The sequence below is a fragment of the Cygnus olor genome, chromosome 2, assembly GCF_009769625.2.
Source record: "Cygnus olor isolate bCygOlo1 chromosome 2, bCygOlo1.pri.v2, whole genome shotgun sequence".
In the NCBI taxonomy this organism is placed as follows: Eukaryota; Metazoa; Chordata; class Aves; order Anseriformes; family Anatidae; genus Cygnus; species Cygnus olor.
The window spans coordinates 135,779,125-135,851,213 of record NC_049170.1 but is presented as its reverse complement, the minus strand read 5'-3'; the positions used below and the strand labels follow the sequence as shown (position 1 = coordinate 135,851,213).

The following is a 72,089-nucleotide window of genomic DNA, read 5'->3' as shown; positions in this document are numbered from 1 at the left end:
TGAAGAGGAAACAGAAGTGGGGTGCTGACATGATGTTGTGAGTAATAGTCAGCATTTTGGTGTCAGCATGGGGAAATTAAGCCTTCTTACCCCTATTTGTTTAGTCTCTCCATCACACTGGAGTGTCATACAATAGGTGAAGAGATAATACACTTGGCTAGTCAGAGAGATTTGGGCTATCATTTGGGAACCATTAACAAAAAACTCCTTTTCTGTTTTAATCTTGTCTTAGTTCCTCAGAGTCTTCTTTATATTTTTTTGGTATCTGAGGAAGGGATGTTCTTTAGGAAAAGGCTAGTATGAAGAAATGGATTTATACTACAACCTGAGGACATCGAGGGTTGTCAGTCTGATACTGTCTCTAGAAACAAGAGCCATAGCAGGAGCAGTTGGCCAGGGCTTGTGTGAGCCCCAGCTCCCACATGGATTTACGTGGCTGCCCCTTTCTCAGCTCCAGTGAAAACCAGGCAGCCTCCAGTGAGACAACTTGCCTGAAAGCTTGACTTAAACCCTTGTGGACCTCTTTGACCACATCTTCAAATTTGCTTCAGCATTCCTGGGAAGCTACTCAAATGAGAAAATATGTTTTGGCAAAGCTAAATGCCCATAGTCCTATGAGAACAAGCGTTGTTTGACATTTCTTTCTTATTATTTTTCATTAGATAATTCTGTCATTCAACACGTTTGGAAGCCAAAGTAATGCCACGATGTTGGGGTTACCAGACATAAGCTCTGAAAATTAGAGAATGAGTAAAGTAATGTGTGAACCATCTGTGCAGCTGGATGTGGTTTCCCACATGACGAATAACCAATACCTCTTCAAGAATTGGGGTGGACTCGTGAATAATCTGCGTAGGGGAAGGAGATGATATTTGTCAGCCTCCACTCTCTGGTTGTTAAAACATTCAATTTTTGAACCAAATATCTTTTTTCTTTGTCCCTTGCTGTCCCTTGAAATAGGGAATGAAATTCTGTTATACATCTTGGTGTCTTCTCTTTGTGTTCATCCTCAAAAATCCTCATTGTGATATCTACAAAATATCCTTTAGAGACTCCTTGAGAGTTAATGATTGGACTTGATGATCTTAGAGGTCTTTTCCAACCTAAATGATTCTACCATTCTATAATTCTATGATTCTGTGGATTCTAGAGAACTAAAACTCTTCTTTGTTGTTGTTGTTGTTTGTTTGTTTTTGTTTTTCCTTTTCAGTTCCCTTCTTTCTGTAGCTATCTGTCATCCACTGGTTTATGTTGAGATTGGAAACTAAGGGACAAAGACTTCAGGTTCATGAGTAGGACTCATAAAATAACAATTACAGTAATCGATAACTTATTCTCTTGAGATAATCGAGTCACTTCTAGCCACCTTGCTTTAAAAGCAAAGATATTCTCTTTCCATCACTGTTCCTCTTGCAAACTCCATGATCCTGTTTCCAACATGAAAGCAATTCTCAGACTGCATATGTTTGTGTGTGTACCTTATAACAGAAATATTTTCTCAGGGAGCTATAATGTTTCAGTTGCCACTGCAAACATGTCAGAGGAGTATGTGAAACTGAGCTGACACAGTGCAGAGGCTTTATTGGCAATTACTCCTGAGACACACACCCTGGACATTTAATTAGTAACACAGCCAGTTATATGGTGAACTTGGAGATAGCAGGAGTTTTCCCCGTGATTCTTTAGAAAAAAAAGTTTAACTTTTTTTTTTTTTTTTTCCTATTAGAGCAGTGATATGATACCTGTGGTCAAAGTGGGGGAGGCAGGTAAGGATGTGGGAGCTGACAGCTTGGAGACAGGTGAGGGATTCCTTCGCACAGAGGGTCCAATCCTACACACTGACCACAGGAACTGCATTTCTGTGACCCTTGCCATGGGAAAAGCATTGGATGCATTTTTTTTTTTTTTTTTTCCCTAAAGAATGGATTGAAAACTGAAGGGTAGCTGGGGGAACAGATCCCGCAGCTCACCCAGGATGGGCAATGCTCCAGCCCTTCCCCAGCATGGAGGGGCCCTTGTGGACCCATTTCTTCCAAAGAGGCTCTTGATCTGTTTTTTGACATGCAAAGGGTAACTCACCCCTGGTAAGGGTAGGATCTGCTACAATTATAAAGCAACTCCTGTTTGAGGAATGACTCCTGCCACTATTTCAGCAGGAGGAGATTTAAGCTGTGAAGGCATAATGAATTTTGATGTGTGTTCTGTGCTGTGTCAAACTGTTTAATTTTGAGAAGCTGAAGTCACTAGCCTGTTGTTTCATGTTTCTGTCTAATTGAAATGTTAAAGAACTGATCTCTCGGTTGTGTATTTAGTCTGGACATTCCAGCCTTTGAACTCTCACCAGCACTGTGAGTAATATTATCCACACACATTCATTCTATTGTTACAGAAAAATCTCTACATCTGATTAATAAAAATAAAAATCAAAGGACCAGCATGACGTATATACTGAAAATATTCTTTTAGAAAGGAAAGAAAGAAAGAAAGAAAGAAAGAGAGAGAGAGAAAGAAAAAGAAAGAAAGAAAGAAAGAAAGAAAGAAAGAAAGAAAGAAAGAAAGAAAGAAAGGAAAGAAAGAGAGAAAGAGAGAGAGAGAAAGAAAGAGAAAGAGAGAAAGACAGAAATGGAAGACGGACGGACGGACGGAAGGAAGGAAGGAAGGAAGGAAGGAAAAATCCTCAGCTTATTACACCAGCTCTTGGTGAAAGAGGGAGGAAGATTTCATTAGCCTTACCATCATTTTCAGTTTTAATCACCTCTGTTCTTTTCAAATTAAAAAAAGAAATTTTGATCAAGGGTCTAGAAGACCCAGAAGTGCCTTCTGGGGTTATCTGAACCAGTCACCTGTTTGGAAGAGACAGCCTTTCACCATCAGACGGATATGCATTTTCAATAATTAACTATTTTTAGCGTGGCATAAGTGAAAAATTAATAAGCCCCAGCAGCAAATAAGCACTGTAGTGTGGGTAGAGAGGAAAATACAGGCCACAGCTCAACCTCCTGCTTTGAAAGTTCATCTCCCTTTCTTCTTCCCTGCCCCCCACTGCTGTCCCTGAAGGGACAGGTTCCTCTTTAATAGATTCACATTTACACCGAGAGGTCGCTATTTCCCAGCTAGTCCCAGCATTAACATTAATCACCTCATTCCAGCACCTCCGGGGAGTAATTGCAGCTCTGAGGAATGGTATCCCCCAGCCCAGGGCTCCGCACAAACCCTGGGCATTCCCCGGAGCTTGGTACTCCTATGCTGCTCCCTGCCCTGCTCCCTTACTCCTTCCCTTTGCGAGGATGGGACCCGTCAAACATCATCATTGCAGAGATTGGGGCACTCATTGTTCTCCTTTGTTTTAGCTAATTTTCCAAAAAACACAAATCGGGGAGAGTTTTGGACAGGCAGAGCAGAGCGGTCAGCAGTGCCTCAGCAACATTTGGGATGCAAAATTGGTCTAATGAGCAATAAACTGGGAGAACTGGAGTTTGTGGCATGCAGGTGTGTGAAGCTGCGTGAAGCCCGAGCAAAATGAATTGTGCAAAATGAAAATTTTTTAGGCAACTGCACCTCCTTTTGCAAACAGGCTGTCCAGCCTGCCTGGAGCTTGGCATACAGATACATCCTAAATAGTTGGTAGGCTTAAAATCAGTGACTGGTCCTCTGCTTCCTATTCCTTTAAATTAAATTGAAAATATAAATTGAATCAAGAAATGCATGGTCTAATTTCTGTACGTTAGCCATCAGTTTAGAAAGTCCAATGATCAGTCCTCAGGAAGCTGCTAAATTAAAATACCAATAACAAGGGAAGAAACACTGAACTGGGGCAATAAAGCTTGAACCTGGAGCACATAGTGAAGGCGTTGTGTGGAATAATGAAATGAAAATTTATTAGCAAGGCTCCTACAGACTAGAAATACTGTATTGTAACCTATGGGTCCCACTACATTAAATAGGGACCAGGTACAGAAAGTCATAGAAGCCATTCTTTATGTTATCACTCAAATTAGAGATGAAAGAAACAGTCTTTAAGAAGAGACTAAAGAAATAAAACGGTGGATTATGCAATAATGAAGGCTCAGATATCCCTAATAAATTTGGTTTTAAAATAAGCAATATAGTCACCACATTTTGGTGAATAAAATAGGGTTTTGATTAGCTGGGACAACTATTATTGATTTCAGTGCATCCTTGGCAGGGTGCATCACCAACTTCTTATGCGTAAGTGTGGGACAAAACACGAGGGCAAGTGCACTTGTCTGCCTGACAGATGTCAGTCATGCAGTCTTGGTGGTACGATGAGGATTTGAGATGCTGGAGTCTGAACCTTTCATTTCTCAGAGTTCCCAAACTTTTTTTTTTCCCTTTTTTCCCATAGACAATGCATTTTTTCTCCTTTGCAATGCTGAATTCATTAGTTGTTTAACTATTTTTTTTTTTTTTTACCAAGAAATTTATCTAGATTGCTGCAATGGCTTCAGGATAATTACATGTTTTTAAACATTAAGAAAATGACAGTCCTTTTTTATTTGAAGCATCTTAATGTAGAAGGCAAAATAGCAATTCTTGTTTATAGGCTTGGAAGATAGCTGGTGTAATAGTAATGTCCTGGTCAGAAGTGGGGAAGGGCATTATGCCAGAGAGAAAATCAGGATTTTATTTTGAAACTGCTGATGCTTGAGCTACAGAATTTCAATTAAAAATGGTAAAGTTAAATACGCAGCATGTCAAGTTAGCACAGGCGGAACCTTGAATGAATTGTGAATTATTTGTAATACACTACGTAGACACAACTTGCCTCACAACAGTAAAGTATGTCTTTGTACTGTGTTTGCTGAGTGGAAACTCTTACATTTTCTGCAGAGGAAGGAGATGCCACTGGTTAAGTCCTGTTTGAAAATGTATTTATGGTCAGACCCTGGCGTATTTGAAACCACTGATGCGAGGTGCTGACAGTATAGATCAATGGTTCTCACTGACTGAGCTGACCTTTTTTGTACCAAGAAGCGAAATCCTTATGGGACAAAAACTTTCGTATCTGGCTGCTAATAGTTGGATTCAATTACCCAAGGAGGGAGCTGAAAAAAGGTACAGCAGCTGAATATTTCTGAGACTGCTCTAGACAGGTGGAAGAGAGATCACATACCTACTGATAATATAATATTCTTTGTATGAATTTTGAATGTAGACATAAATTGCCTGCTTCACAGCCAGACCTGCAGTGGTGATTTCACTTCAGCGCATGTAACCCGGAGTGCAGAACTGTAATTAATAATAAATCTGGGCAAACAAACTTTGCACAGCCTCTGCCTTCATGATTACGAAGTACAAAATCAAAACACAAACCAAATATCACATCCCTTGAAAGGAAAGGGATCACACACAGGAAAAATCCCACCAAAGGCTGCCCCACAACACATTCACCCTACACTAAATATACCAACCAACAGAAGGCTGCCTTTTCGAGAGCATGTACCTTTGAACAAGTTTTGCTTCTCTGTGGCCTGACAAGATGCAAAGCAGCAACACGCAGAGCTCACAGCAGCACAGGAAACCTTCCCTCTCGTGCCTGGCACGAGATGCACAGGGATTGTCATCCCCAGCACAGGACCGCGGCACCGACACATGAAAGTGTCTCTGACAGCCTGGGGAAATTGCTTTATTTTTTTTCTTGCAGAAGAAGATTTGCAATGCAGGCTAACAAATTATTCTTTCATCTATTTGTTTGCGTTATGGGACCCCGATGGAGGATCAGGGCTCCTTCGTGGTACGCGCTGTGAAGACATGCAAGGAAGAGAGCAGTTGGCACCCCAGAGAGCTCGCAATCTGCATAACAGGCAGGAGCCACGGGTGGAAGGCAGCTGGGCTGGGAGAATACAATAACGATAAATGGGTACGCAGAGCATCCTTCTCATTAAAAGATGGTGGTAATTTGAGGGCATCACGGTGTAGGTAGCTTGAAGGAAGAATTTAAATGAGGTTAAGAAGGCAGCTATACAACAGGGATATTTTGCAGTCATGGCTTGGGCTGGGAGGCATCCAGGAGGTGCTTGCAGGAGGGGGGAAAGCAGGCACCGAGGCAGTGCTGAGGAAGGCTGGCGGCAGGTGATGACAGTCTGCTGAGCAGAGTCCTCATTAGCATTTCTCAAACCACTGCAAAATACTCTTTTTTCATTGGGGTGGGCAAACCTAGGCCACACTGGCTTTTTGAGGGGAATTTCAAGTGTTCTTAAAATAGGGGCTGGAATACGGGCAACGCTTCTGGCACTAATGCTCTCTGAGTAGACGTACATAGCCTCGGATGCTGCCTCCTGAGTTATGCAGCAAAGGATCAGTAAGGAAGGAAATCTGTCCTTGTTTTCACTTTGGTGAGTACCCCAGGGTCCTCAGGCTCGAGGACAGGCAGGGGAAGGATTTCAGGGTAGATGGACAAAGACACACAGCCACTCTGCAGGCCGGAGCTTACATATCTCACAGCAAAAACGAGGTCTGATGACGGGCTCTGGGTGCAGTCTGGGATCGCTGAGAGCTCTTTCTCAAATCTTCAACTTCTGAATAGGTTTCTGTACAGCGAGAAACTCCCTTAATGGTGCTACTTATCCCTCATTTATCAAACTAGCATGAGTTATTTTTTTCCACTGGCTTTACTGGATGCTGTTCACCGGCTGACATTTATAGACTAGTTTCTGATGCTGAATTGTGCTGGAGAGTGTGGGCAGCTATTGTAACACCGGGCTGAAACAGCAGGAGTGTAATTTCATAAAAGAGGCTTGAAGAATGTGCAGTCCCTATAATCTAGGAAGGAATGATTTGCAGTATGAGACTATAGACTAAAATATGAGTGGACAGGTTAATGGGTATTTGTAACTTGGACAATAGTTTGTGAACAGTCATTAGGCGTTGAAATCTGCTCTGAATTTCACTCTGGCCATGTACCTGAAATAGCTGTGATGCAGTTAGCAGAGAAGATGGATTTGTAGAAGAGCAAAATTTAACTCCAGAGTTGCATTTGTGTGGCGAGGAGAATGCCTCATAAAGTTTTTCGGAGCGTCTCTGCAGCTTTGACATCCTAGCTCTTACTTCAGAAGTGGCTTAGGCACTTAACAGCATGATATTTTCCAAAGCATCTAAGTGGATTAAAGACTTAACCTCCTCAGAAGTCAGTGGCAGCCTACTATGCAGCTAGATAGCTAGATTGTACTGCTTAGCACCTTTTTTCATTTTCAAGTCAGTGGGATTTGCGTTTCTAGAGGCGATTGTCACTTTTGGGCTTGGGTTTTGTAGTAAATGAAAGCGTACACTACAGGGCAACTCAGACCTAAAGATTTGCTTGCTTGTCCAAGGTGAGAGCACGCCAGAGGTATCTTTATACCTTTCCCATCCTGTGTGTGACCAGAGAACTGTAACTTAACATGCCTTGCCACTGCATGCTGCAATTGCACGTTGTCTTTGCGGGCAGGACCTATGGGGTGGCTTTATGGACATTATGGACATTTGGAGCTCAGTCAGGGACTTCCCAGGGCATTAGTCCACTCCCTCAGGTCTCAAAGGGGAGCAGACATTGACAGGTCTAGGTTTTGCCTGGTGTCTACAATAACAGCTTTCTGCCAGCTCTCTGGCTGTAAAGCAGCCTGAAGCATCTGTACTGTGGGGAAATGGATGCAAATCAGAGTTTTTGTTGTTGTTGTTGTTGTTTTCCATCAGTGCTGGTCAGTGAGTCGAGGTTGCAGGCAACCTGCTGGTATTATTATCAACATGAAGCAATGTTGCTTCCATTCCCAGCATCAAAGATCTGTGTAGGCACTAGTCCAGCGACGAAGACATGCTTGGTGCAGCACATGGGGAAAGGAATAGTTTTATGTACAAAGAAAACATTCACCTGTCAACTCTCATCTCCCTAAAATGCTTCTTATCCTGTGCCAGCAAAGCCAGTGGGTGCGGGGCGCGTGAGTGTGTGTGTGGTAGCGGTGGGTGAGGAATGGGGATGGCGGTTTGTTTACTACAGTTTTACTTCATTAATATTTTAGTCTCAGGTGCAGAACTTGGAGAGTCTCACTGAAATCGCAAACAGCACTGATTGTGGTGTTTGTGACAGTGCCATGGGGCATTTGCATTATTTATCCCAGGCTGCACTACCCATACAGCTTTCAGGGAATATTTTCAGACAGAATCGCTAATTAGCACATATGTGGAATCTTCTCAAAGCAGTTGGGAACTCTCCTCATTACTTTTTAATTTTTTCTATTTGCTGAACGTATGTCAAAGATGAAAACTCAGAATGATGGTTTGGAGGAATTTTGCATATTAAATACTCCAAATGAAAAGACTGGGATCCTTTACTGGGATACTGAAAAAGACCGCTGGTATCTCCAGTCCAGCAGGTGCATGCTGCATCTCTCTCACATTGTCACTTGGTTGCCTAAATCACCAAGGTTGGCTACAGCTTTTCTCACCGTCCTGAAGTCTTTAGGGCTGTAGCTTGGTGGCACTTTAAAAAAACACCCGATTTCACCTTGGATGTTACTGCTGATTAGTTCTCTGTAATCAGATCATAAAACATGCCACACATTTTCCACCTTCAGATAACAGATACTTTAGATCTGTGCGTGCCCAATTGTCAATTTAATAATATATATAAGGAAACACTAAGTACAGTGCTAAAAACATTGGGAACCCTCTATCAGTGTACCTTGTCAGATTTTTCCTGTCTGATTTTATTAATTTTTAGTCTTTATTTTCCCATTTTAGTAAATTCTCTCTGTTTTTACCTTGACTTCTCAACCGCACATTTTATGTGTTCTTTAAGTAATTTCCCTGAATTTACAGGAATGGTAGTGAGAGCAAACTGTTTCGTGTACACTTGTGCATTGCAAACGACTGATTTAAGAATCAGCTTTTCTAAGTTAAGGCTCAATTTAGCAGCAACATAAGTGTCTAAATTTTATTTATTATGGATTTAACTGCAACATCAAAATGCTTCAGTCTGATATCCTAGGCACGTTTTCTGCAAAGGAAAACTATACCAGTGAAATGATGAAAACCTGAAACATTAGCACACCTATCACATCACAGCCAGCTACAACACATAGTGCAGAGCAGAAAATTCTCTTGCTTTTGTTCTCATCAGCTGAAAACAAAAGATAAGTTCTCTGTCCCCTGCCACAATTGCTCTGCCCTCCCATATATCTGCTCAAGTCTGTCCAGCCTCTGGGTGAGGTCAACAGAACAGAAAATGCAGGGAAATCAATGTCAAAACTGAAGGCTTTGGGCTGGTTAAAAAATTAAGAGGCTTTTGCTGAATAAAACTTTTCAGCGAAGAGGTAAACTATGCAATTTCAAAACCCAGAAATATCATAGCATCTTGCTTTATGATCATAGCTCAGTCCTTCATCTATGTTAAGGTCTTGACTTTCTGAGCAGACCACATAATGTGCCATAGCTTCTCTTTGTTTGGAGCCATGGCAGAACTGCCTGCGGATGGCTCTGGCCATGGTGCATCATGGAAAGCCTGATCTTGTTAGGGAAGTCAGTCCATACAGGTCAATAAGGTCAAGAAGCGTCCGACCGGGAATGAGGTATCGCAGCAGCATTTCTGCATCAAAATTGCTTTGATTCTGACTTATAGTGTGCTTGAGATTTTACAAGAGGATCAACAAAAAAATTTGGAAATTGAGGTATAGAGCGTTTCAATGAAAACTTTAAATAACCATGGGAAAAACAGATATTCCTTTAACAAAGAGATTCATTTATGCAAAAAATTCAATTTTCTGCCCAAAAATCAGATTTAATGGAGAATTTTGGCAACTCTACAAAGGATCAGTAATGGTGAGAATTACTGGTGGCTCTCTGTCTCTTCAACTCTGACAGATCTGGCTTCTTCTTCTCTTCCTGTGTCAACTAAAACAGTTTGGCAGAAGGCAGTGTCAGAGTCATTCGTCTTACAGTAAGAGCCTTGCAGAACAAAAGAGCTGCTGCCGTCTGTGTTGTTTTGATCTTTAATATGTCCTCAAGAGATGGCCTCAAGTGGTGGACAGGTCAAAACACACAATGCTATTCATGAAATCGATGAAATGGGAAAGGAGAGAACAGTAACATTTTTCTTTTTTTTTTTTTTTTTTTCATTTCAAATGTAGGTTTTACCCCCTTGATATGTGACTGAGTCAGTTCAGGTAAAATCAATCAGGAAAAGGAAACGAGTGTCAAAGATCATTTAGGAAATCAGCAAAATGTTTATAATTGGCATCTGTGAATGACTCCATAGTGGCTGCATTCAGCCTTGGTAAAGGCAAGCTGGAATCCCCTCAGTGTTTTTTGGAAGGATGGGGATATTGTCACTAAAGGTGAAAGCCTGTTTTATTTTTTCACCCTTGTCATATACTCTCTGTGCTGCCAACCTCCACTTCAGTTGCCACAGTGCATAAATTACAGTTTAGCTAACACAACCATCCATCATCGAATCACCCCATGGAAGTGCTACTAAAGCATGTTGCCAGTTCTCCCTCCCGATTGACACTCTTCTTGTGATTGACACATATCTAACTTACACTATCGCTTGTGTCACTGCTGAATTTGGCCCTGAAACTTCCCTGGGAGCTGTGTGCATTAAGTCAATCTGAAAGTTTCATGTAAATCAGCTCACTTTAGTTGTCCTTTTTGTTAACATTTCCCCCTATTTACTGGGGCAGTTCATTGGCTTCTTTCTAGCTAGCTCAGTCCTTACTTAAGCAAGGTAAGAACAGAGTAGAAAATGGGTCAGATACTTCAAACTTTTGTTAATTATAATATGAACATTTATCTACTGACTGTCAGTGAGGTATCTGGAAGGCAGCCAGCACATAAAATGAACATACCTTGATAACGTACTTTGATAGTAAGCCAGTGTCCAGAATTCACATGCATATGAACAATTTGCGTATATATACATATATTTGCCACATGATCTATGAACAGTCTGCATGATTTTTTATATTTATATATATAAACCAGATTGCTCTTTTGGCTTACAGTTGATGAGTCTGAATGAATAATCATGAGTGCTTTTGATGGGCATATAGTTGTGCCTTTTTCACAGGCAAGTGTACCTAAGCCATGTTAAAACCTGACTCCAAGTTCTCTGAATTTGATTTGATTTGATTATTTTTTTTTTTACCAGTGTGCTGTTGAGATGAAATAAAAAATAATAGTTTCTGGAACAGATTCTGCTAAGGATATGGTGTGTGTATATATGTCTGCATATATACATAGATAAAAGTAAAAACTATCATGAATGAAAGGATCTAACAAAATGAAAATAGCTCAAAATCATCGTATTTTCCTAAATGGTGTGAGTCAGGTGTGCTGTGTTTGAAATTATATCCATTATGTCTGCTTTTCTCTTTCAGTCACTCAGAACTGCTGTAAACTAACTGCTAGGTAAGGGCTGCTAAGTGTGAATCGTTTGATTGTCGTTGTTTGTGCAGCATCTGTTCCATAGCATGTTTAATTATTTTTGTGTGTTAAATTCATGTAGGTTACTTGAGAATTGCCTTAACTAAGTGTTAAAATTGCAGCTACTGCAGAATTCATTATCTTGATTATCATTAGAGATGGGCAGGGGAGGTCATGCCAGTCTTCTTCACACTTTATTCTGAAAGTTCAGCTCAAAATTATGCTTTCAGGCATATATGCACCTTGATGTTACCTTGCCAACGTTCACTCTTTAGCTGACCTCTGTTGGGCTGGGCAGTCACCAACTGAATGAATTTTAACAAATGCAAGTGCTAGATTCTGCATGTGGGTCAGGGCAACTCGATATATCTACAGACTGGGGGACGAGAGGCTGGAGAGCAGCCCTGCAGAAAGATATCTGTGGATTTTGGTTGACAGCAAGTTGAATTTGAATTAACAGTGTGCTCTGGCAGCCCAAAGGGCCAACACTACCCTGGGGTGCCTCAGGCCCAGCACCGCCAGCTGGTTGAGGGAAGGGATTGTCCTGCTCTGCTCTGCGCTGGTGCGGCCTCACCTCGGGCACTGTGTGCAGTTTGGGATGCCACAATTTCAGAAGGAATTAAAACTATTAGAGAGTGCCCAAATGAGGGCTACAAAGATGGTGAAGGGTCAAGAGGCCAAGACATGTGAGGAGTGGCTGAGGTCCCTTGGTTTGTTCAGCCCAGAGCAGAGCAGGCTGAGGGGAGGCCTCATGGCGGCCTGCAGCTCCCTCACAAGGGGAGCGGAGGGGCAGGCGCTGAGCTCTGCTCTCTGGGGACAGCGACAGGACCCGAGGGAACGGCATGGAGCTGGGACAGGGGAGGGTCAGGCTGGGTGTTAGGGAAAGGTTCTGCACGCAAAGGGTGGTCGGGCACTGTGACAAGCTCCCCGGGACAGTGGTCACAGCACCGAGCCTGCTGGGGTTCAAGAAGTGTTTGGACAATGCTGTCAGACATAGGGTCTGATTTTTGGGTTGTACTGTGTGGAGCCAGGAGATGAACTCGATGATCCTTGTAGGTTGCTTACAACTATTCTGTTTTGTTCTGTCCTGTCCTGTCCTGTCCTGTCCTGTCCTGTCCTGTTCTATCCTATGATCTCAGAGCTCAGTCGAGCAGGCACTGTGTTCAGTTTTCTATACTGGTGTCACTGTATCTCAGGTGTGTTCAGTGAGGCAAACAACAGAAAATCCCAAGAAAGTCTGTATTTAGCTTCAGCATGGTAAAGTAGGTTGTCACCTAGCTATTATGTGTGTATTAACATAGAGCCACATATGGTCTTACATTTCAATAAGGTATTTAAAAAGCAGAGAATAGTAGGCAACATTTCTCAAACTTAAAGAAAAAAAAAAGGAAAAACAAAACAGCAACATCATTTAAATTTATTTATTTATTTATTTATTTATTTATTTATTTTTCACTTACAGGAAGTAAACTTTTAGGGCTATGAATTTACTTGGTTTTGTACTCTGATGTTTTTGTACTCTGACTATTGATATATCATTTTTTAAACTATAGTGGAGTCTAACTTTTATTAGCCTGTGGCTTTAGGCAAGCAAACTGTACTATCCAGTCCCATTCTTTGTACATCAGGACCTGAATCTGAATGTGGTTGCCAGTACTTTATTTCAGGCTTTTGACGACTTTGAAGTTGCTCTTGGGAGCTATTTTCAGCCTTTTTACCACTGTGCAAGCTAGAAATATTCCTTTAGTTAGAATCAGAGCTTTTAACATTAAAAAATCACCTGATTCCAGCAAGTGGGAGCTCTTGGTGCAGCATAAAACTTCACAGTTCATGGTAATGAATGACAGTGCTACTAACAGTCCTTACCACTGGCCTTTGATGCTGTAAGCATGGGATATCACTGGTAATACACCATGGCAATTTATGCAAGCAGCTCACACGTTTGTAGAACTTATTTGTCCTTAATGGGATTGTGTTATGTGATGATGGATATCTTATTTCCTAAGGAGATATTTAAAACACTATCTGCATTTAGAAAGCCCTTCAGAACTGAAAATGGAAGAAAATGCATGCTATACAAGTATCCTGAAAATACATAATCATGTGGAGGTTTTAGGATATGGATATAAGTGAAAAGCCTAGCTGAGTTTCATGAGAGAAATTTCTCATCTCTTCCTGGGATTTGAACAGCTATTCTATCATGAAAATCAGTGAACAGGAGGGCCAGAACTCTGCTTGATCTTTGCAAAACGCACCAAGCAATTACTAAGTGATTCTCAGACAACTTGAAATACAATTACATTAGAAAGCCAGGTTCAAAAAATAGTATGAGATTTCAAATAGACTGGTTGACTCACTTCAATTAACAGTTCTTTAATTATAGAGATTCATTAATATCATAAAGTTCTTCTGCTTGGCATCAATTGGTATCAGGCATGTAACTAAAGTCTCATTTCCCTGAGGGTGTACATGGCTAGTTTAATTTGCCTGAGGGCTTTTGACTGTAAAATCTCAACCAACATTAAGCAAGAAAAGCTGAGGTACATTGGTGAAATCCCAAATCAGGACAGATGTTTCTTCACAATGATGTGCAAGCCACGATATTCCCATGGAAACAGTTTTGAATTTAATATTTTCATGTAGTGATTTCAACTACATAACCAAAGTTAAATAATGTGTGCGTGTTCACATGCACATGTGGCTGTCGGTGTATGCTAACAGGTTTAGGCTGTTATTCTCATAGTAAAGGTTGCCTATGTTTTTATGTGCGTGCATGTCTCTACACATCCATATATACCTATTTAATAGTGTAAGTACGTGATGAAGAATTGATATTTCTCTTCTGTTCTTCCATCTGTTTTGTTCCTTGAGAGAGGAGAAAAGGCAAAACCTCATTTCAGTGACAAATTCTCAGAACAATGTTGAGGTCTTTGAACACAGCTCTTGGATTTTTCCAGTTACCAATATGTCCTGGTTTCAGTTAGGACAGAGTTAATTTTCCTCCTAGTAGCTGGTAGGGTGCTATGTTTTGGATTAGGATGAGAAGAGTGCTGATAACATGCTGATGTTTTAATTGTTGCAGAACAGTGCTTACACCAAACCAAGGACTTTTCAGCTTCTCGCTCTGTCCTGCCAGCAGGCAGGCTAGGGGTGCAGCAGGAGCTGGGAGGGGACAGACCCAGGACAGCTGACCCAAACTGGCCAAAGGGGTATTCCATACCATCTGATGTCATGCTAAACAATATATAGGGGTGGCTGGCCGGGGTGTGGGGGCTGGCTGCTCAGGGATAGGCTGGGCATTGGTCATCGGGTGGTAAGCAATTGTATTGTGCATCACTTGTTTTGTACATATTATTATTATTATTATTATTAATTATTATTATTATATGTCCTAATAAACTGTCTTTATCTGAACTCACAGGCTTCACTTTCCCGTTTCTCTTCCCCATCCCAGAGAGGGAGGGGGGAGGGTGAGCGAACGGCTGTGCGGTGTTTAGCTGCCGGCCGGGTTAAACTACAACACAATACCAAAGCAAGAAACAGAAAGCTGGACCAGTGCTGGTGGGAAGCTGGTACTGCTGTGATGAGCTGGCTTGTGTGGAAGTGCTTCCTACACACGTGATGGCAGGTGAGAATGTTTATTACAGGTGAAGAATGACTGGGCAGATAAACCCCACTGTAAAGGTGAAAAGGCATTAACTGAAACATTAGGTGGTCATGATTTGCTTCAGTGGCCAAGGAGAAGGCAAAATGAGGGACAAAATTAAGAGAAATACAGTGAACCCCCAGTTCTTCAGGGAAGACAAAGATGGGTAAATTTTCAGTATGGCAGACTTTAGCTGTTTTTTTACGTTGCCAGATCACATGCTCAGTTTATGTCCAACCTGCTGTGTGCATTCACCCCAGTTGTGAATGCACTCTGTTGCACTCTAGTTTCCTTCTTTTTTCACTGACCCTCTCTTTTGCAGGTGAAAGTCATTTCCATTTCCCATGTACACATTATCTGTCATTTTCCATGCCAAATATTACTTCAGCATTTTTATGTTGGCATTTCTAATCTGTACAGGATGATTTTTATTTTTTCTCTCTCCTTAATGGTGTTTACTTTTCAGCCATATTATATTCTCCAGATTTTATTTGTAGAGAGTAAAACCTTGCAGTGAAATTGAGAGAGGGTAATTGGATCTTAGAACGTGGCAATCTGTAGTAACCAAGCCTTGCTGAGAATGGAGAAGACAGTTGACGAAATACTTTTAACCACCAACATTAGAGAAAGATAGAATTTATAAGAATGTTTCTCTGAACAGGACAGTCAGGAATGCTTTTTTTTTTTTTTTTTTTTTTAATTGATCCCCGCATAGGTAGATGTCAGCAATCTAAGACAAAATAAACAAACAAAACCCCAACAGTTCTAGAAACTAGAACCCACTGAACTCTTCTTAAACTAAGAGCAATACCAGAAAAAAAGGGCCTTTGAAAAAACACGTTATGTTCCACATGAGGCAGCATCAGCTGATGAAGCTTATCGGGCACCGGGCTCCAAAATGCATGACAGTCACCATCCAGGTCTCATATGGTGCTAGTGTTGTGGGATACCTGTCTGTGGGATGCAGTTTGACTGATCCTTCTGTGGGAGGTGGAGGCCAGTACTGAAACAGGAAAAAAAGAAATTAGGTCAATAATATGCATCAAGAACAATCTGTACTAAATGGGAAAATACAAGTTGTTTTATATAAAGTCAAAATACAGGAAAATAAAGACATTTTGCTGTAGGAAGGTGCACATAGAGTATAAGGAACTGTAAGCACCCTCTCATGTTTGCAAGTATCATTGAAAATATTTGCACAATTGAGGAAACCAGCTCTAGTGGGCAGACAGGGAGGAAGTTCAAGCTTTTCATAGACTCTAGGTAAGAGGGCAATAAATTAGACTGCCTTGGGGCATTAGATATTCCTCTGTTTTGTCTTTTGATTTGTCACTTAGCTTAGATGTTTCTGTGCATATGTGGAAGATTGAGTAAAGGCATTCAGGCCTGTAAGTTTTAGGTGTCTCTGACTAAATTAAAGTACACGATGTTCAGTTTAATTCAGTTAAATCAAGTGTTCTAGTTTGTTTTATATGTACTAATTCTCCTCAGCAGTATTTATTTACTTGTCTAAACATTTTCCATTATTTCCCCCAACTCATTTAGAAAAATATTGAACTGCATTATTATACACACCACCTTTGAGATTCCACTGTAGGCACTCTAACTCAGTTGGAAATGCCCATTAACAGTGTTTTTCTGAATTCTGTAATATAGTCAGTTTTTAATCCATTTAGTATTTGAAATATTGATGTTGTATGATGCTAATTTCTAATCAGAATATTATTTCAGTACTAAGCTGAAGTGTGTTCAGTCTAAATATATTAAGTCAATGCAGCCACTTTTATCAAAATATATAGTAATTTCATCAAAAACATGATTAAATGAATTTGGCAAGATGTATTTTCCATGAAACCATATTGATTGACATAATTATTTATTATCATCATTTAAATCTGTATTGATTGAACCCCTCATTTGCTGGTCCATTAATTTGCCTGGGTTTTGATGTTGCACTAACCAGATTGTTTAGATACTGCTCTAACATGAGATTTCCTATAGTCCTCTAGAATCTTTCCAGTATCCCATATCATAAAAGAAAGTCAATACTTTGATTTTCTTGGCCAGCAAGCTGAGAACACTTGCTAGCATGTTGTGAGATGTGGTAATTTAGGAAGTCTAATTTTTGTAAATGCTCTTTAACATATTTCCATCTATTTTTGGAAAATATTTCAGCACTATAAATTACCTTTAATTTTCCACCAAAAATGTGGGCCAAGTGAATTGAAACAGAGGTCAGGAAATGATCAGTAGAGGCCCCAGGCAGCCAATGAGGTCTTCCATCCTTCATCTCCTGGCTTGAATTTATGACGTACAGTGTGCAGCTCTTGTTTTCCACTTAGCACTCACATAAAAAGTTGATTTTGGTTTCAAAATTTTGAAAGGATATTTTCTTGTTATTTCTTTTCAAAAGACAAGCATTACCATACCACCCAAAAATGGGGCATGACAAAGCATGTATTACTGGGCCATTAATGCACTTCTCTTTGGCCTTCTGCCTCACAATGCTCCAGAGACTTGCATTAATGGCCCAGTAATATGACACGCCCTATCGTGTCTTATTGCTTAATTGGACTCCAGACAAATTCAGTTAAACCACATATGCTGTTCTTTTATGACTACTGCTATACAGTTTTTATTTCCTATGTTCTTGGGTGCTTTTGGAGGTATTTGAGTTGTTTCAAATGTGTCTCTTGAGATCACAGATTGTCAAAGCAGTTTTAACTCTGCCCCTTGGCCCTTTGCCATCTATGTACCAAATGAGTTTGTGCTCTGTTGGGCAAAGCAGAAACCTCGAGACACACCTGGGAAATGCATAGCAGAAAAGTGGAAGGAGACATCAGAGTTGTCCTGGTCTACCCTGCATGACCTGTAGGCCACAAACCTCATTGTTAGCAGCATGTCAACCAAGAATATTGTGTGGGTTGTACCCACCTGGCATTCACAGAGTCCTCTTAGCTGAGAAACAAGATGAAATTCAATTCACAGGATGAGTTTGAGTGGTTTCTTCCATACATTTCCTGTTTCCCCAAGAAAGCTGTGTCCCATAGCAAGAGCATTACTGAAATATCCTTACAGGCCTCTCCACCATGTTCACCGCACTTCAGAGCAGACCCCATGTGAGGAATGCTGACAGCTGTTGGGATAATTGGAAAAAAAAACAAGCAAGAAAATCTCTGTCAGGCTGTGATACCCCTCAGCATTTCACATCATATTCACCAAACTTGGGAAACAGAGGCTGAAAGGACCTCTGCTGCTGCACAGGGTGAACCAGGAGGCATGGAGGCATCTGGTAACTGCTGTTTAATACCGGTGTCTGTCCTCAGTATGCTCTGTAGTGAAACCAAAGAGCACCTACCACTTTTTGGCTAAGTGGCCCTGGTGAAAGCAGAGAGTAAGACAGAAGGTTGTGACATTTTTTGGATTTGTATGGCACCTATACTGCACAGTAGAGTGAATGTCTGCCTCATTGAAGTATCTTTCTGGTGAATTTAGTTACTTCTTGGGTGTGACTGAAGTTGATGACTGATAAGTTTCATGGTGTTTTCACAGGATTCTAGACTAAGAATCATTTCTGAATTCTTTAAGGCCTTGGGTCATTTCAGTTATCATTACTGATGATGAGTATTACATTAAAGTGTGGAATCACTTCAGCATTGAGATTTCATGAGTGTGACATGTATTAAGCATCATGGATGACAAAGATTGCTAATGCACACTGTTGAAATATTTAAAGTAGAAATCTTGAAATTATAGAATTAATCAAAACTCTTAAAGCATTAATTTCAGAAGAAAATATTCAAGTGATTATGATTTGTATAAATTGCTTTAAGACATCGGACACAGTTTGAGTGCTTATGCTAATAAAATTACATCATCATGCTCGTTAGAAAAAAAGGAACACTGCAACCAAATATGCTGAAATAAATTGTTATCAACTGGTGATAAGAAACAAGGGGAAATGCAGAGGGTTTAACATTCGTGTAAATCCTGATAATGACAAAAACAAGGCAAAAGCAGAAATGCAATCTATTCTCACTCAATTTTACTCCAACATTTACTATATCAATTTACATAAAGAATTGAAGAATCATAGGATGGTTTGGGTTGGAAGGGACCATAAAGCCCATCTAATGCCAACTCCCCTGCCATGGGCAGGGACACCTCCCACCAGACCAGGCTGCACACAGCCCCATCCAGCCTGGCCTTGAGCACCTCCAGGGATGGGGCATCCACAGCTTATTTGGGCAACCTGTGCCAGTGCCTCTCCACCCTCAGAGTGAAGAACTTCTTCCTTATATCGAGTCTATATCCACCCTCGTTTCGTTTAAAACCACCCCCCCTTGCCCTATCATTACACTTCCTGACAAAAAGTCCCTTCCCAGCTTTCCTGTAGGCTCCCTTTAGGTACTGGACCACCACTCCTGTACCTAAAGGTCTCCCCAGAACCTTCTCTTCTCCAGGCTGAACAACCCCAGCTCTCCCAGCCTATATTCATAGGAGAGGTTCTCCATCCTCTTGGTCATCTTTATGGAGTCACTCCAACAGATCCATGTCCTTGTGCTGGGGGCCCCAGAGCTGAACGCAGGGCTCCAGGTGGGGTCTCACAAGAGCAGAGCAGAGGGGGACAATCACCTCCCTCACCCTGCTGGCCACGCTGCTTTTGATGCAGCCCAGGACATGGATGGCTTTCAGTTGGAATCAATTAGATACACTTCTGACTCACAGTCTGGCATGTGTGCTGTCTTCAGGATGGGGCACTACTACAATCACCTTAGGGCAGCAAGGCCAAAGAGTTTCGACAACCACCAGATCATGTTTCTTGTTAAGAACAGCTACTATATCTTTACTAATGTTATGAGTCCCTTATTGCGTGGATGCAAAAAGGAGTTCCTGTTGTCAGTTACACTTGAAATATTGATCTTTATCTGTCCTAGACACAATGAGTTTTGGGCAACATGGAATACATAGAATAAATGTCTTCTTTTTTTTTTTTTTTTTAGTTATTATTATTATTTTTAAAGCATTACAATTATTTATGTGCCTTCTTTTGAAGAAATATGAATAGTAACAAATGCACTGAGATGACTGGAGAAGCAAACATTAAAGAGATCTAAAAAAGTAACATTAAATACTTCAGAAAGTCAAATATGTGGTGTTTACAAAGCGTTTTAGAAATGATTGCCTACCTTATGATATAATCTAGGATAATCTTAAAAACATGAGTCCCCATCCAGATACTTTCAGTGATCCAACAGGATTTGTATTGCTAATTTCTCCCTCTCTCTCCTTGGCGCTCCAGCTTGGAGGATCTGCCACATGCTGTCTCCAGATGATGCTGTTTGGAAGGGTTGGCTCAGAGCAGCAAACTTTGTTCTTGCACCTGGATGCGTGCACTGATTGACAGAAAGGAGGAAGGCTGGCAGCACAGATTTGGCAGCTCAATAGTAAGTACCAGGGAGGTAACATCATATTCAACAGGACTCCCCTAGCCATGTGTGAATCAGTGTTGGCCTTATTTTAAAAAGTAGATATATTCTTAAATATGAATTATTCGTATGAAAGTATTTTAACTGTATTTCTCCTAAAAGAGCAATGTTATACAAATACAAATTTGTATTGTGTAAAATTATGCATCAAGTTGTTCTCACTGTGTAATTTTAGCAAACCTCGGAATGACCTCATTCAGCACATGGCTTGGTGTGTTTATTGTGCAATGTATATAATGCCACTTTCTCTTTGAAGTTCAGCCATGGACAGAGTGAGGTAAGACATTACTAATAAACCCTACAACATAAAGAAAATGAAACCAGCTAAAATTGAGATGGAGGTGAACAGTGCCCCACAAGTATTACTCGTTTGGATGGAGGCTCTCCATTCCTACACTAAATAGCTATGGGTGGAACAGTACAGGCACTTTTCCACAATAAGGTCTTCGGATCAAAGCTCTCATTAGTCCTTGAGGTCTGCCTGCACAAGGACTTGATCAGTCAGCAGCTCACAGTAACCTCACATGGGCCTTTACTCTGACCATCTCTCCAAAAAGCACAGGCAAGTGAGCCTGGGACTTTGTGTAAGCCTGTGGCTTCACAGTGGCCTTGTGGAAATAAAATGGGGGACCTTATCACATTTGCCCTCCAGCAGTGCAATTGTTGGTGGCCCTGTGAAGGGTTATAGGATGAGTTTGCCTACCAAGGCCCATGGTGTCAGCTGTGCTGACAGCAATTTGTGAGCTAAACAGCCCAAATCCTCCTGGGCTTCACATGCATGAGAAACAGCCACAGGAGCAAAGGCCCCATCCAAAAGAGGTGAGAGCTCCTGGACCTTGCTCTGCCTCTCACCCCTGTTGCTAGCAGAGAGACCTCTGGCAATCAGACAATGGGTCTTAATTGCCTGACTTGAAACAAGACTGTGAAGGCTGCAGGAGTGAATGAGGCTCATTATGAGTGTGTTTTCATGCAGAGGTATTGGTGGCTCTATGTATTTCCAAAATTCCCCAGATCTTGCTTGCTCCTGCCAGGTGTTCCCAGAACAAACTCACATACAAGGTCTTCCCTGAGGAACAGAGCCATGTCCCATCCTCTTTGAAAGGAGCACTTTGTTGAAAAGGCAGGTTTTAACACCTTCCAGATAAAAGGAATTATTGGGTATGATATGTAAAATAAAGCCACCTACATGGTATGCACTTCCCTCTGTTTCTAGAGATTTGTTTTATTGCATCTGCTAGCTGGTCACTGTGCCCTGAGCAAGGATACCCCATTTCATACACTGAGACTGTAGAAGTCTCATTTCATGCTTTGCAGGGCAGCAGCATGCTGTGGTGCTCAGAGCACGGGTCGGGGAGCAAAGCATGTTGGACCCACATAGCTGCAGGCAGCTCACAGTCTCATCTCTAAATTATACCAGGCTTCCCAGCCACAGCAGAGGGACAGTGATACTTATTTACATAACTCATAGGCATGTGCAGTAGGCCTGGCAAGGCCATGCAAATTAATTCCTGCTAATGAAAGTTTGGGGTTTTTAATATCTCACTTCTGCTGTGGCTGTGCCCTCCCTGTCAGCACTTTTTATGCAAATCAATTGGATGTCATGCCAGCAGTGGCTCTGGATCTTCGTTGCTGATGACCCATTATTTGCTTTGTGGTAATGACCAAAAGAATTAGGGCTCCACTGTGTCACACTCTCAGAATAGGAAATATCTCTACAGTATGCAATCACTCCCCAGTTTGAAAGATGTTTTAGAAAGGAATTTACAGCGTAAGGCCTTTATGCCGCAAAGCGTGCTGGACTAGCATGATGGATGACAGCAGCTCCACTGATTTAGGAGTATGAAAGCTAGGCAAATGAGGATTTCTTTTCAGGAACTGACTGCAGAGGACAAGAACATGGTTTGAAAGATGGAGACCAAGTAATCATATACATACAGATTTTCTGCTCCAAATGGCATTTATTTAGGCTGTGTTCCAGAGAAGCCAATTTTTGCTGGAGAATGAGAGCTGCATTAACATATGTCTTATAACATTTGGAAGGCTGCACCCAGGAATCAGTCTTAGCTTTGTCCACCACAAGTCACAAGCATATTGAGTCACAGAGCCCTAGAAAACAGCATGGTTCAAAGGAAGGTGACAGACATGTTAGGCTGTAGTAGCAAATCTCATTGTTTAGAAACTCCACTTCACTCATGAAGCACAAGATAGGCAGGAACAAAGCTGGAAGGTTTAACCGGCCTCGCAGGAACAGTGGAGAACTGCAGTGCATGGTGTAGAGTTTAGCTGTTCAGACTATGTGGATGCCCAGGCAGAATCACCATAGATAGCTAGTAGCTAAAGTTGTAGCAAAGGTGTTGATGACAAATATCTTTCCCGAGAACTTTGTTTGTTTTGCTTTGTTTTCTGAATCAGAAATGTTTTGCAGACTGAGAAGACACAAAGACTGAGTTCTGGTGTTTCCACATCCCAGCAGCATATCCCAACAATCCAGTTCATGGCCAGTCCCTGGGATCTTTATTTCTTAAACACACACACACACACACACACACACACAAAAGAGTTTGACAGCTCTCATTTTCATTCTGACATGGACCAAAATCACATTTTCAAACCCGAACATTTTTCACAGAGTGGATTTGTTTACTAGCCAGCCCTATAAATAATATTTCTCAAAGCTGTGTTTGACAAGCATGATATTGCTAATATGGCTCCCGCTGGTGTGTCATCCATGGCCAGGTTTTCAGAGAAATGTCTGCAAAGCAGAGCTATCAGAAAGATCTGCATATGAGCTACAGACACCATCCCTTTTGGAAAACTGTCTTTTTGCAGGGCACTAAAGAACAGTGCCAAGTCAATGTTAAATCATCATATGGGAAATGGTTAACAAGACAGCTTTCCTTTCTACAGTCTATCTAATCTCTGCCAAACCAATCTACCACCTAAGACTGGAAGTTGAAAATCTAATAAACAGGTCTGCAGTGAAAGATTCACTGTACCTGTGCCTGGAGCCTAGCTCCCTCCTCATCTTTGTTCAACAGCAGTGTGCCCTCCCACCACCCAAAGGGAAAAAATAAAATATTCAGATTGTTATTATTTATTTAGAGGACATAAAAAAAAATCAAACCAAGTCAATATTTATCCATCTGCAAAAAAGTCCAGAATATGACAGACGCTTTATTCAGGGTAAATTAGCAGACATATGTCTTAGAGAAATGCTGTTGTTGTTGATTTATTCCTTTGTCTTTCTTTCAGTTAAGCTTTCCTTAGGTGTTTTTCAAACCCCAGAGATTCTAAAGCTCATGTAAAAAGTCTATTTTTTACTAAACCACATCAGCTCTTTAAAACATACAGGAAAGATGAACTCGTCTAATAACAACCTCAGAAAATAACTGTAGCTGAATATAAATAAAATTAAATTTGCACAGAGGAAAAAGCCATTTCAAACTATTTTTTCCATATAATCCATACCACAGATACTCAATAATTCAGTGAGCTTTCAGGCAATATAAGTCAATGTTGACTCATTAAATGCATTAGCTATAAAATGCGTCTCTAGTAGGAAGGATGAGAAATGGTTTGCGTTCTTCCCTTTTCATCATTATTCCTTAGTGGGTTTAGTTTTAGGCTTTGGTTTATTCTTTTGTTTTTACATTTCACACTTTATAAAAAATGTTTTACAGCAATGTTGGGAGCTCCAGTGCGCCATTAAAAACTAAACACATTTTCTTTCTTACCAGAATCCTGACCAAAAGCAAAATTGTCTTGGTTTTACTTAACAGAAATGCTGACAGATACTAAATTAATGCTTAATTAATCCTTCAGAGACAGCCAGGCAGATGAAAAAGTGGAAGAGAAAACTGGTATGGCTGGGAGTGAGGAACTCTCCCAGCCTGGTAGGGCCTAGTTGCGTTGGTTTTTTAAAATGCACGTGAGACAAAGAACAAAAATCCGAGGAAACAAAAAGTACCAACTGCATTAATTTGAAAACAATGTACAGTTCATTTCTCCAGGTAATAGCTGCATTTACTTAGCATTTTCCAAGTGAGGAGCTCACAATACTTTTTGAAAATGAATGACATGTCCCAGTAGAGCTCTATAAATTAGGTGACAGCAAACTTGCTGATATGAAATGTCACTGGAAGGAGTCTTCCTGAGGAAACACTCCTCCACACACCTCAAGGTAGCAGGAGCCTTCTGCAAGGTGCCTTATCTCTGATGGACATGAGAGTCCATGGGGCGGGTGTTGACTTGACATGCAGGATGGTGGGCACAGCATAGAATCGTAGGGGAACCCACAGAAAGAGAGCTGCTTTTCTGCAGGAGGTTGAACCAAGCCTGGTTCTTGCCACCTTTGCAAGGTGCCACTCCTCCAATCTTTTTTAATTCTTTTGGTTTTTCACCATGGATCATAATTAGGATTCCTCCTGTCTTGCTTGGAGCTCATCTCTTCAAAGAAGGTGTTGTAAAGAAGAATGGGAGGTATGCTGAAAAGTCTCACAGATGCTCTAGAATAAACTGCTGTGATAATATGTATGTAATAATGATAGCCAGGTGAATGTATATGTTAAGATGGGGAACTGTAGGACTGAAGAGGAAGCAGGTAGTTGAAAAGAAGTTCTCCTGACTTGCAGGGTCTCTCTGCAGCCTCACAGTCTTTCTTTCTCAGAAAAAGATGGGTCTGCTTTCCACAGCAGAACTTTTGCATTGAGGAGACAAAACAACTCCCAGGAGAATAATGGCCAGCTCAACTGCCCCTAGTGGCTTTTGAAGAATGGACATAGGATATGTTTCCAGTACAGAAGGATATCATTCAGGACCAATCCTTTAAACTGATGCATATCATTTCTCTGCTTGTCCATAAAACATCACTGAGATCCATCATACTCATGCTGTAACTGAAACTTGTTGGGCACAGTGAAACCATAGAAATACTGTGGCATCAGAGTGCCAAGTTTTCAGCCAGTTAACTGGATTTCTGGCAAAGGCTAACTCTGTCTTGTTAGGATGTTTGAAATTAATGGATCCCAGCTTCTGCATGTGGAAAACTGAAACATTATCCCCTAATGTGACAGTTGTGATCCATATGTGTAGTTTCAGGTGGGATGATATGGGAACACGACTGTCAAAAGTTAGATGATGTAGGAAATTATCTAAGTTGGAACAATTCAATAAGTACATAGTTAAAGAAATAAAAGAAAAACAACCCTCAGGCAATACATTTGGCTCTTGGCATATAACTCAATGAAAAGGAACTGGAAAACACAAGTCCGAGATGAACTGATTTTCTTGGTTATCCACATGTTTCTCTTCACTGTCACATATGGAACAAATAAATAATATTGTTTTGTCTGGTTAACTTAGGTGAGTTGGCTAAGCTACGAATCTGGGATGCCATTACAAGTGTATTAGGTTGGTTAGCTGCTCAAAAAGGATTTGGCAAGAGAAAAACCCTAATGCCCCTTTGTTTGCTTCTCACCCCCAAGAAGCCATTTATTTCTTCCTCTAATGCCTAAAGAATTATTTTCACATTCTTTTCGATTAGTACTTCAGTGTGAAACCATTGTCTGCAATATGAGTTCAGCTGTTATCTACTCCCTAAAAAAAAATTATTTCCACATTTGCTATGTAACAGTCTGACAAACAAATAACACCTGCAGAGGATCACGCTCAATAAAGAAAGGAAAGAAAAATAGGTGGAAAGCATGAGAATTCCGCTAATGCTCAGTGATTGATCTTGTTAGTACGCATAGTCTGTCAGAGCACATTGCCCCAACACAAGCACGCAGCACCGAAGAACCAGCAGCACAGGAAAAAAAAAATGCATTTCTATATAGATCACAGTCAGACACCCTCCCCCAGCTTTCTGAGCAGGGCTTGATTGTCAGCATTATACACACGCTCAGACAATGCTTTCAATGGACGCCTTTTTGGAAGACAATTGCAGAAAGCATGATAACGGGATTTGTCACCCTGATGTGGCTGCTGTTTCAGCAGGCATTATAATAATGAAAGGAAGTTTTACTAATTGAAAATGTGAATGAAATTCAGCTGTCTTTTTATTTTAATTCTTTTGGATGAAAGCCAATTAAGATCATCTGTCTAATGCATCTATTCACCCCTACTGCAACAATGTGTCAATTATAATGGATGTCTAATAAACTCAGACTTCCCAGGACAGAGAGCTGAGCATACAAAACAACGAGTGAGAAACATCAGCACATACCTGTAAAATATTTTGGAAGGACTGGCCAAACCCTGCAAACGGCTGAGCCTGTTTTCCACAGCCTGCCTAAGGAGAGTTAACTGAAACGTACTCAGCAGTAGGGGATTCAGGCGCATCTGTGTCCTCCCACTGTTGCACTGCAGTTGTAGTCCTCCTCAGGCACGACATGGGGGCTAATCAACCATACTCAAGGCTATTAGATATCTATTAATTTAAACAGTATGCATGGCATAAGTGCTTCTCAGCCATGCTGTTGGGTAAGGGCTGAGTCCACCATGAATATGGAACTGCTGAGATGTGCAGTTGTGGAGATGCTCACCAAGGAGCGATGCTTGGACAACACAGGTGCAGTGGAGACTGTGGTCACCTGCTGCTGGGGAGTGTGTTTGTGAGGCAAATAAATCCAAGTGTGACTCATCACCTGTGTGATTCATCTCATTTCACCTCTTCACTCAGGTGTTTCCACAGCAATTTTGGATCTCGTGCCCCAGGATGCATCTGGCTCTTCCTGGGCTTTGTCCTTGTAAGTGTGTCCCAAAGGAAAACTGGTGATGGTCATCCTTTGGGCACAATATACCTTTCAGGTGTTTTGCTATAGAATAGCTCTAGTCTGGTTGTATGTTTGGAAAACCTGTTGATGGCATTCAATGCTCTTCTAGAGCTTATCTTCCAGCTTAATTTAATGTTTAAATAAGCCAGTTCACAACATCCAAGATATAGTTGCTATGCAAACCAAGTGTGGTAAATGAGGCTAACTTGCTTCAAAAGCACACTCTTGGATCCAGATGCAACAGTAGAAAGAAAAATGTTCAGAAGAGAACTAGCATGCAGAGAGGGAAGTTAAAAGAATTATGGTAAAGTAAGTTTTAAAATACATTTTATCACCGGTTAAATATAATGTTAGCATTAGGTAAGGTGCATAAATATATTCAAGTTAAATATTTAACCCTCTGCCATTATTCAGGTCCCTTACAGAAATGGATGTTGGATAAACATTGCGAATGTTTACATAAGAGCACTGCCTCTATAAGATGCACTTTTTCGCTATGTAAAAGCTGGTTTAAAATTAACATTCATGTTAAACATTAAAGCTTGTCTGCTGCAGTCCTCAGTGCTTCTATGCCACTGCTTTTGATGTTTCTGCTGAATCTGGAGCAGTGTAGCACCAGTGGTGTTAAACCATCTTTCAGGAGATGGGAGTAAAAATGCAGTAATTTCTGAAAGTTTTGTAAAAATGTCATTGCAACCCTTATGTGTTCTTCTGCAGATATTCTTGATTATGATTGTACTGGAAGAAACTCTTGCCCCCAGAAGACACACACTTTGAGGGAAGACTAAAGCTTACTCCAAGATTAAGCTCACTCAGTCAGGCAACAGAAACCCTCCACACGCATCCCTGTTCAAACAAAACAGACCAGATGTGAAGAATGAAAACTTTCTCTTGAGTACATGAAAATCAGCTCCAAGTCAAGCATTAATTTGAAATGATTATGCTACAAACCCTTACAGCCAGCTAGAACCTTCCAGAGTCTTATTGGTCATTTATAGACAATATGTAAACAGAAATTAGACTCAGTGAATGGAACCTACTCCAATAATCAAATTACACAACCAGCTGTAGGTCCACCAAAAAGCCTTTTTGGCTGCAGACAGCACCTATGAGAGTAGAAGGTGCTTTGGGAATGAGAAGCACAGGGAGAGGAGCAAAGAGGTGAAAAACAGTAACAGTAGGTTTGGAGACTTGCTTGTTTAGGAGATTTTTACCTCAGTCCTTCCTGTTATTGTTACCTTTACAACAGTAATACAGGATTAAATGTTTCTCCTTTCTATACCTCTGTGTATGCTGTCATTGAGCTTTTTGTTCAAATCTCCAATTTATATATATATATATTTTTCATTAAAACCTCTATTAAGGTGATATAAATGGTTTCATAGATTAACTCCATATTTCCTGATGTGGTGAAAAACTCAGTCAGGAAATCAACAACTACATCTAGCCTCACCTAAATTGTTAGGCATCCATATTCATACTCCTGTTCTGGGCTTAAAGCATCAGACACCATCCTAATTGTTAATTCGTATGGTTTTCCAGTCTGTCACTTCCTTAGTGTTGTTTTCTGTTGAAACTGCTCTACCTGCACGACCCTACTAAATATTTGTTAGGTCCTAGATGGATAATATTTACCTTCTTACAGAAAAAATAAAATAAAATAAAAAATCACCTAGTGATGGTCACAGCACTTCCGACTTCGTAGGTCTGATAGGTGAGGGCATCGCACTGGACACTGATATCACATAAACCCTACTCTGCTCAGCTCTGCCATGATAATAAATGGTTGATGTATGTCTACTGGTGGCAATTTTCTCAAGTATCTGGGGAACAGCATTATGGAAAGAGCTCAAATTGTGGGGGAATTCTGGATCTTTTGAGGTCAGCGAAAAGTTTTTAAGGATCCACACTTTGGGTTTAGATCATGAAAGTAGTAACACCAAATAGTAGTAACACCGGGCCACACCTTGAGTCTAGACCCAGCACATCCTACAGTGAGAATTTTTTGTTAGAAATATTATAAGACCAGATTTTGAAGGAGAACAATGTACCTATCTAATGCTTATTATGAGCATATTATTATATCCCCTGACCTTCACCCTACCCCCCAAAGCCTCCCACCCTAACATTATAAAAGGTTTTGAGGGCCTTGTTTTGTAGTTTAGTAAGTGTACAGTGAAGGCTGATCAGAAGGGGAGATGCAGAGATAGGGGTGATAAATTCAAGGTAATGGAATGCTGCAGTCTTGCAGCAGCATTTTGGGTGTATATAATACTGCATTTCTCAAGACCAGTGAACATACAGAGAGCTTAACTATGATCTGGGCAACAGCTTTAGACAGTCTACTACAGTTCAACAGTTTACTAGGTGTGTGGAGCCATATGCAGTGATAATGCTTGGTGCAAACATATAGTAATAAACATAATACTTCAAGAAATGTGAGGCACTATGTGCTATCATGCAAATGAATATAGTTTTAGGGTTTATATTAGGATTTTATTGTAGATATTTTGCTGAATAACCCATCATCTAGGTTTTCATTTCTTGAGAACCAAAATTGTAATGTTACATCACAAACGCATGCAATATAATACAATTATGGTATAGAATAGAGGAGTCTTTATTTTCCCTTCAGTTTTCCTTTCTTAAGAAAATACAGTTGAGAAAAAAAAAGAAAAAAAAGTAAAGTACCTTGTTAGGACTTTTAACAGCTTGTCCAGCTGAAGGACATTCAATTTATTTTCTGTGCAAATGCTATTCCATTATATGTTTTATCTTCCTAGATCGTGACTCTTCACAAGGATGCATTATCAAAACAGTCCAGGTCTGTAATTTGGTCAGATGGTAGGATCCCTGAACGGAAAGGCAGAGAAAGAGAATGGAGTTTGGAGAACAAAGAGAAGGAAAAGTAGCTTGAGCATGACTCATCACCTGCCTCTGCTGCTCTGATACCTGGAAGGAAAGCAACACAGAGCTTCTAAAGAACATGTTACATGAACAGAGCTCAGGAAGAAAAAAAAAGGGTTTCAAGACCAGGAAGGCCAGCACTGAGCAAGTCTTCACCATGTACTGAACGCAGGTCTTACCAGCTCAGGCCCTGCTGCACTAACCAAAGACACATGGTTTCTTGTCATTTCCAAGTGAGGTCACATTTCCTGGGAAGGGCTCTGTTCACAATGGTAGCTGATGAAGAAGATGAGTGGTCTGGAAAGGGTTGTTCAAGTTTTCCGATAAGAACAGTTCACCAAGAGCAAAATGGAAGAGACAAAAGAGGAGACGGATGGAAAGTTTAAGTTTTCACAGGAAAATGAGAGATGGGACAAGGAGGCAGTTGAAGGAATGCTGTAATTCCAAGTGGAAAATTTGGAGAACTGCAGGCAAGAGAGAAGCTTTCATGTACTGTCAAAGGAAAAGAAGCGGTGAAAAGGAGAAGGAAAGTCAAGGGAATGACACAAAGCCACAAGGGAAGGTTCAGATTAGACATTAGGAAAAGTATCCTTACTGTTGGGATGGTTAAACACTGGAACAGGCTTCCTAGAGAGGTGGTTCATGCCCCATGCCTGCCAATGTTCTACAGGTATTTGGATAATGCCCTCATAAATACGCTTTAACTTTTGGTTAGCCCTGAAGTGGTCAGGCAGTAGGACTACATGGTCTGTGAAGGTCCCTTCCAACTGAACTATCTATTCTATTCTAAGTTACACAGTCTTAGTTGCAAGATTTCTCCTATGAAGAAATTGATGTAATATGCTGTGGAGGGAATGGTGGCAGCAGTTGGAGGTAAGAGCTAGTGTGGTTTCAGGTACAGGAGTCAAGAGCAGGGATGGAGCAAGATAGAAGCACTGAAGGAGGAGAGCAATGAATTTGTGAATTTTTAAATCTCAGTAAAAACAGGTATAGGGCTCAACCCAGCTAAATAATACTTACTACGTTATCATTGAAAAATAAGATATATAATCTTACCCAAAATAAAGATTTCAAGCCATGTTACTGAATCTTAAACATAACTTTGCCAGGGCAGAAAGGCACCCAGTTATGGGTATGACTGCTCAGGAGGCAGTTTCCATCATTTTTTTTTTTCCCAACAGCTTTAGTTTTTCTTTATAGTTTCTTTATAGTTTTATAGTTTTATAGTTTCTTTATAGTTTAGTTTCTTTATAGTTTAGTTTTTCTTTATAGTTTCTATATTTTCTATATATTTCTTTATTTTTCATTTTTATTAGGAAAACTTTATAGTTTTCCTAAAATAACAAGTTCGTCCACACAAATCTGTGATTATTATCTGTGATTTAGTCTGTATTTGTCTACAAGGTATGTGTAGTGGAGACATAATGCTTGGTGCAAACAAATAGTATTAAATATAATACTCAAGAAATGTGAGGCAGTATATGCCATTGTCCCAGTAAGTGTATAGTTTTAAGGCTTATGTTAGGATTGTATTTGTGGATATTTTTCTGAATAACCCATCATCTGGAATTTAATTTCTTGAGAACAGAAATTATCATGTTACCATGAATGTACAATATAGTACTACTATTGTAAGGATTAGAGGAATCTTTCTTTTCCCTTCAGTTTTCTCTTCTTATGAAAATACAGGGGAGAGAGAAAACGTGAGATACCTTGTTAGTACTTTTAACAGCCTGTCCAGCTGAGGGACATTCATTTGCCTTCTCTGCAAATTGTATTCCAAATTGTCTCAGAGGTTGCTCTCTGCTATCATCCTCCTCAGATTGACTATGTCTCCCACATCTGTTGTCCACAGAAATGCCCTCAGACTGCATACAGAAGGGTTGCATGGTAAATGTGATAATATTTTCATCTGTACTGCCATGCCGGTGGATTTCCAGTCCCTTTCTGTGTAAGATAAATTGTGGTGCAAACATCCGTGCATGTCTCCGGAACAGGGGAAGGATTGTGCCACCTTCCTCTAATACCTGAAAATGGCCGATCTGAAGTGCAAACCACCTGCAAATCTTGGCTGCACAGTCTGGCCTGTGACTCTTGTGGCACAAATCCATTCCAGACAGCCCAGACCGTTTTGAACCACTAATATGTTGTTGATCACAGAGCACACGGTCTGTCTCAGTACCTGCTGGTGACATGTGGGCTCAGTTCTGCAGGGAGATCAATGCACAAGATAAGTGCTCCTGCAGCTTGCTCTGCTCCTTTTACAGCTACATTAGTGCTTGCAAACCCCAGGAATCACAAATGGGGCAGATCTGAAATGGTGATATTTCCCCTCCCCTATGGAAGAAGAAGGCCAGGTTTCTAAATAGGTGATTGGGCATTTTCCATTGCCATTGAAGTGTCTCCAGCACCACAGAGAAATAAATGTTCCTGGAGACATCAGCAATCACAAATCTGGTTGCTAGATGGGCCCCACAGGCTAAGGCTAAAGGCCACCTTGGATCACCCTCACCCATGTCAGCAGAACTGGCTGCACACCAGACCTCTTCCCTCTCTGATCAAGAAAGCATAGTCTGGGCTCTGCCTTCTTCATCCCAGTCAGGACAGGCATCCCCAAAGGGTAGTGCAGACTGAAGACACCAGTTTTGCATCATCTTCTGCTTCTGCGCTGCTGGCCAGTGCTGCAGCCGTCTTTCAGGAGTATGGAGGCTGCATTCCCCAACTATGTTCTTTAGTATCTTTTTATAAACAGCCATGGTAAGGTGTCCAGCTGCACTTGAACATAAAATGTACAAATCATTCAGGTTGCACATAAACAAATCACTCTGTGAGTAGCGGGACTGAAGAAGGTGGTTGCCTAAAAATTGCATCCCCTAAATCCTCCACCACTGGTGTTGCATTCTCCTGCTCCATCTCGTTTGTTCATCCCTTACACACTGGGCAAGGAACATGTGCCTAGGCAGAATCTGAGCTGAAGTTGCACCTCAACTGCCTCCTGCTGTCGAGGTGTTAGGGTGACGTTTCTTCTGGGGCCAAGTTTGGGTCCTCCATCCCCCAGCTGGGCTGACATGGATGGACAGAAGGGAAGAAGGGATGGGGTACGAGCCCTCTTCTTGCAAAGCCACACTTCTGCACTATGAAGGGGACTGAATGGAATCAGGAGGCCTGGTTTCTAGCTCTGGTTCTGCCCATCCTATTTATTTGTACTACGTGCTGCTTCCATCTCTTACTGGCTCATTGAAGCAGAAGTTTCTGCAGACCTAACACAACAATACCCTCATCGTATTTAGTATCTCTAGATGACACTGTACTACAGATGAAAAATAGAAATTCAGTCTCAAAAAAAAAAAAAAAAAAAAAAAAAAAAAAAAAAACATGTCCCCTTCATATTTATTAATAATTAATATAATCTTTGATTTTTATTATTTTAGTGGTTTTGTGAAAATAGAAATACTTGCTGATGATTATTATTTATTTAAGTGATGACAACATGATTAATAATGCTTCAGGATGGGAAGGATTCACACTAAACAACCAAGAATGGGAGTTTTTATCTCTGTTGGTGGCAAAACTCGTAATACACAGGCATTGGAAAAGTGATAACCCACCTGTAGAGGAAGAATTATTAAAGACATATACATGCAGCAACACACAGATAAAAGAGATCAATATTTAGGACATTAAGCAACCTAAGAGTCTGGTTCCATGATCTCCCCCTGACACAAGCAGTCCTTGTTGGGGTCCCTAACATATGGGTTTAGCTGCAGGCCCAGTAGGTGGGTTCACGAAGGTGGGTGTTGAGGAACAACCAGCATGGCCAGACTCTTCCCTGGTAGAACCCAACTGTCAGATGTAGCTTTACCAAAGATAAATTCAAACAGTGATTCCTGTATTTAAAGAATTACTGAATTGTTGAATACTTTTGGCAAAGCTTAGCCCTGTTTCCCCCCTTCCTTTTTTTTTCTATAAGCAAGGACCTTCTGAGGCCTGCTTTCTGGTGATAGCAGTCAATGCTAAAATCCCAATCTTTGTGACTGGTCCTACAGCCAGAAGCTACTCTGTTTCCCACATCTTAAGAGAATCGTAGAATCACAGACCCACAGAATGCTTTGGGTTGGAAGGGACCTTAAAGCCCACCCAGTTCCACCCCCCTGCCATGGGCAGGGACACCTCCCACCAGACCAGGTTGCCCAAAGCCCCATCCAGCCTGGCCTTGAACACTGACAGGGATGGGGCATCCACAGCTTTTTTGGGCAACCTGTGCGAGTGCCTCACCACCCTCAGAGTGAAGAACTTCTTCCTTATATCTAGTCTCTGTCTACCTTTTTTTTTTTTTTTTACTTTAAAGCCATTACTCGTTGTCCTATCACTACACCCCCCAACAAGGAGTCCCTCCCCAGCTTTCCTGTAGGTACTGGAAGACTGCAGTGAGGTCTCTCAGGAGCTGGAATTCCTAATATTTTGTTTATGAAATTATGATTATGAAATTATGACTAGCCCTTTGCCTACCTCATGCTTCTATTCACACTTACATTCTCACTCTGCGCTTCTCATAGCACCCAGTATTTTTTCCCACTTTTTGGGACAGTACACAGAGCAGTCAAGGCCAGCTGTGAGCCTGATCCATACAGTAGAACAGAAGAATGAAGCAGTAGGACATACCTAATTTTTCCCCAACCACCTTAGTTTCCACTTCTAAAATTTCCAGGTTTGGACCTTTTTCCTTTTTAGTTTGTTAAAACTTAAACATTTTGCAAATTCAGATTTTCATACCTACCAAACTGCTCTCATGTGCTCTGGGATCCTTGAGTGGGCCTTTAAAACTCATGGAGTGAAACACAGGTGCATCTCCTGTAGCCACTGCTACTTTTCTTTTCACGTCCCTGTACCAGTGACTCAAAAGTGGTTCTGCCTCCCTGCTGAAGCCTGTATTAAACAAGATGCTTGTTGCCTTCTAGTGAGAATTTGGTTCAATATAGGCTCACTGTTAGAAATAAGATGCCCGTGCAGACCCTAAGAGAGAGAAAATTTCTACACAGGCACGATTTTTTTCTCTTTCATTTAATTAAATTAGGGCAGGTATGGAGTTGTGACTGTGTTTGGTTATAAATGCATGGATTACAAATAAAGTATACAACAATGGTCAGGTTAAAGAATATTTCCTCGTGTTCTCTTTGTGTTTGTTCTGCAAAAGATTTCTGTATGTTTCTTCCAGAGATTTTTCACGGTAATTAGGCCTAATTCTTTAATTGCCTCCCCCTCCATCCCTAAAAATGCTGCTGCTTCCTAGTGATTCTGGATATAACATATGTTGCCGGATATAAACAGGGGGGCCTATTAACACGGTAATAAATTTGCACGCTCTATAAATTCTTGCATCATTCATAATCTAAAATAAAAGATGAGAAAAAAGGCTTTGATTTGTTGCCTTTGGTCTGACCTTCAACACGTAGATTTATACGGCAGAAAGCAGTGTTTTGAAAGTTGCCATTTCTTTAGTCTGGGGGGAAAAAAAAAAGAAAGAGCCTTTTTATAATTTTTTTTAATGGAGTACAGTTGGTCCATCAAGTTTCAGTTTCATTTTGAAATGTGCCCTGGGAGAATGTGCCGTAAATGCCAACATATTCAGCAGCATGAACTCAAGATGATATCAGCTTGTAATGGTGTTCTGTTGCCAGTGAGTTCCACCAGCTCCATTTTTTAAAACGCAAGATAGAAGAAATGGCTTAGGATTTTGTTTATTGCCCATTTCCTCAGAGGAGCAGAACACAAACTATTATCTGCCTGCCTAATCTGTGGTGCCTTCTTGATTGAAAATTCTCAGGCAGGGCTTCTGCTTGTGCATTTACTGTTGACCCCAGACAGCAGTAACATGATTTCCTTGCTGACTAAAGAAAATACAAAGCTGCAAGGGAGATGTGTTTTGATTGACAAGCAATAGGTACATCTGTTTCCAGGCTTCCAGATCCTTAAAGATACTGCTGAATAAACTGTGCAGTTGCCATCTTGCAATAAACATAATTCATTCCTCACAGAAACACACTTGGTTTTAAAAGTCGCTTTGTGTGAAGCGATAGTATTAATAAAATGACAGCAACATATATTATGGGAAAGACTCGTAGGCAGCGTAAATCAGTACCAATCAGCTGAAAACAATGGACGTGTTTCTGCTGACTAAAATATATACCTGTTATCTCAGTTATTTTAGGCAATTTGTTAGAATAGGTGATAAAACGTGTCTAAATAGCACAGGTAGGGAAGGAACATGGTAGTGACTTGACAAAGCAGACCCTGAGAGAAGGTGCATTTTTCACGAATCAGAAGTTAATTCTCTTGGTGAAGATAACAGATAGGATTCCTCTACGTGATCCTGTACATAATTACCTTCCTTGCAAAAACCCCACCTAATTTCTCTCTGTTGCTATGCATCATTATCTTAAATATTTTTGAAACTGTTTCATTACCATTCCCATCCCATTTTTTCAGTCTTGTATCATAACCGTTTTGTCTGACATCATCAAACTGAATATTAATCTTGTGCCCCGTACAGCCTTTAATCCTGGTATCAAAAACCATGTCTGTAATAAATACACCCAACGTGGCTCATTGCTAACTGTTGAGAAGGTGCCCTGGTGCCTGCAGCTTCTGCAGAGAGGTAGAAGAGCCTGTGTAGTTTTTGAACAAGCACCTCTGAGAAACAGCTACCAGGTTTACTTGCTGACATTTAAAAATAATGGAGTTGTTTACTCAGTATCTTTTTTTTTTCTTTTTTCTTTTTTTTTTTCTCTCTGTGCAAATAACCATAAAAGATCCTGTTAGGGTTTTGTTTCCAGAGTGACACTCTGGGATTTTTTTCTCCTCTCTCTCTCTCCTCTCTTTTTTTTTTTTTTGGTTTGAAAGTGAAAGTTTATTATTTTTATTGATTGGCCAATTAGAAAAACTGGTGCCTGCTTACCTGTTAGAATGGAAAGATTCGATTACAGAGCCTCAGGAGCAAGCTCTGGCTGAGTCCTGCTCTAAAGAGACATGAAAGCATACAGTGGCAGTTAAGTCTCCTGGCACATGAAGGAGTGTAAACCATTGATCACAATACGAAATGCTGAAAACTGAAAAGGAATCCAATTTATTCTAAATAAAACTACTCTGTTCTCCAGTGACAGATTCCAGAGTCAGACACCAGAGAGGAACTGACAGCAGATGTTTTAGAGCCAAGACACAGAGAGGCTGAGTAATAGTATAGAAAAGAAATTGCTTTGAACTTCACCCCTGCTTTAAATACTTCAAATCAATAGGGTCACAGAGCTCTTTAATAGAGTGATGAGGTCTTGCCCCAGCAGATCTTCACAGTGACAAGTTGATGTGCTTCCTAGCAGCAGGGTCATAAAAATTTCAGGCTTCCCTCTGAAAGGGGGCTTTGTATTAGCGGGGTCCATTTGGAGTAACTCCCTTGTATGGCCACTCTCAAAAGCTGAGCCCTAATAGTCTACATCTAAATGGGACTGACCTCATGAATTACCTCAAGAAACTTAATCTATAAACTGGCTTCTTCTTATGCAGACTGATGAATTCTTGTTTATTCCTAAATGGCTGTCACAAAACCTATTCATCAAACTCTTAACGGGGGAGAGAGTCTCACATAATCCTGCTTCAAGTGCGGCACCATTAAATAATCATTAGACTTCATTGCTGGTCTTGAGACCCACTCCAAATCCACAAAGCAAGCTTTTTACCATTCATCAGAACTGCATTTAGATGAGATTTTGACCTGATAAAAAAAGGGTGTTTTTTGTCACTATCAGTTTCATGGCTGTGCTCTTTCTCCTTTCAGAGGCAGTGGTGGGGTTTATTTTTTTTTCTCCCTTTCCTTAACAAAAGTAAAAGAAAATAAAGGCAGATGGCCAACTCTTTCCAATATCCGTTTGCTTTATTTGAGCAGTTTAATGTAGTGAAACAGAGTGAAATGTTGCTACTTGCTAAATGGTAAACAACGCCATTACCCAGAATTCAGCAGCAGACTGATACAAAACAGGGTGCTGGTGATTAATTAAACTGTTGTTGTAATTGTAATGCATGATACATAATAGATAGTGTGCTGTGTATTTTAAAAGCTGCAAATTAGCAAATAATAACTTCTCTACATAGCACATCTCCATTCCGTGCTGTTAATGCACAAATAATCAAAAATAAAAGGTCATTACTGCTAACTAATAAAAAGAATGTCTTTTGATTTTTCTTAGCCTGCGACATGTGCTGGAGGAGTTGTACATTGTGGGGCTGCAGATCACACACCCCTGCAGGAAAAAATGTGGGCCTTTTTTCTCCCCTCCATTTTGGGTGCAAATGTACCGTATTTATTATTAATCAATAGCAATTAGAACGATTGGTCGGAGCTGTGAAATTTCAGGATCTGGTTCTGAGCTGTTATAATCCCAATTCTTGTCATCCCCATTAAAAGAACAAAGCTTGTGTTCTGCAAATAACAGCAAGTGGATGCCCTCATTCATGAGGCAAGTTCAAGCGTGGCTGCTGTGGAGAGGTAGGGTGAGGCTCCTTTCCCTATTCTCTGTGCTGCTGAAGCATGTACCTTACTTTCAGCCTGATAGTGTCACTTGTTAAAGCAGGACAATGCCTGTCTTTAAGTTGAAACACGTGCTGAATGCCTAGCCAAACTTGGCCTAAATCCCTGTCATGTATCAGGTTTGAGCTGATAATAAAACAGGCTTAGCCTGCTGATTTTTTTTTTTCTCTGTTTGCACAGTGTCTGTCAGCCAGGGCAGGATGCTCTGACTTTGAAGGTTTTCTCACTCATTACCAAAGTCCTAAAACCTGCCTGCTTAGGACTGTGCATTTCTGCTGGGGGTCTGAGCAGGGATGGCTGAAGCATCTCATGCACAAACTGCATTTATATACCAGTCTGCCATATGCAATGTGAAGACCAGTGTAAATGTTCCAGGAAACCCAATGTAAATGTTCGAGGTGTGAATGGGCATTTCAAAACTTATCATGGGCAGCATTTTTCTTTCAAACTCTAAATGTTCCCCTACCTTCACAGCCTTGTTTTCACCTGAGGGGCTGCAATGTTACTCTTGCATGGCACTGCACCTGCAGCTGGGTGTTGTTCGATGGCAGAATTGTTCCAAATTGTTGATGCTGTTGCTAACAGGCCAACTGTGAAGGGTAATTAATCAAATGGAATAGTTTATCGTTTAATTTTAGTCACACGGATAAAATGATTATTGCCAAAAAAAAAGAAATCCCTGAAAATACAAACTACAAAATCCAATTGCAGTTTTCTGTATTTCTTTTTAATACTCAGATACTTTTAATTATCTGGCAAGTGATAAATGTGCTCTTTTTCCTCTCCAATGAAGCTTTTTTTCCTTTCCTAATAAATATCTTCAGGTACTTTATCCACATACTTATGTGTGTGCTTAGTTTCTGCTCAATTCTCAGTTACTGACTAAGGAACGAGGTAGCTGAGAGGGGATTGTGGGGGATAGAGGAGAGAAATGAAGTACAACTGCTGCCTGTGTTTACAGAATGAGGTTCACAGGATTATGTGTCTCAGAGAAATTTAATAAGATTCTGTGAGTACGTGATGTACTGTACTGTCTTGTGTGCATAAGAGATGCACACAGGTCTTGACATTCATATTTATTCATACAGGATTCTGAAATGGCATGATTTTAAATATAGCATGAAATCCAAGGATAGTAATAAGGACGGAGGATGACAGTGGAGCCTGATGCCTTAATTAATGCAAAGGCTAACCCTGATTTTTGAGAAATGGCAAGTTCCCCTGCCTACACCCATGCTGCTGCCATCCTTTGCTGCACAGAGAGGTGTGAATCCTTGGCCGGAATGCAAAGAAATAGTGCCTTAGTCTGGCTGCATGCTGCTGTTCAAGGGTAGAATAAACATCCATCTGCTACCTTTTTATATCCTCCCTGCCGTTTCCGTGATCTGAGGATGTGTTGTTTACCCATGCTGTTTAGTCTCCTTCTCCTTCAACTCTTTCTTTGATTCCCTCTGCGAGGGATGTGGATATGTCTGTAATATCTTTTATGAATATTACATTTTCCATCTGCTTTTTGGAGTGCTGTTGTGGTGTTTGCAATATTATAAGGGGTTAATTCCAGTGAGAGCTCACTGCTCATAGCAGAGGAAACAACAGGTTGGGATAGTAGAGCTAGTGATCAATATTTTCAGCAGGCAATGCAGATGATGCTTTTATGTTTTACCTTACTTTACTCAAAAGTTTTGCTTCAGGTGTGGAGTATTAAGGAGGAAAATGTGGTGGAGGGCAAAGCTGTAGAAAAGGAGAAAGAAAAGTTTCTGGGAGTAAGAAAGCAGAAATTGAGCTGAATGCTAGTTTGAGGACTCAAGTGCCATTCACCATGATTCATGTCCACCTCTGCTTCCTTTAGTGCAAGGAGCCCCTGAGATGCAATCCATGACTATTTGTAGGTCTCTAGCTTTGGGTTAACACAAACCATCTCTTTATTATCCTGTTCTTTTTTTCTCTGCTCTGTTGGCTTGGCACCCTCCTTCTGTTCCTATTATTTTTTTCTGTATTCAGCACTTTCTACATTCTTATCTAGCTTCCTACCATTCCTCAAAACCAGCACCCCCCAGAAGTATTACATGAATTTTTGTCCTGTTTCTTGCCTCACCTCTCTCCTTCTGTATGAGCCTTGTATCTTAGTTTAGGTTGCAAAGTACTTTAAGGAAGAACTTCATTGGTTTACCATTGCTGAATTTGCCCTTAATTTAGTTTGAAGCTTAGGTTAATCAGTGTTTCCTCATCATTTTGTTTTCTCGGCTATGGTTTGGACTGACTGAATTTTCAGTTTGACTTTAGCATACTTCTTATTCATTAACCTGAATGGTACACATAGAGATTGCCATATCTGTAGATCGCAAGCTTGCTGCTTGCTTTATAATGGAAAATCTGTTATGAGAGCTTGGTTTTGCTCAACTAGTGCTAAAGAGTAAGTCATATGCAATTAAAAAATTGTTATTTCTTGGTGGCTAAAAAAGTATCGACATAGTCTCTTCCAATCACCTTTATGTACCACCTCTTAAAGATGTGCAAAAAGCCTGTCTTGAGACACCTATCGAATTGCATCGTGCTTGCTGTGATTAGGTGACTTAAGGAGTGGATAATAAGACACATCATTTTACCGACAAAAGCGCTGATTTGCTCAGGCATACATGACAGCTGCAGGAGAGCAGTTTCACTAGGAGTTTGGAAATCAGAATGGTGCTGACCCCACAAGGCGTTATGTGTGCAGGAATGCACAGGTTCTGCATCACAGGTGGAGGCGACAATAAAGAGGTGTTTCCTGGTCCACGAGAACTGTTTGTGGAAATACATGCCTAAATTAATGCTTACAGCACAGTATAGGAAACGAACCCAGAGCTTTGGTTTGATATTTTTAAAAAGTTACTGAGAACTGTTTACGCTTATTTTGCCCTGTTTTCCTTATAAAGTACTTCCAAGGCAATATAGACCTCTCCAGTACAATATCCTCATGCTTATAAGCCTTGATGGATTCCTCGTTCACCTCTACATTGGCTGTAGTATCTAGTTTCTCAAACTCCATTGTCTCCTTCTGTTCTACTCTTTATGTTAATAACTGCTTTGCTTTTTTTTTTTTTTTTTTTTTTCTCCCCCATTTAATAGTCTGGTTCCAGTGGAATTTACCCTTTCTTTTTCAGATTTTTGATTTTTTTTTCCTTCATAACTATATTAAAGATGGTTCATTATCAGAAAAAGTATTGCTGCCTATCCAGGAAGGAATGTTGCATTCTACACCCAGGGTGGTAAATTCTTTGGGAGGATTCACCAGATCACTTGTTGGAGCTAATATCCTGCTTGTACAAGATGTTATATCTGAAAGTCAGGTATATTATTAAATAGACATCTCAACCTCACATCACCTCAAAGGGCTGGGCAGGGAAAAATGTTGAAGTATTTATATTAAAATACTTTTATTAAATATTTTATAAAATATACTAATTATATATACATATATAGTATAAAAGTATATTAAATAGTCTTATATTAAACATCTAAAATATATTAAATGTAAGGATTTTTTTTTCTTTGGTAAAATATCTATTAAATAATTGTATATCAGGAATTTTGAGTAAAGTTTGCATGTATTTATCAAGACTGTCTTCAAAGCTCCATATTACTTACTAGATAGCAAAGGAAAGAAAAGATCAGAGATCTGATGACTATTATTTTATAACAGTGAGAAAAGAAAAAAAGTTTTATTCATGTTGTTTAGTATGAACTCTCATGTTCAGATCATTGTCACTTGCTTAGTTTATCTAAGCTCATGAAAAAAAAAAGTTTGTTAAAGAAAAGAATGCAAGGAATAATTGAGTGGAAAATATTATATTCAATCCCTAGCCAATCTGAAGAGACTGAATGCCCAAATGAAACCAGGCTTAGTCAAAGTGTCATGAGAAACAGCTGCTTGACCATGCCGATTTCATACTGAGAATTCCTCAGATTCCTGCGGTGTTTGAGATTTCCATATAGTATGATACCATGATAAGACTTTATCAACCAACTTACTAGCTTTGTGATATGCCTGGTATGCTGAGAGAAATGCAATTCCTCTGTTTCCATCATACCTTGCTCTTTGGATAAAAATTCAGCAAAGGTCTAAGTGCCCCAAAAGGCTGGTAGCCAGAGAAATCAGGAGGGTGCATGGTCATCACATTCTCTGCGGAGAACCTGGTGGGTTATTATGGAGATCTTTTCTCCCTCACTGCAATCCCAAGTTCATTTAAAAGCCTTTTCCCCTGATTTTGCTCAGCTGTCATACTGGTTTATAGATGAGTCATAAATGATGCCACAGGAGGAAGGAAGCTAAAATTCCTGGCATGAACATCTTATGCTCATGGTAAAATGTGACCATCTAAGGCATAACAAAGTTGTGAAGCCTTAGTTTAGGGATGTGTGGGCAAAATTAGAGAAAAAAAAGATTCATATTAGCACATTGGCAAAGTCAATTGCAGCACAACCATTTTATGAATCAAAAAGACTAGATTGTAAGATTTGACACCAACAGAAGAGAAATTAACTAATTCTTGCTGTGAATACTCTGCTTTGCCATTTGAATAGCTTCATCATTTGTATTTGGGCACCCTCTTTAGGAAAAGGGCAGCTACATGAAGGTGTGGTCTGGATTTTGACTCTTTGTGGATGTCTTCATGTCACAGCTTTTGCGTTGGCCTTAAGGGCCATAGACGTGGGGGGCTGACACTGTCTCTACAGCTGGAAGCAAGGACACAAGTGGCCTCTTGGAAGCCTGGTGAGGCCTCCTCTCACATTATTGAATGCTGATAGCTGTGGCTGAAGTAGCTGTTGTTATCAAATCTCTTTTTCTGGGTTGGAAGGTGGACATTATTAGGGAGTTACGTGTCTGGACTGGGGATGGAAATTGCATCCATTTTGTTGATCAAGGAGCTCTGCATGACATCAAGTAAAAACATTAGTAAAACACTTCCAACATGATTTTACTGGAAATGTCAGACTTCGCCAATCTTAAAGTATTTTTGACAAGCCCATGGTTCTTTCTAGTACTAGCTGGAACTTGCTTTGAAGTGGCTTTGCTGCTTTTTTATACTGCAAAAGCTCAAAGGTCAGTAGATTTATCCATTTGAAGGTCTCTGTGAAGAGGTCAGCTCAAAGCTTCACTCTGTTTTACTCCTTATTCAAACGAACATGGGGCAACTACAGAGGTTAGTTAGGAGATAGGATTACAGTGTCTGCAGTGTGAAGAAGGTGCGCCTCTGAATGTCCCCATTATGGCTAATTCCATGTGAACAAATGACCCAATTCATGAACATCCAGGCTTCGGTGAGATTGCCGTGGTCAAAATAGAAGTCTTCCAGAATTATATCTGCACTATTAATCGCTGGTGTAAAAGTATTATCTACTGTCAGGTTTTTAGGACCTAGGGGACTGAAGTCATCTAGGTTAGACCTCTAGTATCTGAGAAACTGGATGCCTGAGAAGTAATCTGTGCTGAAAATTGTATTTCTGTTTCTGTGCTTTCTCGTGTGAGAATAAACTTTTGTTTTGGGCATGAATCCTCTCCCGCTTATCCATGTTACTTTGAGATCAGACAACTGCAATGCGTTCTACTTGCAGCTATTCCTACAGGGAATTTAAAAGCGTGAGCTATCCCACTTATCAAAGGCAGGGAACATTTAACACTACGGTGCCACGAACCATAGCAATTCCCCATGGTCCCCTGGGTAGGATTCAAGGTGATGGCATTGACCTGTATAAACTTAAATGGTCTGGCCCAGCTTATTAGTGCCTTCTCTGCATGCAATATTCCACAGCTGTAATTGGGAAAGGTTCAAACTGAAAGTATTTGGGGATAATGTTTTGATTGTGTAAGAGCCAGGACATTTTTTCCCCCTTATTTATTTATTTATTTATTTATTTATATTTCCCTGCAAATTCTTCCAAGTATATCGAGTTTTGGGGGTCATTATGGAAAGGCATGTAACAAGGAGTTGATGGATTGTTCGTCAGCATGAAATAAAACATTGTGAATGCATATTTCTTCATGAACTTGTCTGTTGCTGGCAAGGAATTTCACTTGACTTTGATTGAGTCCAGACCATTAGCCCATTGGCTCAGGAATTCATTCAGGGATACAGGAGAGTGTAATTTTAGTTGCAACACTGGAACAGCAGCTCTATAAGCACTATCCTGCTATCCTAAAGCCTGAACCGTAAAGGCAGCCAGCCTCCAAATCTCTGTTTAGTTACTAGCACAGGACCTATTTCCCAGACTTCTAGGTGGTGTTAGTGTGCCTGAGGTAATGGGTAGTGAAGGGAAACCCAGCTGCCAAGATGCACTGATCTTCCCCAGGAAACCTAGTCATTAAAGAAAGTTGTCATCTCAGTGCCTCAGTGGGGAGAAGACTCATAAACGCAGGGCAACAATGAAGCAAAAAGATCATTTGATGTCTGTTGCAGAGGCAAGGCATTCAGTTGCTTTAAAATAGGTGTTTTTCAAAACAAAATTAATTCTTCCATATCTTAAGTGTTATAAATTAGAAATCTATAACTCTTGGGTTTTAAACAAAAATTATCTGGACTTGCCCACAGGAAACTCTGCATTATTTTTCATCATCCTCACTGACTAATCCCTTCTGGAGCTGGATGCTGGTGTAATCTGGTGCATCCGTCCCAGCGTGGAAAATTATTTCAGATGCAAGCTGGAGGTGGCATGCAATAAGCAGAACAGTTTCCAGTCATAAAGTTACGGCAGGGTGGTTTCTCTCCATATGTAACTTCTCTTAACAGAGAGCAGAGTAGCACAAGGGCACAGCAATGCCTCATATCTAAATGTCACCAAACAGTACACACTGGGCTGCAACTGGCTTTAGCATCCCTTCCATGAGGACTCTGTGTGAGGTTGAGAGTGGAGAAATGTGGCAGCGGGGAAGCATAAGGAGGATTTATCTGGGACTTGGAAACCTGGTTAAGGAGATTTGCTCTGTATGAGCTGTGCAGACTCTGTGCCATGTCCACTATGTTTATGATGGTGCTTCATAAAGCAGACTACGATGAATTAGGGAAGGGAGGAAAAAGGTAAAGGTATTATCTGAATACAATTGTTAATCCCACAGGATTTCTGTTTTGCTGCTGGATATTAAAGGTCTTTGACCTACATAGTGAGAGCCCCTGTACCTAGACAAAAGAAAAATTGCACAGAGCTTTCAAGTTACTCAAGTTTATCTGAGGAGTAACAACTCCTGAAGGAATGACAGAAATGTTTTTTTCCTTCCTCCCTCCTCTGTTTATAGCTCTGACCTGCACTTCTTCAGCACTTCAAACGAAGGCAGAAACTGTATTTGCTCTGCCTGGGTTTTGTTATTCTAGGTTGCTTGTGTGACAGCGGAGTCTTCTCATATTGCTCTTATCTGTGTTGGCTTGGAGAGATGTTAAACCTCAGAGCCCTAGGATCCCACACACCACCAGAGCAACTATCATAGCACAAGTTGGCCTCCCAGGATATAAACAAAGTTTCTAGTATCAAAAGGTAGTAAAATACAGAGAACTTTAAGATCTTTTGATAGTTTTGTAGTGAATAGCTTCTTTATGAAGCGTCCTAGTGTTCCTCTGATAGGCATGAGATCGAGAAAGTGGTATAGTGTGACAATCCCTAAACTTGTTTTTAATAGTAATATAATTTTATCAGTGTACATCATTTCTTGAGTGATTTGTCTTGTTAAAACAGACATACCTGGAGCTGGAGTTGTGCCCTAATATATTAAGCACAGCACTGGTTTACAGCATCAGTGGGTACACAAAGAGTGAAGGATTTAAGTCAGTACTAGAATGAATAGAAAAAACCTGCCACGGAGCTGGTACTTTTCTGTATTTCCTTAGCACCTAGTGCCCCTGTTACACAGGAGAACTCAAGGCTGAAAGCTTATAAAGTCCTATCTCCTTTGCTATGACTTTCCTGCTCATGTAGTAAGCTGTCATCACTGTTCAGGTAGAGGCCTGGATTCAGCCTATCTTTAAGCATCTAAAATACAGACCATGATTCTCTGTAGTTCCCCTGTAGTCAGAATAACCAACTCCAAGGTCGTTTCAGTCCACTTACACTTTGAATCACCCTGGGGAGCTGTCTGGCCTTCTTAAGACCACAGAAGCCGGGAAGATGAAGTTCCCAGCCTATCAGCTCTGTGCAGTTCTTAATTCTGCATAGAGAGACGGCATCTCCACCAGTCGCAAGCCTTTCTTAACCCCACTCACTGTCCTCCAGCCTTTCTCTTGTGTGATTACAACAAAATATAGTCCAATGAGATGTACAGTTAAAAAACACGTGGGCATCGTTCTAGGAAAGCCCATGTGTACACTGTGCAGAGTGAAGCAGAGACTGCACAAATGGCACATCTCCAGGATGCTCTCCTTTGCAGAGGGAGGATGCTCCCAACCCTGTGGCACCCACTCACAGGCAGGTGAATGATCCTTGCTGTCCTGGCCCCGTTGACCTGGGTACTGGTACGGAAAGGTACAAAACCAGAATTGCCCATGGTTGTCTAACTCTTTAAAGAAGAGATGCAAAGGTTGCACTGACCTTTAGCAGAAGTCAGTGTTCCCCACAGGACAAAGTTGCAGTCTCACGTTGCTCTAAATTATTCAGTTTGATAATTCAGCCCAGCAAAGCAGGCAAATAGCAGCTAGTGGGCTGTAAAGTGCCCGTATTCTGGGCTCCAGTGGTCCTGACTCACTGCTCCAGCCCAGAACACTCTGCCTGGAGAGTGGAGATGTCAAAGCTGCTGTCTGATTACATTGGTCAGTAAGAACTCAGACTGGCTTCTATATAACTTTCATTAATCAATATAGATGTAATCCTAAGAAACACTCTTTAATCACTGGGGTTTTTTAGTCTGGAGAAAAGAAGTCTGAGGGGAGACCTCATAGCTCTCTACAACTACCTGAGAGGAGGTTGCAGTGAGGAGGGTGTTGGTCCCTTTTCTCAGGTGGCAAGTGATAGGACACGAAGAAAACGTCTCAAGTTGTGTCAGGGGAGTTTTAGATTGTATATCAGGAATAATTTCTTCACATAAAGTATGGTCAAGCACTGGAATGGGCTGCCCAGGGAAGTGGTGGAGTCCCCATCCCTGGAGGTATTTAAGAGACGTGTGGATGTGGCACTGAGGGACATGGTTTAGTGGTGGGACTCGATAGGTCAGGTTGATGGTTGGACTTGGTGATCTTGAAGGTCTTTTTCAACCTAAATGAGGAGCATCTGTCCTCAGACAGAAAAGGCTGAGAGAGCTGGGACTGTTCAGCCTGGAGAACAGTACCAGCTCAGGGGACCTCATCACTGTCTCATACCTGAAGGGGGGTGCAGAGAAGATGAAGCCAGGCTCTGTCAGTGTTGCCCAGTGACAGGACAAGAGGCAATGGGCACGAACTGGAACACAGGAGGTTCTGTATAAACATCAGGAAGCACTTCTTTACTGTGCGGGTGACAGAGCACTGGCACAGGTTGCCCAGAGAGGTTGTGGAGCCTTTTTGCTTGGAGATCTTCAAAAGCCACTTGGATGTGGTCCTGGGCACCTATCTCTAGCTGGCCCTGCTTGAGCAGGGGTTTTGGACCAGGTGACCTGTCAGCCTTAACTTCTCAGTGATTGTGATGCTGTGATCCAGAATCAGATAACAGAAGTCCAATATACAAAGGATATTCTCTCACCTTGCCCTTCACTAACTGATTTTAATTCAGTTTTATTTCAGTTTCCTGGTTACCTTAAGCCCAGTCTCCTGAAATACCAGTAGTTGCCCCAATTATTCTGTTGTTGTCAGCCCATTTTCAGAGGAATAATGAGGCTCCCTGCTGGCCCAAGGCTTTAACACACTGCTCCACACGCTGGCAAATGTGGCAGCCCATCCTCCTGTGACAAGGGACTCATCATTCACCTCCTCCATCAGCCCTTATGTCCCTCCCTTCCTTCTCAGCTGCTCTGAGTGGTCCACAAAATAGATTTCTCTAGGAACCAGGTAAAACTTCAGTCTCCCTTTCACGGATGTAGCTGCATCAGGATCAGAGTCAGGTTCACTGGCTTTTTTTAGAAGGAAGAAATATATATATTTTTCCTGCATTGTGAAACTTTTCCTTCAGGAGATTTTGTTATGTTACGATCCAAGTCCTGCTATTTGGCACAGCAAGTAATTATTGTACAGTTACTGATTTTCTGACTCACCCCCTTGCAGATCAGTTCTGCTTCTTCGGATTCATTACAAGCCTCAAGGAGCTAAGCAGAAAAACAGCATGTCCCACCTTCACATGTCAGATAGTAAAGCTTAGTCATGCAGCTTAAAATAAAGTAAGCAAGGGGCAGATGGCAAAAAGGACAAAATGTGGCTTATTTAATCTGCCTGTGTTTGCAAGGAAGTAATTGTCTTCTAGGCTCCAGAAAACAGAGTGCTACCAGAAGACAAACAATGAAGCCTCTCTTTCCAGGGCACATATGACACTATTTGTATAGCTTCAACAGGAGCCTGCAGTTAATTCAGGGCTTTCAATAAAATTTACATTCACCATATGTAGAGGATAAAACACCTTCCTTGAATTGGGAAGCTGAATTGACCTGCTTCCCCTCCCTCGTGTGATCAGTTCACCCAGAGAAACTGTAATCCTCTTTTGAGCCCATACAGTAAAAATGTCTTTAACAAAGCAGCCTTTCCAACATAAAACTATTACGCGAGGAAACAAGGCAGTAAGTGGTACAATAACTTGAAACACATAATACTGTCAGAAACAATGACTATAGGCTTGACAGGTTCCATCAAACCGGTACCAATTTAAAGCTTTTAGTAAGTGCAATCATTAATGTATGCAGAGCTGTTAAGTAATGAGTCAGAGTAACGTAGCTACATTTTGTTGTGCACCGACTAACCAGGGAAGAACAGCTCACATACTGCAAGTACACTTGCTGATTAGGTATTCAATTTTGAAAGTATCCTTGAAGTTTTATTCAGTAACTTCTAAGGAATGAATGTTTACAGCACGGTTCTACACAGCGTGAAAGAATCCTTTTCTTGCCTCGGACAAATAAGACTTGTTTTAAACCTGCCATAGAGCTGATGAGAGGAACAGCTTCTGAGCAAAACCAAAGAGATGGACAGCCTGAATCAAGCTAATGTAAGAAAAAGCACATAAATTCAAAAGGCTCTTAAAAGTTTTAGCTTTTAGATGTTTTTAACCTTCTGAAGGTACCAAAGACACTAATGTGTTATGTTTAACTCCCTTTTGAGAGCCAGAGAGGAGCTGGCTAGCTCTAGAGGGTGCTGTATGTATTTGTACCTGGTTGACAAATGACAGCTGCAAGACAGCTTAACTGGAGAAAACAAAACACAAAAATGTGATGATTCCTACAAATTTGTTGTATGCCCCCAAATTTCCAAACTTGAGCTCCAGTGATTTCTAGAGTCTTTCTAAAACAGAGAAGGAGGTGCAGGGAAGACAACTGCATTCACTGGGGGAGGAAGCATCAGCCTTACAAGGAGGGGCTGGAGTTGAAACTCTTGTAGAGGAAAAAGGCTGGTGATGCAGGGAAGATGCTCCAGGAAGATAAAACCATGAAGATGCCAGATGAGGTTAGAGCAACACTTTCTTTCACCAGTCGTGCAGGCACTCAGTAACACCAGAAAATCTCTTTAAAAGAGCCAAAGGGGCATTCTGGGCAAGGTTGTAGAAGCAGATAGCTCCAGATAGTTCAAAGAAAAAACAGACAAATTTATGGACAGAAAGCTATAAGCAGATAATAAGGGGGATCAACAGATGCCCCTTCTGTCAGCTGTAATCCAGTGACTGCAGAGAATAGATTAGAGGGTGGGGCCAGGCATCTCCTGCTTTTGCTATTGAAGCCCAACATATCCATCAAGTTTGCACAGAAAACCCGCAAGAGAGTAGGCAGAGGTGACGATGGAAATACAAAACCGTTCCTCAAAATTCTGCATTTTTAAAGGTTCCTTTTACTTCTACACTAATGAAACCAAAGTATAAGGTTTGGGATTGCGTTGAAAGTCAGGATGGTGAGGTAGCATGAGAGAGGTGTTGCCTCATCTGTGTCCTGTCTTAGAAGTGAAGAAGCTGCAGTGCAGCTTTTCATAATATAATTGTTTCTTTTATGAGGAATAAGACCAATTTTGGTCACCACCAGTTTCAGTTTGGTCTTCCCATTGCTCCTGAATGCTGCAGCTCCTGACCTAATCTTCCCACTGTCTTTCCATCTCTCTGTCTAATGCAAGTTCCTATATGTACCAGGTACTATAGCGAATTCTTGTTATCTAACTTTTAAGTTACCTTGGCTCAATTTCTCTCTGTGGCTTTCCCAGGGTTGAAAATAACAGCAAAAGTATGGCTCAAAAAGCAGTAACACAACCAGGGAATAGTTTGGGTTTATCTTTTTGTTTGTGTTTTTTGTTTGTTTTGTTTTGAAAAGGAAAGTTAACCCTTGTGATCAAGAAAAGCATGTCAATCTTAACTCAGACAGATTTTCAGTTGCTGCCATCCATCTCCTCCCCTCTAAATTCAGGCACCTCTGTTAGCAATGTGGTGTCTGATTAGCAAAAGTATTTAGTAAGCTAATGTTCACTGTCCACAGCAGGAGGCTCACACAGCTTGGCTGATGAGAAATGAACTGCCTGAAGCTAGCTTTTAATGGCAACTAATTTCCCATATTTGATACTCAGCTCAGCCAACTAATATCTAGCTCAACCGTGACAAGACAATCACAGTTCCTTTTGAAAATCCTTTAATCTGGGATGCAAACCAGTTTGCTCAAGGCTATAATGAACTTCTGAGATTATGTACTGGCTATTTTAGAAGGAGGAATATTTTCTCTCTCTTTTTTCTTTTCTGTATGAGAGAGGCTTAAGAATACAGACTTTCATAGTTTCCTGCTTCTATGCATCTTGCCTAGTGCACAGAGATAATCTCCTGAAAGTCACTGGTAAAAAAAAAAAAAAGTTTTAAAAGGTCAAGTAAACAGCTTTCCCTTCAAATAACCCAAAGGATGTGGCAGTTCACAACAGCACAACATCATAAGTGGCTTTTAAATCAATTGATCTTGTTATTCTAAATGTGTTTTAAATATCTAACATGTTTTATACTGCACTGGCTTGGGCTTTGACAAATCCCATTACTCTCTGTTACTCTATCTCATTACACAGTGAATTATTAAATAGAACACTTAACCTAATTAGATATTATTGTCATGATACATACAGACATCTTGAAACGAGTCTTTCCTTTTTGTTGTTTTGACTAGTCCCTCAATTTTTTTAATTTTTATTCTGTGTTGTTGTTTGTTTTTTTGTTTTTCCTTTCTTTGGAGGCATCAAATCTCTGTGTTTTTTTTTTTTGTTTGCTTTGTTTTGTTTTTTTTCCTTCCTTAAATGTTTCCTGGATATAACAATACACGATCACGTATGGATGTAGATTTGTTAGAAATACGGCATGTGTGCCTGTACATATATACATGTACACACAAAAACCAAAAATGACCCTGGGTCACAGACAATTTTTTTTTTCTCCTGTAGTGGTGTGCATGGTCTTTCACTTTTGTGGAGTAAATAAGGTTTTAGACTAGAATACAAATTTTCACTTCAAGGATATTTGTTCCAGGAGGGATGAAATTTTTAGTCTATTCTACAAGTTAGTTGAAAGTTCCCACTCTGTCCCATGACACATATCTAGTACACCACAGGGCCTTCCCATGTGCCATCAGTCCTCACCAATGGGCTCTAATTCCAATGGCAAAAGCGTGCACCTGTAAAGCTGTGTGAGATAATTGCTGGCTATTCATTTCAGAGAGTTATCGGATCTACAAAGCCAGGCTAGTGCATTTTCTCAGTCTTTTCAAAATACGGTGCAGTCAGGGCTGGTTAATTGGAAAAGATGCTTCCCATCAAATAGTATACTTTTAAATTAACAAACTGTCACTTGCAGATCTGTTTCAGATCACTTCATTATTATCCCAGCAAACTTTCAAACTAAAATATTTATTTTCCTCAGTCACACTGTGCAAATCAGGTCAAAAATATTACTTGACATAGGAATAACTTGTAAGAGTTGCTTTGGCTATTTACCAAGCTGTCACGCTTATCTTTTCAGTGGCATTTCCCATATTGGGAAACATGGCAAATGCTGCAGACAGTGTTATTGTTGTGGGAGGGAGTTATCCAGTGTTTAATGATGCTAACTATAGATTATTCATTTTTCAGAAATGGCCCTTCTGTATGTTATGTTCAAGTAACCCTCTCCAAGAGGTACTAACTTATGGTTAATTTGTGCCTCCTGAAGTCATCTCTGTGCTGAGGATGGGATGCACTGAGGGCAATGCAGTTTCTAAGCGGAGGTCTCCATTGCCATTTGCTTTTTATGACACCACTGGCTCCTCTGAGTGTCCCCTCTCTCGCCCTACACTGCAATGCAACATATTGGATGATGGTGTAAATTGCTATGGGCAACATCACTGTTTATCCCTGCTAAAGATACCCCCAGTATGTCAAGTCCTTATAATTGATTTTTTTGTGTGTGTGAAAAATGCTGGAGAATCATACCTTTCTTTTTTGTTTATTCCCATACGCCTGTTTCCTACTTATTTATTTCCTTATTTTTAAATCTAAATGAAGGAATTTCTTCTGTGCAGTCAAGATGACTTTCATTATTCCAAATCAGCAAACTTAAACACTTTTGCTATTCACAACATGCATGCATGTTATCAATCGCAACTGTGTTTGTTGCAGTATATATATATAATGGGAAAAGTAAAAATTGCCTTACTTAGTACATAATTTCATTATTTTAAGAGTTTTTTTGTTGTTATTGTTTTTATGAATAGCTGTTGTAAACTAAATCAGTGTCTTCATGCTTGTACTTCACACTGAAAATGAGAAAGGCACTCAAACATGCACCAAATGAGAAAGAAAATACAAAATGGTGGCAACCATTTTGGGTAAACGAGCTGCTCATGTTCTTATCTGTGTGTATAAAAGTGAGATTATTTGATTTCTTTAGCTACTTTATGATTGAAATTAGAAACTGCCTTGTATGACAGTAAGACTCTTACCAGTCACTCATACTTGGTGTTGCATGACAAGCATCATCTCTGTGTAGATGAGCTGGTTTCATCATTAAAAAAACAAAACAACAACAACAACAAAAAAAACAAACAGGCATAAGTATTGCCATTTCTACAATCTGGAAAGTATGTAGATTTTAAAAATGATGGGCTCAGTCAAAAACATAAACCAACCTTGAAAAAACGTGCAATGCTTGTAACCAAATGGAATGCCTTGAAACCAAAACCCAGAGATTTAAATCCACAGTTTCAACTGATGAGATTTTTTTTTTTAATGCACCAATTAATATCTGTGATGCAGCAGAATGCCCACTCAGAGTTTGTGATGAGCTATTTTGCAATCTTGCCAATGGCCACAGAAAAGCAAGAGTTTTTATCAAGGCCAAAATTCAGTTAAGAATTAAAAATAAATATCAATGTTTTTTTAAAAAGTATATGCCCTCTACAAATCAGTATTTCAAATGACATATTTCTGAATTGAAAAGAGATTCCAAGGGTTTGTTTTGATGCTACATATGCTCAATGTTACATGTGCTATGTATACATTGTGTTATATGAGGGGGAAACATTATGTTTAGAAGATTTTCTGTTTGTAAAATCAAATGTTAAAAAATTAAGAGAGAGAAGATTTGGAGAGCAGGATTAGGAGATGGAGATTAAGAGAATGGCTGGCTGTCCATGAAGTGCTAACCAGAGTCCTTGTGATGCAGCACGGTCTGTACTCATGATCACCTACTACTTTCTGAAGGACGCATTCAGTTTGTGAAAGGCAGAATGCAGAACTAATGTGTTACATCTATGTGGGGGAAAGGCTTAGTACCTGCAGATCTTGGCTTTCTTTGTTACTGCTGTTTGGATACACTCAGTGCTTGAGGTAGGATGTTGTGAGAAGAAAAAGGGTGACTGTTTCATGGGAAGGCAGCTCGCAGAAACCTTGTGAAATTGTATTTTTACCCTCACTCCACCACCAAGTTTTCACGTAATGCTGGAGAAAGTCACTTGGATCTGTTCTTTCACAAGTGGCCAATAACTCCATGTTCCTCTATTTGAAAATGCTTTACTTAGATTAAGGTCTCTATACAAAAAGTGCCAAGCACACATAACTGCAGTGAAGTTCCTGATTATATACAGACATATTATGCTAACTACTCTAAAAAAGTAATTCCTAGACATCCTAAAGTGGACACCTAAAATTAATGGGCATTTTTTATATTATTTTCATCTTAATCTCTTTAAGAATTAGTTCCTCACTAGTCGAGATAATTACACCTCTCTCCATCATCAGGTTATTACATAGGTACGGTCATTAAAGATTTTGAACCACTTAGTCACTAGAGTGATGAGCTCACAACAAAGCTTTCCTTCTAAAAGACATAGTAAAAGGGCCTATTTTCACCAAAAATCACCCTAGCAGATCTCAGTCATCTTTAACAATATGGGTTGAAAGTGGCCAATGCATTCAAAATACATGCAGACATCATGATCACCAAAGCCTTGCTGGCGAAGACAGGCTGAAAATAATTCGTGTTGGTGTAACTGGTACACAGGTGTACAAGCGTTTGTATTCAGGATGACACCTGAATTGTGTTTCTGGTGTTTCTTAGTGTCTTAAAGAAGTTATGGGGTAGATGGAGTGTCTGTCTAGAGCCAGCTAGTAGGGGGATCCATATGGTGTGTATATAGGCATATATATTTTTTTCCATTAAATAGGTGTTATCCTGATCTGGTCTGTGTTGATCCATGTGGCCAGCCTCAGACATATATGTATATATATGTATTTTGAGTGTGCATGTGTGCACATGAGCCCACTGGGAATGCATGCACAGCCTCACCACCAGCTGGTCCTGGGGATCTGGAACTGCAGCAGCCTCCCCTCTGTCAGGCTGCTGGGTATGATGAGCCCTAACAGATGGGCCCTTCTTTGCCAAAAGGTTTCAAACCCATTTCCTAAACAACCAAGGAATGATGGAACTCGTGAATACGAAATTTGCTTCCAGGATATGAGGAATTATGGCCTAATGGTTACTGATCCTTTTCCATCTCTTCCTCTAAACCTGGCCCTTTGGTACCCTCACCTGCTGTACAATCACATCTCTCTTGGGAACAGCAGGCAGTACTCGGCAGCTCTCTTTCAATAGCAAATACACCACACAAAACAGAAAACACCACTGCATAACTTCTTCCTTTGTGATAACCTGCTTCATACTGTTCGTCCTCCTTCAATGTTGTTCTTTACATTTTTTCCCCCCGAATGCTTTGCTGGAAGGACATTTAGATGAAAAGAGAGGCTGTTGCTAGGTTATCTTCCCTGGGCTAGCTAGCAAGAGATTCAAATGCCTCCCATGTTCCTGAACAGACCTCTCCAGGCACTGATAGTTTTGCTGTTTTCCAAAGACAGCAACATCCCCAGCTTGAAGGAAGATGTCACACCTGCAAGGGTGTAGCAGAACTGGCAGTGGGCTGGGTGGAGGGGTGAGCTGAACATGCAGGCCCACAAATTTTAGGACAGGAATAGTTAGGAAGAGTCCCAGTAGCTTGTTAATTACTGTGGATCATCAGTGCCTCATGACAGGGCTGTTGGGATTACGAGACATTAAAAGATGTGTCTGTCGCCTGCAGCTTGCTCATTCCTTCTCACATCTCTTCTTCAGAGCATGAGGGACACCACAGATCCCAGAGTGGCTGAGGCTGGCAGGGCCCTCTGGTGGTGACCTGGTGCCACCCGTGCCCAAGCAGGGACACCCAGAGCAGGGTGCCCAGCACCACGTCCAGGCGGCTTCTAAGGGCTCCAAGGAGGAGACCCCACAGCCTCTGGGCAGCCTGTGCCACAAATTGATGCGCTCTATGCACATTTTTACTCAGTGAGTTGCAATCTCTTATTTCTCACTATTTACCTCACAATTCAAGAGATTAATAATTTATTAATGTAGATGTATTACAACTGATGAGTTGTACAACCCAGTTGTACTCAGGTTCTGCTCTGGTTGGTCCTTCAAATTTAGCTGGAAGATTGGGCTCTCCTTGTATCATCCACACTTTTTCCAGAAAAGCTCAAAAATTGAGCTAACTGTACTATTTACTCCGTAGAAACTATTTGCTAGGAGGAAAAAAAAAACAGGATTTTATTTTAACACAATTTTTAAAGGAAATCATCCAATTTAGAATTAGATGATACTTAGTAGATAAAAATCTCCTTACAGGTGTTTTGCCATACTCTGTTGTTAATTTTTCCTTGATAAATTGCTTGTTCCCAGCATTGCAAAACTCTGTGGTTTACTGTAAATGTATTACTGCTAAGAAATGAATACAGAGGTCTTTTTTTTTTTTTTTTTTTTTTTTTTTTCTGGTGTAAGCAGTGCGGCTGCTGATCAATTTTGTGACATGAAGGATGGTGGTGTCATGACCTGGCAGGAACAGACAGTGACCACAGGAGATGGAAGAGGAGTGGATCCAGATGAGGAAATAACCCACCAGTGATGCAGTGTTCAGTAAAAAAGCATGGGGGCAAAACGTACAATTAAAGAAATCAGGGAGAGATGAGGAGGTCAGGTGGCTGTGGGTTGTAAAATCCTGCAGTCCAGAATTGAAACCTCATACACCCTAAATTTCTATTACCTTTTCCTCACTCTTTTCCTTGTTACTTTTGCTCTTTGGTTCAGCAGTTTTTCTGAATATAAGATAATTCATCTTAGACTGGGTGGCAGGGGACAGACTTCAGCTGGTGTGCATGGGTCCAACTTCACGCTGGCTGCGAAGCTGCTCCAGCACTCTTTGTTCTTTGTGCAGGAAAACAGAATTGCCGAGAGACATCAGCTGCGCCGTGCTTATCGCAGCGCTCGTGGCTGGGCTCTCCTCATCCGCTGCTTTTGTAGCACATCGCTTTGTACCATTTTCCTGCAGTTTTGTCAGCCAGGTAACTACATGTCATTGATGGTATATGTGCAACTCGTACTCCTTGGAATAAATAATAAAAAGGCAAACTGACACTTATACTGTAAGTGCCTGGAATTAATTCTGGGAAAGAATAATCTTTCAAAGCAGGAACACTATGTGGATGGCAGATTGTCAGCTACTCCCAATTTCTCTCTATTCTGACTTGGCATCAGCATGGGTATCTTTTCCTTTGCTCTTTCCCTAGTTGCATTAATGCCATCACATGTAGCTTCAAGTTTACTGTTGTTGGATGCAGCAAAAATGAATCTGCATCCCTGCTGATGTTGTGATACTGGGTTGGACTGGTGAAGAGTAATTTTACTAAAAAGATTTACTAAACCTAGTTTTACTTTAGCTTTTCATTTTCTTTTCCGTCTGTGCTATGAAAAAATGGGTCTCACTGAGACATCAGAAAACAGTGCTGGATTCTCTAGGACTTTGTATCTCCATTGGCTTCAAAGCAGATACTCCTGATTTACTGGTGTTGAGCAAGGGTAGGGCCGAGGCCATAGTGCTGCACATATTTCACATTAACTATCTCTGGTACAGTATCACAAATGCAGTTTTTTTAATGTCTGTGTCTTCTGAATAATTAATCTAGGAGTGTGTTTGTCCTGGCCCAGTAATACCACTCTGCTGGTGTTTACCATTATTTGTGATTTAATGTTAACTTTGTTTTTCTGTCAAATAAAACAGGGTACCTTGTGTGCACCCAAGTCAGATGTTTCTGAGAGAATAGGGCCTCTGATAACACTGAGGGAAAAATTTAATTGTACCCCCACCCCCGCATCATTTACATAACTCAGATTGATGAGATAGGAAGGAAAGTGTTTACAATGCAAGAAGATAGGAATTTGGGGATTTAAATAGGAAGTGAATCGAAATGAGCTGTCTGAGGTAATTATGAAACACATACTTCATATGTTTTCATTAGATATTGCTATTATACTACACAAGGCAAAGGAGTTTGATTAAACTACAGCTCAGTATATAAATTTATGCATAAATTACCCAGAAATCAGTTAGTTCATTATCTTTCAGGAACTCAGCAGGGGACTGAGCAAAAGTTTAGCTGTACTGGGATAAATAATTTGAACAAGAATAAGAAGTGTGTTTGGTAGGAAGAAAAACACCAGCAAGGTCGTGAGATGGAGCATGACAAGGGGTTAAATTAACTGGTGTGCAAAGTCCCAGGCAGGGACAACCACCAGCAGAAGGAGCCTGGCCAGACTGAGCAGGTCCTGACCTCCGTCTCCACCACATGAAGCCCAGGGCACAGGGAACATCCTCCTGTAGCTCCTGTGGGGCCACATCAAAGCCTACTGGCTGCACAGAGCACCTCGAAAAGGGATATCTCCCTCCTGCAGGCACAGCTGCAATGTAGGTGCTAGCTTTTCCCTTTCTGTTTGGGAATGGTTCTTCAGGCTGGTTTCACTGGTAGTTTGCTCATGGAACAGGGCTCAGCAAACAGCATAGAGCTAGATTATTTTCTGATTTAACTTCCAGCCTCTAGTGAGTGTGTGTTTTCTTTTCATATAAGGACATCTTTTTATTTTTTATTTTTTAGAAACATTGCATACAGGACCATTGAATAATTGAGCTATTGAAGAATCATAGCCAAACTCCATCATCAGACTACCCTCAAAGTTGGCTTTTGACCACTGAATGAAAGGTGATGTTGCCAAGCCATCAGTGGCAAACAGTCAGAATATGATTTCTACAGACTCTTCTAGCATTAAACTTTATCTGATTGTGCTGAATATTGCTCAGTGTATGTTCCATTTGTTGGTATTCTATGGGCCTGACTCTCCTGTTTATTGAAACAAATGTTCATGAGAATGTTGCACCAGCCATCCAGTGAGAGAAGCTATCACAAAACATTCTGCATTAACCTTTCTGTCATTGCAGTAAGGCTGTGAATACACCCCAGCTCCATGCATCAGCATGTCACAGAAGCCTTGGCTCTCACAAATACTTATACACTTCTTTTCCCATTCCTTAAAGCTAGCTAGACTGAATGTCTTCACCTTCTGTAGACATAACACGATGCTGTTACATTCTTGTTGCTAATGAGGATACAGGTTTAGTACCTGTGTTCAGGATTTATGGTATGATTTCATTGAAATGCCTCTCAAGGATCTGTCTCTCCAGGCTACTTTTCTGCATTTTTCTTAATAACTGCTACAAGCACCGTCAAAGTGCTTAGAGTTTAACTTATAGCTGATTCTTTAGCCTTTAAAAAAAAAATCTTTTCTTCTGTGTCTGCTCAGGATGCTTGTTCCCTTTTTACCCTTCGCCTCTTTAAATTTCTTTGCAATCAATTATAAGACACCAATCTACCTATCTCACTCCCTGTCTGTAGTGTATCAGCACCAGCTTCTACTGTAATCCACTCTGCGTTGGTATTGACTGCCTCTCTCCAAGCCCGGTATCATCAACAAATACCGCTGCCTGACTAAACCATCTTTTAATAAATAAACACAACAAACCTTGGCCCTAATAACAAAGCTTGTGGCTTTGATAATCCCCTTTCCCATTAATTCACTCGGAAGTCCGATATTCTTTCTATATTCCCTGCCAGAATAATCTATCACATCAAGCATTTTTCAGGGAGCTGTGTTACAAACACTGTTCCGTTTCGACCATGATCTCCTGTCAGCAGACGCCATGTGGTAAGCTTGTTAACTCCTTCAGAAGTTTGACTGGTATTTCATATATTTATACATTTTTACACCAGAAGGGACATGTTGCTTGACGCTCTGGATGACCCAAACTATACAATTTTATTCAGCATCTCTTATGTTAGTATAGACTCCCCCTTCCCAGGAAGTCTGTTAGGAAGACTTCTGGTCTTGAATTCAAGCCATGGAGATTTGTCCACTGCCACTGGTCATTTATTTTTGGTGGCTAATTATTGCTGTGAAAAACGGACACTTCTGAATTTGCTTTTTGGAATCCAGTTTGAATTTGGCAGATGCCAGCCTCCAGCCACCGCAGCCTGTTACATTTCTATGTGCATGACTAAACTACTATATGCCCTCAGAATTTTCTCCCTGCAGAGATTATGGAAAGTTCATTCTGGCTGTTGAGTAGGCTGCTCCCTCTGTCTTTTCCTTTGTCCCTCCCTCCAGTGTAAGTCCCTCTCTCCAAAGAAGGTCCTCCACTTTTCACAGCATCCTCGTGCCTGTGATCTTAGCCCTCTCCTATCCTTTACTGGCCTTCATAAGTGCAGAAGGAGTAAGCAAACAGTTCATTCCAGTAATGCTCTCACCTCTGCTGACTACATAGGTAAATTAATTTCCATACCTTTACTTTCTGATTCCCTATTCATCCTTGAAAGGTTCATATTAGGTCTTTTGGCCATGACATCCTGCTGAGAGGTTCACAGTCTACTGCCTTGAGTGCATCTATGATGCTTGCTGTAACTGAAACAAGAACTGTCAGTATAGGTTTCTCTTGCATGTTTTCCCCAATATTTTCTCCGACAGCACTTTCATCCAATATTATCTTCACCTGATTACTTTTCCCACTGTTGTTCTGCATAAAACGAATGGTTTCTTGCTGTCAGATAAAATCCCTTCTTAAAAGTAAAGGCATTAAATTTGATACCTTCTATTTCAATGATATTTTCTGATATTTTGAAGAGGTTTTTAATGTAGTATGTGTGCTAACATACCTGAATTTATCCTTCTTCCTTTTTTTCTGAATAGAGCAGGGGTCTTTGTCATTGGCCATTAATTTAAACCTTCCCATCTCCTATTTTCTTTGACTTTCTCTTGGATATGGCCTTGACTTATGGTATATTTTCTTCTTCTCATTGAAAATAAATATGTGATTATTTCTCCATCACATTTTGTGAGCACAGGAATAAAGAATTCATTTTACTTTTTACAGTGTCAGCCCTTTCTGTCAATATATTACCCCTTCCATGTCTCATTTCACCTCTTGTACCATCTCTTGTTCCTTTATGTATACAAAACATGTCTTCCCATTTATCTTACCTCTCATTCATACCTCTTTTCATTCTTCACCTTCCCTTTTCTTATCATTTTCCTGCAGTTTCATAATCATTTCTATAATCTTCCTAGTCCTCCCCTGTATTGATGCTTTATATCTGGTGCTAACCTTTATTTCATTCCTGATTACTTTTTGTACTTTTGTTCATCACACAGTCTATCAATTGTTATAAGCTTTGGGCTCGCCTGTTCCAACCATGCTTACTGCTGTGGATGTATCAGTGCATCTGCCTATATGGATCTCTGAACATTTGACATTTTTCTCCCCAAGTCCATTTCCTTGCCATGAATCCGTTTCCCAGTTTCAACAGGATGACCCCTCTGCCTAAGCTGTCTGCAGCTAACTCATGCCTTGCCCTCCTGTTTTTTTTTTTTGTTTGTTTGTTTTTCAGTTCTGTGGTAAAAGAGTTGTTCTGCTCATGGGGACGAACTTGGCACTGTGAATGCGCAAAGGGCAAAGTACCAGTGTCTGAAAACCTGTATACTGGGACCAGCTGAAAGTGGGAGGGGAAGCACAAGTTCCTCCTGATGGCCTCTCTCCTGGTCAGAGCAGCCTCCTCTTGCAAATGAGAGGGATGGGTGGTGGCTGAGTTTGGGTGCTGGAGACCCCAAAAGGGGAGAGGAACATCCTCATGTGCCCAAGGACATCTTGGAGAGAGTCACAGGTAAACCCACCCCCATCTCTGGCTGGGTCTTCATCCTCCATTATCCCTCCAAGTACAAAGTAACCCCTTACAAAAATCCATACCTTCTCTAAACATACATTGAAGCCATATTTTTATTCTTTCTGTACATTCTATTTTCTGGGTACTCTACTGTGCTAGTGGGCTTATGGGGTGAGAGAAGGAGATATAAAATGAAACGTTTGCTTTCCTAAAAATGTTTTCCTTCCTTGCAATTGTCAGAGAAAAGACCCATGAGGAACTATCTCCCAGGAAAGCATTTGAGAAGTGCCATTACAAACCCACTGGAAACAACGAAAAAAATTCCACTCTGTCTGAAGAGGCCAAGATTTCTTGCCAAGCAGCAAAACACTTTAAGCTCTTCAACAGCAACACAGCACTGTCTGTGGGATGCAAGGCTGCTGCTGTTGTAGAAACCACACATCTACACCATGCAGTGGAGCCTCTTGCAGGACCTTCAAACCGATGGCGTCCATCCTGGCTCCAAGGAGAACAGGCATCATCATGCAGGGCTGTGTGCAAATTAATGAGGTGCTCTGGACTGCTTCTGGTTGGGATAACAGCATCAGGGTCACATCTCCAAGGATTTTGACCTGCTGGGTCAGCCAGAAACCTGTCAATAGATGACGCTTGTTTTTGCCAATGCTGCTGTCTGGGAGGCAATGGACTCCAGCAGAATCAGGATCACAACTACAAGCTACTGAACTTGCTGTTCCCATGTTCTGCCTCTGTTTAGCATCAGAACAGGCCTGAGGCATACTAATTTATTATTTTTTTTAGTGTGAAAATATAGCAGAAATGTTATGTTTGGACTTCAGTGAAGCGGAGTCCCAGTCAGCAAATTCTCTGGGTGGTTTGCCTTGCCCCGGCTCTTTGTCCTTCCCATACCAGTCTGCCCATGCACATGGTTGTTGCTGCATTGTTCATTGCACACACTCTGCCTGGTAGCTGACTCCAGCATTTGGGCACACTTGTAAAACAATAGAAGGTTTCTTCCACACATGAGAAGTTTGTCATTGTTGTTTTTTGTTTGTTTGTTTATGTGTTTTCCTGTGCTGTTTGTTAATAACAATTTACAAGTCCCTTTGTACCTTCTGATTATAACCTAACCTGTGCTATTCAGATTTTGTGGATTAATTCATTTTTCTGTATTGCTTTTCCCTTAAACTTTATAGGCATGTATATTCATGAAAAGAACAGAGGGGAAAAAAATCCCAGAAATTACCACAAGAAAAACCCCTGCTAAAAGCAATAAGTTTGCTGACAGATGGTAGAATCAGTTGAAAATCGAGTACCATATTTACTAAGTCTAACCCATTTAGTAAGCCAGAAAAGTGTTATCTAATTCTATCCCCTGTGTGTTTGTGTTTTGGAATAAACAGATGCCTAATGAGGAATGTGTCTAGTATGGTTTTTGAAGAACCTGGATGGATCCTGGTTCTGATTCAATACTTGATTTTGACAAAGATGATAACACTCACTGCAGAATCTATTGTTTTGTCTCACAGAACCACAAATATTCCCATTTTGCTGACAGATAAAAAGTGGTTTCAGAAAAAAAGGTGCCAGAACAGGGCACAAATCAGAAGAAAAAGAAAATAAAAAACAACAAACAGAAGTGTTGAATGACTTAACCTGCATTTTACATTTCTTGTTCTATTTATACAACACCCAAAAATGCAGTGAAGGAAAGGGCAAACACACTTGAATCACTTGCAGGCTTGACAGCTACCACAATCAATTCGTGTATGTTTTGTGCTGGGTTTTATAAAATAATAGGGACTGGTTTAGAAAGACACATGCTTGTGTACTTTGTGGCAGATCTGGGTGAGAAGCAAAGATTGAATAAACAGAGCAGGGTAATGTGAGCAACGAGTGCTTTAGGGAAGATGAACCTCTTGTGGGCCATGCTTGGCCAGTGAGGCTATTGCATCTGCAATGTCTGTGCAGAAGAAAGTGAGCTTCCCCAAAGGCTGGCTGGATGGCTTCTAACATCTCACCCTTGACTGGAACCATTAGGAAGTTTACCAAAAAAAAAAATCTGCCCTCTGTGAAGTCCATAAAAAATACTTACGGAATGAGAGATATTAGACTTTTAAAATACATCTACTTTTCCTAATACTGCAGGGAAGGAGTAGATAAAGAATAGGATCTGGTCTAGTGTAAAATAAATGATATCTTCACATAGAGGGGAATATTTAGAAAGGATTATTTAAAAGGAGGGAGATATAACGTCTATTTTTCCACAGTATTTTAAAATTAATTGATTAGTAATAGATTTCAATAAATTCATATTCACCCATTCCCACTTATAAAAGTTGTTTAAGATCTGCTAAAGAATTTTGCTAAGTCTTGTTTTCAATTATATGAACCTGTTATGAGAGACTTAGGTTCTGGAAATTCAAAATATCTGCCTAAAAATACCAGGAAGCTGTGGTTTGATTATTGGGAATCTCATCCCTGTTCCCAGCACTTGCTGTTTACCTGTTCTGTGGGCACAAGTGAGTTGTTTCTATTCTCTTTCTGTGTTCCCCTTTACACCCAGGAGGTGCATAGTGTTTCTCACCCCATGGAATTCTAAATCCAAACTCACACATGCATTACTCTAATATAGTCAATTTTCTAATTTTGTCATAAGATTATCTAAGGTATTGGTCAAGTTAGCATGTTGTTATCGCATTACTGCAGAAAATGCCAACTCATGCATCAAAGGAAAGTGGACGCTGGTGGTGGTAACAGAGTGTTTTAACACATGGATATAGATGTGATTCTTAAATATTAATAACGAGAATTGCATTTCACCTCTTATCTAGGCGGTATCCAAAGATGGTTTTCTGTTCACATTTTAGCAAAAGAGAGCTCTCATGGGGAACCTGAGGGAAAAGAAAAATTACTGGCACTGTGCATTTCTTCTGCAGGCTTTTCCACCCCTCAAAGGCAGCAGAGTCAAAATGCTTGTGGGAAAGATCTTACCCTGTCCTTGGTTTAAAAATGTAGCAGAAGTATAAATTTGTTCTGTTTCTAGTTTTATGCGAAAGAACGAGGGAAACTGCAAAAGACTATGGATCCTGATTTTGATGTTTTACATTTTTTCTTGCCCATTCTTGGCTATACTTTGTCGCATTTCCAAGGCATTAAAACAGAGACTCAGGGGCCTAGCTAGGCATAATGGTATAAAGTTTCTGGTGCGGTAAGCTGTAACACTCTGTATGCTCTGGAAAGTTTGCATTCAGCCTTTTAATAAGTGAAGACACAACATAATGCTCCTGATAATTTTCAGCATGGACAGATGGTATATGAACAGCCTGGTGGGAGGAGAACCAGCCCAGCTTAGGGTAACAATGTTCGACTAGCTATCAGGGAGGAAACAGACTTCCTCTGCCATTGCCCAGTGCCAAGGAGCTTGTTTTATCTCCTGCTCACCACACTGATCATGCTTTGCTTTCTTCTGTTTTATAGGCATTGGCTTTGTGCAGAAAGTGCAGCTCCTTTCTCCTGCCAAAATGAAACAGTATTTTAGATTATAACTAGGCTAGGAGTCATTCACAATTAATTCTGCTCAAAACCTCCTCTAGCTGGAAATGCAGATTGGACCAATTTGCTGTGAGTTGCTACAAGGTGAGGAAGGTGCTCACCACTTCTATTCCGTACTGAATTTTCCAGTTTGTGTGCTAAAGCTGGAGCTGGCTGCAGCCGCTGCCCCAGCCACGAAGCAGGGCACGTTAGCAGGAGAACGGGTGGGTTCAGAGATGCTTTGGGAAGTTTCTCTGGGTCTGTAGCACCCAAATTAGATTTTTCAGGGGCTGTGTATGTGAATCTGTCAGTGCTTCTCCCTCTGCAAGACAATTCAGCAGCAGTGGCAGCAGGAAGTGGCATGCTGGAGAGAGGCAGCATGCTGGGATGGCTGAATGTGATTTTTGTAAGCCTACTTCTGAAAATGCCACTTGTCCTCTTTCAGATTGCCTTCTTTGCCACTGCCCACCTTGGAATAAAGGAGCTAGGAATATATTTCATCACCATTATCCTTTCTGTACATGAATGTGTTAATGACACAGGGCAAAGCATTTCTGCAGCCCCGGAGTGCTGCCCGCAATCAGCAAAGTCCTGCCATGTTCCACCTCCGGACAGATGCTTCAGCTGAGCCAACAGAGAGATGGTTAATAGGTCAAGGAGATTGCTAGTGATGGGAGGATGGATTGAAGATGTGCATTTACTGTGCATTCTGGGTCTTGGGGGCTAGCAGAGACAAGTGTCTTCCATGAGCAATAAATTAATCTTAAAAAATAAATGATTTCTTTTAAAAGTGCATTCCTTTCTCTGGAGCCTCAATCTCTCTACTGAGCAGGTGGCACAGAGTAAAAGAAAAGAATAAAGAGAAAATGTCACCTCTCTCTCCTGCAACTCTCTTTAAAATGTTTGAACACTTTTTTTTAAGTTTAATTTAATTTTCTTGTCTCTGCTATTTATTTTTATTTTATTTTAATTTTATTTTTATTGTGCCTGAATTCAAGGATGCTGAAAATAGCGCAAGATAGTTCCTGTAAATCTCTATCTGCTTTTCTTCTCATCTCAGGGTGGACAGGAGTTTTTTGTTTCATACATTATTGACAATGTGATAGAATGGTGATTCCACGAAGTGAGCAGGAGCCTTAAAAAGTTAATGAGGAGGGACAACACGGGATTGTTGTTATTGTTACTTTTTAATGTTATGTAGCATTAGGACTGGGCAGCTGGGCACGCTGGATACTGACTGCCACTGCTGTCATTTTTATTGCACCGTGCTGCTGACAAAAGCTGTTACCCCTCCTGGGCTCTTCAGTGCACCCGCCACCTTCCCATCACTGCACCTCACTGGACCTCACTGGCAAAGTGGGGAACACACACGCTGACATCCACAAAGCACAGTGAATCCACACATAACATTTGTAGACAAACATTTATCTCAGGAAGGAAAAAAAGAAAACAATATAATTTTGATTTCCTAAAGACTGAAGCTTCTACCTTCCCTAAAGACATCCACTGAATAAGCTTAGTATGTCCTCTGGCTAACATCTGTAGTAAACTTACCTCAAAGACACAAGTACCGGGAGGTTTATTACAGTCAGTACCTTTGGATATATTATTTTACACAATGATACCATCTGTTTCATACTGTAGCACATATCTGAGCACTCCAACAGCAGTTGCAAATACCTCTGTCAGGACACTTGGAAGCATATAGGGCTGGTGCTGGGCAATATCATGGGGCTAAGAATATGCTGACATATTCTGGGCTGGATCCTCTCTTACATTGGTGTTATTTTTATATAGCTCCGGAGACTTCAACTGAGCAAGTCCATACTTATACAAACATGAGGTCAAGACCTCATCCAAGGATTATTTAAGGCTAAAACATTTTAATCTACAATGAAAATAATGGAGAAATTCCTTCTCATGAGAGTGCCTAGTCCTTGTGAAATGTCTGTCTCTTCAGCTGTCCAAATGAGAAATAGAGGAAGTAGAGCCCTCTGTATGATAGTCTGACGCCCTGGAATTTTAACTGCTAAATGTTTCAGTTAAGAAACCCAAGCCAGAAAATGATCTGCACTTCTCCTGTGTGGCAAAAAATTCAATTGGTTTTGTGTCTTTAGCTGGTAGGGCTTCATTGACTTTAAATGGACCTGAAGATTTTTCTCAGAAGTCAAACGAGGATTTTGTAAGTTCACCCAGAATTGCTAAGGTCACAACTGATGGCCACATATCATTATCAGTGATATAGATAGATGTTGACATTGATTTTTTTTAAATATCTGTCTCACCCGTCTTTTCAAAGTTGTTATTTTCATGTGCTTCTTCTTTTTTCTTTTTTCTTCTTTTTTTTTTTTTTTTATACATCTTATCAATTATTGCTGCTTAGAAGAGTTTCCTCACCAACCTTTCCAACTTAGTCCCCAAATTGTGGGAAGGAATCAAAGGAATGATGTTTGCTGCTGTTTAACTTTGAATCACTGGCAAATGTTTTATGTAACTCATTTTCTTCCACACAATTAGATTGTAAGGACATAGAGACTAGGCTCTCATTTTTTTTATTTTATTTTTTTTTTTTAATTCAAAGGTCTCAGTAAGCAAAGCATAATGTATTCTGCCCAAACTGTGAGAACAGAGCAATACAGAATAATTTACTTCACTAATGCCAAATTAAAATTCATAACACAATTCTTTAATTACCATCTGAATCCAATTCTCAAAGAAGTTTGCCCTAATTGCATTGTTGATATGCATGGATGCAAATAAGATGTTGACTGTTTCCCTTGTAGCAAATGACTCTGTTTCTAATATGCACACATCTAACAACATGGGGCCAAGTTCATCCCTGGTAAAAACCCATTAGAGTTAGCAGAGTTATATCAGGGATGAATCTGAACCACTCTTCTCAGGAAAGCTGGTCTAGTTATCAGCCACTAAAAATTGCCCCTCCAGTGCCTACAGACAAATGCACTGTCCCTGTTTTCCCTGAGCAAGACCGTGAAAAGCTCCCAGAACCCCCCCAGCAAGCTGGAAAGACAAAAGTGTGAAACAGGCATGTGTGGAACAACATTTGCCAGAAGGTAGCAGGGACGTATATGTCCAGATGTTCTTCTCTGCTTTTGTGACAGCACTGAATAGGGATCTTATTCTTAGCCCACAAGCACAGGTGTTTCAAAGGAACAGAGTGAGAATTTCTGATTGGAGATACAGGAAATTAAATAATATTCACCAAAGAAGATAATAGCGTGGGCATCATTTGGGCATATTTGTAACGGCTACATACTTCTCTCAGGTGAGCTAATTAGATGGAAGCACTTTGAAATATTCTCCTGGTTACAGAAATTAAAATAGATTAAAAAGTTATTTTTGGTAAATATCCGGGCACAAAGAAGGTGTCACATTCTTGTGGAAAAAGGAAACCAAGCACATTTTCTCAAGTAAAAGCCACCCATTCTGTCCATGGCGCTAGCCTGATGGTAAGCAATAAATAGCAATATAAGTGCCTATTGTAGTCCAAGGGTTGCTTACAGAAGATGGTAGTGCTCCCTTGCAGTTAGGATAGGAGGTGGGAGAGTAGCAATGAATCATTTTTCTGAGCACGTTTTTGTTTCATTTTTGCCAGCCAGATAAGATGAGCTGAAGTCCTCCTGTTCACTTTTCATTAGAGGTTTTGGTTGAAGGGAACTAATATTCATAGTGTGCTTCTTCAGTTGCCTAAGCCATGTTTTCTTAAAGGAGATCTGAAAAAGGTGAAGAAATGTGCTTGCTGCCATTCTTTCTTCTTTGATGATGCTTTTAATGATGCTTTTAAAAGGCCATAAATGTTTGCATTTTTTGTTTATTACATTGGAAACTCAGCCTCAGTCTACTTTGCTGTTCCTGGGGAGAAGAAAAAAAAAAAAAAAAAAGTAGGTCTGTGTACAATTAGAGAATAAGTTGTTGGAGATATTCGAAATACCTACATAAATAAAACTCTTCCAAAAGGAAAACTGTTATTATTCAGATGGTTTAAAATCCTGAATCTAGTTAATACCTATGTATCTCAGAGGCTTGAATAGGGTCATTAAAACTTTTCTAAGTGCACTAAAGATCCTCTGCAGTTGTGGCACCTGCATGGCCTGAAGGAAGGTGCTTCTCTCTGTGGTCAAAGCCAAGCCATCGGTGCAGACCTCCTTGTGAGGCTCCGGCTCTGGTTCAGCCACTCAACCAAGGCAGGAGGGTGGTGAGGCTCTGGTGGTCGGTGCGAATGTGGGTCATCTGGGAAGTCCTGTTGGTGGTGGTCTTCAAGAGAAAGTCATGGAGGTCATAGAATCATCGAATGGCTTGGGTTGGAAGGGACCTTAAAGCCCATCTAGTTCCCATCCCCCTGCCATAGGCAGTGATGCTGCCTGCTACATTAGGTTGGCCAAGGCCCCATCCAACTTGGCCTTGAACACCTCCTCAGGTGAACAACAGCAAAGTAGAAAATGACAAGGATGAACTGGTGAATGTGGAAGTTGTAGGAAGCTGGAGGTCTTTATTGCTTAGCTGCCTCTCATTAACATTTGGCACAGCTAGCATGGGCTTGGGCCATGGGATCAGGGATCTCTCCTCCTTCCTGCATGGAAATGGCTGTAGTAACTAATACAAAGTGAAACCAGCACAGCAAGGGGAAATGAGTGCCATGAACTCCAACTCCGCTTGCTGTGAGCAAACTGAACTGCTACGTTAAAAAACATGAACGAAGACATTTTTCAGTTAGAAAGGCCAAGGACAGGAAATCAGGTAAGGAGGAAAATAATCAAATATTGAGGGATGACAAAAAAAATTGCACATAATTGCCCTTACTGAAGTCTCTGGAGTGATGGAAGAGATGTTAAAATCTATTTATAAATGGCAAAGTAGTAGAAAGTTGGGTACCTAGAGGATGTTGGAAAGTTTTATTTTGGAAAACAGAAAATGTCAGTGTTGCCAGAAGACCCCGGTTGTCCTCTGGGGAGGTCCTTGTCACCTTCACTCCCAGCTCCTGGTTGAGCTGTTGAGGTTACATACTGAAGTCCTTACAGGTGATCATTTGTTGGCACAGAAATGTGTGGTTTTGGTTTGGTTTTGGTTTGCTTGTTTATTTATTTATTTATTTTTAACTGACAGGAGAACCTGATTTTGGATTTCATGATGAAGAAAATCAGTTGCTGGACTATAGCCAGGGTCACCAAGGTACCAGATTTCACTTCATCAGTAGGTTTAACATTGTAAAACGGACATCAATCTCAACCAGTAATATATCTGACACATCAAAAAGACTGGTTTCGCACAGTTAAAGATATGGTGTGGTGAAACTGACTCTGGAGAAAGATCTACATGAAAACTGAGAAAACATTTTTTTTTTTTTTTTTTTGTGAGGAGCTTGTCAGAGGACCAGAAAGTTTGCCATTTCCCAGCCAAGAAAGAAGACAACTTTGCATAAAGTCCATCTGGCTATGATGAAGGAAAAGCAAGAACTAGAGATAAAAAAAATAAAATAAATATTTAGTAAGTAGAGAAGTTAGGAACTACTACATAAGTTTTGAAGTGTACAGATTTAATAAGGGAGCCAAAGACAAGGATAATTTCTATTTTTCTGTTTAGCAAAGCTAAGTGTACTGAGAAATAATTTTTAAGTGGCTAAAGTCATTCTAACACCATTGTCAAAAACCCAGAGCATCAGAATGTAAACACCAAATTTAAATCTGTGTTATTACAGGACAGTGGTCACTAGGCTCCACCATTGTGTTTTTATTGCTAGCAGCTTTCTGCTAAGAACCACCGCAGCTCTCATTCTTTGAACCTATGAATTTCCTTGATGATACACAGAAATTTTACTGACATTGTCTTAATATTTAGTAGAGTTTTAATTTAAAAATGAGCTCCGTGAGAGAGCAATTAGAAAGACTAAGATCTCAGAGGTCTTGAGAAATCACATATGGGGAAGCTGTCACATTATGGGTCATTTTGAGTCATCTTGTGCTGTTCAGATAATTTATATAATCTGCAGGTAAATACAAAATTAATACACACATATATGAAATTATTGCTAATCTGGAGACATATTTT

The 72,089-nt window shown here is 40.5% G+C and overlaps 2 long non-coding RNA genes across 2 annotated transcripts; both read left to right on the top strand.

Moving 5' to 3' along the window:
- The first annotated feature begins 14,910 nt into the window (after positions 1-14,910).
- Positions 14,911-57,344, top strand: LOC121064647. Its single transcript, XR_005816598.1, has 4 exons — positions 14,911-15,043; positions 20,364-20,508; positions 38,686-38,766; positions 57,235-57,344. It is a non-coding gene; the product is annotated as an uncharacterized LOC121064647 (long non-coding RNA).
- A 293-nt stretch (positions 57,345-57,637) lies between these two features.
- Positions 57,638-63,891, top strand: LOC121066077. Its single transcript, XR_005817493.1, has 4 exons — positions 57,638-57,791; positions 59,379-59,483; positions 62,220-62,370; positions 62,733-63,891. It is a non-coding gene; the product is annotated as an uncharacterized LOC121066077 (long non-coding RNA).
- Positions 63,892-72,089: the final 8,198 nt, after the last annotated feature.